The sequence below is a fragment of the Trematomus bernacchii genome, unplaced genomic scaffold, assembly GCF_902827165.1.
Source record: "Trematomus bernacchii unplaced genomic scaffold, fTreBer1.1, whole genome shotgun sequence".
NCBI lineage: Eukaryota > Metazoa > Chordata > Actinopteri > Perciformes > Nototheniidae > Trematomus > Trematomus bernacchii.
Genome location: NW_022987671.1, coordinates 233676 through 303598, shown reverse-complemented (window position 1 = coordinate 303598; position 69923 = coordinate 233676). Strand labels below are relative to the sequence as shown.

Sequence of the window (69923 nt, the reverse complement as noted above, 5' to 3'; positions counted from 1 at the left end):
AAAGGGTCTTATTTAAATTATAAATTATTAAGCATATGAGGGTTTTATTATATATTAACAAACGTTTAATCATCAAACGCTTAGTACAAAGCCTGACTGAATTATATAAACAATATTTAAAGGAAGAGAAAATGTTTTGAAAGATAATGTGGAGGCTGCAGCGTTGGCCCCGCCTAGCAGCTTTACCGCTCTCCGTCTTCTCTTAGGTCCGCAGTGAATATTTAAATACTGCCGGTCACACTGCTTCTACCCATTCGTTCTGTACGAGCCGACATATCAATACCCGAAAATGAGTGGTAGAGGAAAAGGAGGAAAGGGACTCGGCAAAGGAGGCGCCAAGCGTCACCGCAAAGTGCTCCGTGATAACATCCAGGGCATCACCAAGCCCGCTATTCGCCGTCTGGCTCGCCGTGGCGGAGTGAAGCGTATCTCCGGTCTGATCTACGAGGAGACCCGTGGGGTGCTGAAGGTCTTCCTTGAGAATGTGATCCGTGATGCCGTCACCTACACCGAGCACGCTAAGAGAAAGACTGTGACTGCCATGGATGTGGTGTATGCCCTGAAGAGGCAGGGCCGCACTCTGTACGGCTTCGGAGGTTAAACATCTACACCCTGACATACCTGAAAAAACAACGGCTCTTTTAAGAGCCACCCACATTACTTAAAGACTCTTGTTCCCTTTCAACAATATCACACATTTTTCAGTCAATGAACATATCAAACCTAAATTCCATTAACAGAACTCTTGCTAGGATTCTTGATATTAAAAATGTCACCTATTGGACGATGTTGTTTATCTGACATCCAAGATGTACAAATCAATTCTTTTCTAAATACCACAATGTCACAAGTCAGCCACTGGGTATTGTCCACAGTAATCAATGTGGTTTTTTCAGTTATGTATCTAATTCCTGAGATTTAAAGAAAAGGTCTGGATGATTTGTAACTACACATTTTAAATGTTTAAAATCCTCTTTGTGACTATCCAGTATATCACACAATACCTGTGTTAGAAAATAATTTTGAACACTTCAGTTATTTGTTCTTTATTTTAATTCTATAATCTTGTAAATATAACAAATCTAAATATCAACATTACATTACATGTCACTTGTTAGAGGCTTTTATCCAAAGCAACTTACATACTCAATACTGTCAACATGTCATGAACAGATAACTTGTCAGATATCACACATTATCAGTTTAGATAACAGGACTGATTTACAGGTAATGATAATGGTGTTTTAGGCACACAAATGTATGCTTTTAAGGCTAAACATGTCATCATGGAAAGAACTAGGTCTGTATTATCTTCCCTGAATTTGAGGATGAACACCTAACTCAATAATGGGCCTGTGAACTTCCACTCATACCTGTGGAGGAAATTAATTACAAGCATTTCATCAAAAAACTACACCAACCAGCTACAACAAGCTGATGTCCACCAATAATAGTAAAAGACAGCTCTTCTCACTACCCTTTCGTTCATTCTTTCTATTTTTACACTGAATCTTCTACATCATATCCATACATTATCAACTAATTATGTTTCCCACATTCTTTAAGTCTCACATTTAATTTGATGTAATATGGTTTCATTGAGTCCTGATCTACAACATTCTACATTCACCTATATTAGTTGACATTGACAGATTTAAATTATGTTATTATCTCTACACTCAGTTATTCAAGATATCCTGCCAAGTTGTCATTATACCATGCTCTGTTAGTGCTTATACTTCAGATATCCAAAAACAAATGTCTAAAATATTGTTAGCATTGCTGTCCACTCTCACCTCTTTTCTGTTATTTCAATATTTACATTAGGTTTTGGAAATGTCTATGGGTATATACTATCTAATGTGTACCTTTTCCCTAGCCTATTTATTACGTTTAAAGCCCTTCTCTCCACATGGAATCATTAGCTTAATACATCGATCACATAAATAAATACAAGAAAGCCCTTTACTTAAAAAACATTTTCATTAATGCACACACTCGATTCAATTCAGACATTTACAGGTTTGTTATAAAGGCATCAGGACAGCCTTCATGTAATCTCTAGAAATATATGAAATGCTTTCTTTTTGGACCAGTTTGAATGGCTTGCACTAGATTGCCTTGGGTAATATAGTATCTGATTGTTTATGTATGATATCATATTTCTTGATTTAGGTTATCATTTTCAGTTTTTAAAATAGACAAAGTTCTTCAACCGTTTTATATTTTATCTTAATCTGAACTAACAATATACTGTAATGTATCAAGTCTTTTTTGGTTTATTTCATTATTTAGATTTCAATTAAAAACAATGTTTCTTTTCTATTCTCAAAAACTATGCTCAACGGGTGATTTGTTTAGCACATGCTCAGTACCCAAACAATCCCGTGCGAGCAACAGCACAGTCACATTTGCATCGGATGAATATAAATAGACCACGCTGTGTCTCTGTGAATTATTTCAACTTTGTCAACCTTCAACCGTTGATCATGCCTGAAGCAGCCAGCGTCAAAGCGCCCAAGAAGGGCTCCAAGAAAGCCGTCTCTAATGGCGCATTTCCACCGGAGGGCCTCGCTCGACTTAGTACGGTTTTGTTAGGCCTTGTTAGGCCTTGATAGGCCCAGCTCACTTTAATGCTGAGCTTCCATTACAGTTTAGGAACTGGGGTAGTATCTATAGTAACGCAGTGTAGGCGGAGCCGTGACGTCATCTTCAATGAGAACCCCAGAAAAACAACACAGCCGTTAGCTGCTAGCACTCAAGCTCACAGCTCCTCATATCTGTTCAGAAACTAGACAAAAGTTAAACAAGTACAAACCACAGACTGCCTGTGTCATGGCGAATACAGTCGCTGCTTTATTTATGTCTGTAGGCCGTTGTTGTGAGTGTGGACGGTCGGAGCATATATTGCATTAGCTTAGCCGATCTCCATTTAGACAACGCGCATTTTAAAAGGTTTTTCGCCTGCCGTCTGTCTGCAGACTTGTCAAAGCATTAATTCATGGTTTTTACTAACCGGTATCAGTATGTTGTTACTTCGGCATAATTTTGAAACGTGTATTACAATTAAATCACGGTCAAATATGTTCATCTTGTTGTAGTTGTAGCCCCCTTGCCAGCGATTCTCTCTCTAGTTTAGCAAACTCAGCCCGACTCAGCCCTGTTTGTTGGCCCCGATAGAACCACGATTTTGTCAGGCCAGAAAAAAGGTGAAAAAGTAGCCCCGGGCCGGAACTAGGCATAGTGGAAACGCAACCAAAAACGGGCCCGGCACGACACGGCACGACACGGCACGCTTAAACCGCGCTCCGCGCCATGGTGGAAATGCGCCATAAGACCGCCACCAAGACTGGAAAGAAGAGGAGAAAGTCCAGGAAGGAGAGCTACGCCATCTACATTTACAAGGTGATGAAGCAGGTCCACCCCGACACCGGCATCTCCTCCAAGGCCATGGGCATCATGAACTGCTTCGTGAGCGACATCTTTGAGCGCATCGCCGGTGAGGCCTCTCGTCTGGCTCACTACAACAAGCGCTCCACCATCACCTCCAGGGAGATCCAGACCGCTGTCCGCCTGCTGCTGCCCGGAGAGCTGGCTAAACACGCCGTGTCTGAGGGCACCAAGGCTGTGACCAAGTACACCAGCTCCAAGTAAACTGCGCCGCTACTGCTACAAACCAACGGCTCTTTTAAGAGCCACCCACTTCATCTCATCGACCAATCAGAGAAGCGTTAGTCCATTCACTGTGTCAAGTACAACAGACCTCACATTAAATAATCGAATATCAAATACTATGAAATAGATCTATACACATATACAATATAGTGTATTCTTAGAGAAATATTATCAAATAAAGTGTACTTTTCAAAGTGAAGCACACTATAAGATAGTTTGGCATGCTGATGTGACAAAACTAATGTACAATTTGCAGCCATTAAAGTATATCCAATCAAATGTAATTATTAAACATATCATTAATTATCAAAATCAGGAGCTAATCTGATCTCCTCAAGTAAAAGTGCATTAATGTGTAATAATATAGTCACAATGATATGAAGCATTAAATAATTTTCGATCCACACATATTAAAATAAAATGTAAAATGATGTACTATGTACATTTATATGAAGTTATATAGGCCTATACAACATATAGGGTTTATACACAATCAAGTGTTTGGGAAAATATGTATTTTGTGAGTGACTTTTGTGAGTCTTCTGTTTATGCTAAATTAAATATTATAAAGGAGTGCTCTTTTGGTGTATGTGGGTGGCTCTTAAAAGAGCCTTTTGTAGAGGAAGTAGACGATCCGTTTACTTCGCTGCTTTCCTGGCTGGTGCCTTCTTCGCTGGTTTGGCAGCTGGTTTAACCACCTTCTTCACAGCTTTCTTGGGGGTTGCTGTCTTCTTGGGGGTCGCTGCCTTCTTGGGTGCTGCCTTCTTGGCCGCCAACTTCTTCTTCGGGCTCTTTGTGATCTTCTTCACGGGGGTTTTCTTTGCAGCAGTAGCAGGCTTCTTCGCCTTCTTGGGTGTTACTGCCTTCTTGGCGGCTGGCTTCTTAGCGGCTGGCTTCTTAGCGGCGGGTTTCTTCGCTGCTGCTGCTGCTGCCGGCTTCTTGGCTTTGGCTGCGGGCTTCTTCGCTACCTTCTTGGGCTTCTCGGCTGCCTTGAAGGAGCCGGTGGCTCCGATTCCCTTGACCTGCACAAGTGATCCATTCTCGAGTAACCTCTTCACGGCGCGTTTAATGTGAGCGGTGTGTTCGTAGCCCTGAGCGGCCAGCGCCTTCTTCACAGCGATGTAAGAGATCCCTTTACGGTCCTTGGAGGCGGTGACCGCCTTCAAGATGAGCTCAGCGGCTCCGGGACCAACCTTCTTGGCCGGCTTGGCTGCCTTCTTCTTCGGGGACTTGGCTGGTGCCTTTGCCGGGGCGGCGGCGACTTCAGTGGGAGCTTCTTCTGTTGCCATGATGCTGTCAGGAGGATTCTTGGGTCTGATGAGACGGATAGAGAAATCACAGCGAAGAGAGGAACTTAAACACACCATGAGAACCGTAGAGACTCAACTCAGTGTGGCTCACACAGGAGCTGCCGAAAAACTGTGCCACTTTGTGTTTTCTCTTCAGCTAAAACTGTAAGAAATACACATTTAGAGAACGAGTTGAATTTCAAAGGTTAATCGAATTGATAGCAGATGACTTTATCTTCATATAGAAGCCAAATAAAGCTTTAAATATTGTGTTTTTTTCATTGGGAAGGCTTTAAACCTCCTGAAACTGCTGCCGTGAGTGGTAGAGATCTGCGACTTTTCTCTGTAATCTCTCTCTTAAAGGATTTAAAATACATTATAATCCCACTAAAACTTGTAATATAGTGAAATGAAATGTTGGATTAAAGACTCAATGTGAAACAAATCCAAATTTGTCAACACCTTTTTGTTAAACAGAGGTAATTCTGCTGTCTGCAAACACACTCAGGACAGGCCCTGGCTGTGTTCTAAATACAGACTTTGTTACTCAACAGTGAGAGACCTTGATTTAGCACAGCTTTTCTCATGTATCACAATACAACTATATTGATATAGTATGAGTATTATCATATATTTTTACATTCTGAAATGTGTTGGACAGATAGATCTAAACCTGTAAGGTCACAAAGGCTCTCAAACAGACACTAACTCTTGGTAGCAGAACTCCCACTGACTGTCAACATCAGACAAGTATTATCACTTTATTAATTGTAGAAAATCAGAGAAACATACACTTAAGTGAAGGAATTAGAACCATACACCAGCACAAAGGCTTGGAATTAGTTATGAAATGATATTTTTCATTAACACTAGACTGTTAAATCTCAATTTGATCCCAAATGGATTATTAGAATCTCAAATAATTTCCTAAATGTGAGGCAAACTAAATTGAATATAAACATAATGGTGTATGCAACTTATCCTGTTTAACAAGTCATTGCTTTAACCACATTTTCAAATAAATAACATGCCCTCTTAAGCGTCTCATAATATTAGCTTTATCTCCATCCCTCACAAGGGAAGGTGTTTTACATTTATACAAATTAAAGGAATAAATATAGGATATTTTAATACAAAAAACAGTAAATCAAACAATCAAATGTCCATAGGATATATCAGGGTTTGTTGTTATATGTGACACAAAATAAAGGAAATACACCTCATAAATCTAAAGAGACAACACATAGTTTGATCATGGAACTTGTTAATGAATTTCATGTCAATTTTTTCATCTTATTTTGGTCATTAATGTAGGCTTCTGCTCTTCTTACTTTTATTCGTAATGAAATACCTATTGTGTAGTAGTTCGGAAAGCTCAAAATAAGGTACAGATAATAACCAAACAGAGAATATCACAAAATTGAAAAATGAAATGGGTAAAAATAACCAAATCATAACGAGAAAAAAGTGCTCTTTATAAAGAGAACCACATTTAACCTTAAGGGGGAGATTATATAATAATAGAGCTTGATATATATAGCACTTTTCATACAGCACGTGCTGCTCAAAGTGTTTTACAAAATGGCAGACATCACAAGTAAAAAATAAACAAGAAATTCCCCTCAGATCAGATGTGAAGACCTTTACAGATACATGCAGCAACATATAACATTTTAACAGGTTAAGAGACACAAGGAGGCAAAAGGTATACAATCATATTAATAAGGTAATACAATCAAGTAAATAATGATTCATCTCGGAAAGATAATAAATAATATAAGATAAAACCCTTTAAGATGAATAAATATATATATATATCAAAGTAGGTAAATAATAAAGACTAAAATACTTTAAAGGGCGGATGTCGCTAATAAAAAGCCAATCTAAAAAGATGTGTCTTTAGCTGTCGTTTAAACACGTCCACTGAGTCCTCTCTGATATTTCCTGGTGTTCCACAGTTTGGGAGCGTAGTGGATGAAAGCCTCACCCATTTTATTTTGGGGGACTTTAGGATATTTAAAAAGCTGAAGTGGACCTCAGGGCTCGTCCAGGGCAACACATCCTAGGGACATACAACGAGACTCTGTGAGATACGTGGCTGCCAAACCATTAAGAGCTTTAAAAACCACTAAACATTTTTTTAAATAAATTCTAAAAGACACTGGCAGCCGATGTAGTTCAGATAAAACAGGAGTAATGTGCTCTCTTTTTCTGGTTTTTGTTAAAAGCCTGCGGCGGAGTTCTAGATAAGTTGAAGCTTTTCCATTGATTTTTTTTGGAAGACCAGCGAAGAGTGCATTACAGTAGTCCAACTTACTTGATATGAATGCATGAGCTTTTCAGCCTTTGGTCGGTTTAAAAATGAGCGTGCTTTGGCAATATTACTTAGGTGAAAGAAGGCTGTCTTAGTCACCCTGCTTATATGAGGTATACAATTTAAGTCTGAATCTAATTTCTTTATATACTTGATATACTTTAAATACTTGATAAAGAAGGCATGCATCAGTACTACCATACATTTATTATGGCAGAAGATGACATGGTATTTTACATGCAGAAGGCAAAGAATATGTTGTACTGCATCTGGTTGTATTGTAGCATCATTTTTGGGGATTTTCTGTCCCTCAATTCTTTGCATGCATACATTTGAGAAAGAGGGTCAACCCAGTTGCAATTGTGCTTCTACATATCCATACTACATATGTGATGTAATAGGAGGAGACCTGAAACTAAAATGTATTCCCACATTGGGATTTAAAGAGAGCAATCTCTGAACTTAGATAAGTAGATACTGTGGAAGCTAAACCCAACAACAAATATATTATTTGTTTAATGTTCAAAATGGGTGTTGCAACATGCACAAATGAAACCTAAAAGGGACAAGGAATCAATCAGATCTTGCCACAGATCACATCAAATATATAAGAATATATGATAAAGTATTGCAAACTGTTTAGATTTAATGTTTAATTAGTGTTAATGTTATCTTTTAGACGCTTCATAACATGTCATTTGAAACAACAATTAGTTATTTTCAGGTTCAACTGAGACATCAAAATACAGTTACCATTTGTGCAAAGAGCTGTAAAGAGTAAATCATGTATGGAAAAGGACCAGTGGGGGTGGTAGATTCAACATGCAAAGGCTTTATTGTCATATGCACAGTACAGTGTAGACATGGCAATGCAAATCTTAAGTCCCAGGCTCCTCCAACATTGCAACATATTTATAGAGGACAAAAAACAATAAAACTGATAAAAAAACTAATTAAATTAAAATAGTGCAAAAAGAAACCGTAGAATCGATTAGAATAAAATAGTGCATTTTATGTTGCAAGACAAATGTGAGGTGAAGTAAACTTGATACATAAATAATAATAATAATAATAATAATAATAATAAAACATAAATAATAATTAAAGGTGGGGTAGGTAAGTTTGAGAAACCGGCTCGAGATACACTTTTTGTTATATTCCATGGAATGCTCTTAACATCCCGATAGCAATGAATATCTTAAGTGCTTTGACAAAAAATCCATACAAAAATGTCATCTGTGGAAGCCGTAGTATTGTAAAAAGCACGACCAATCATTTTAGCCGGCCCGGCCCGGCCCGGCGTTCGTGCGTGTTGGAGGAGGGGCTCTGTAAGGAAGTGGCAGATTTTTTCCGGTTGTGTATTTTCAAATTCTAGCGCACTCGAGCTGGTTTCTCAAATGTACCTACCCCACCTTTAATACAATAATCTCAATAATGCAGAGATTGTTTTAAGTGACCAAGCTAATGAAAGAGTCTATATAGATGTAAATAGAATAAGATGGACAAAAACAGAATGTACAATTGTTTATTGTAATGATATTTATTTGGACTCAGGCATTAAGCAGAGGCTGTCTGTTTCAAGACCCGAATCACCCAATTACGGGTGTGTTCAAGTTGGTGCATCACAAGATTCATGTAAGAAGTATTTAAAGGCAAAACACAAAAACATACATAGATTAAGTTATTTTAAAAGGTTTTCAGGTTATGCGTCGACTAAATACAGAAAAGTATACATCTTCTTGTCCTGCAATTTATGTTATTTCTAATGTTATTTGGTTAACATTTCTGAATAAAAACAATGTAGGCCTATTGTGGTGAAACTGCTGGTCATTCATCGTGACCTTGAGAATATATGTGATAAACAGTCAGAAGATAATGCTTTATTTTAAGAGTATGCAGAATACCAATACATGAGAGAAAGAAACAAGCATCTTTAACCTGTGTTAAATAATAAATAAAGTTAAAATCCTAGTCAGACATGTGTGGAGCCAAAACACCTAAGAAGCCTATTTAAAGTCTCTAATCTTCTGAGTCTAAAGTTTATTAAAGGTGTTTCTTGGAGCAGATTTTGTGAACTATTGTATTGTAATAGTCTTTAATGAGTGTAACAAATAACTCAAGTAATCAAGTTTCTCAAAAACAGCCCCCGATTTAAATGTTCCAACTGTTTGTGTGTTTTTTGTAAATGCGTTTCTGATGTGTCTTTTAAAGTTAAACATACGAAATTAAAAGACGCAAAATGTATAGATAAAAATCATAAAAGTGATATGATAAAGTATAGAGGAATACACTTTATATGATTGACGTGTTATCGGAAAAAATAAATGTACTGGCATATAGCCTACTGTAAATCACTCCAGTAGGAAAACGGCAGGTTACTTAGTTTTCTGAAGAAGAACAGATAGGCCTACATGTTATCAAAGTGTTACATTAAGTTAAATTATCCTAAATGAGTGAAGTGTAAAAGAAAACATACCGACTCTCTATCAGAACCTGAGTACAATCCCACGACTCTTTTGAGTGTGTTTGCAGAGACAAAACTAACCTCTGTTTAACATTAACATATTTATATTTGTAAACTTTGTTTAGGTTAGGTCTTTAACCAAACATCTTATTTCTATGCCCAACTAGTTTAAGTCGAATTTGAAAGTATTTTAAAGCATTTAAGAGGGAAATTAGAGAGGAAAGTCACATATTTATGACTCACACGGCAGCATTTGAGGGAGGTCGAAAGGCTTCCCATTAAAATAATAACACAATATTGAGGTCAATTTCACTTTTACATGAAGATAAACTCCTTTGCTATCGTTTAAGGTGAAGTTTACAATATATGGTTCCCTCCAGGTGTGATTTTATTACATTTGTTCGTGAAGAGAAAACACAAAGTGGCACAGTATGCCTGCTGCTCCTGTGAGACAGGCTGAGATTGAGTCTCTACGGTTCTCATGGTGTGTTTAAGTTCCGCTCTATGCTGGGATTTCTCTATCAGTCTCACCAAGACCAGAGAATCTACTTTGAAAGCAACATGGCAGAATCCGCTCCCGCTGCCGCCGCACCGGCCAAATCCCCGAAGAAGAGAGCCACCAAGCCGAAGAAGGCAGGCCCCAGCGCCGCTGATCTCGTGCTGAATGCCGTCACCGCCTCCAAGGAGCGTAAAGGGATTTCCTATGTCGCCCTGAAGAAGGAGCTGGCCGTTAAAGGCATCGACAACGCCAACCAGGTGAAACGCGCCGTGAAGAAGTTGGTGGAGAATGGAGCCCTGGTGCAGGTCAAGGGATCCGGAGCTAGCGGCTCCTTCAAGGCAGCCAAGCCCGCCGAGAAGCCCAAGAAGGTAGCGAAGAAGCCCGCAGTCAAAGCCAAGAAGCCGGCAGCAGCAGCGAAGAAACCCGCCGCTAAGAAGCCAGCCGCCAAGAAGGCAGTAACACCCAAGAGGGCGAAGAAGCCTGCTACTCCTGCCAAGAAAACCCCCGTGAAGATCACTAAGAGCCCGAAGAAGAAGGTGGCGGCCAAGAAGGCAGCACCCAAGAAGGCAGCGACCCCCAAGAAGACCGCAACCCCCAAGAAAGCTGTGAAGAAGGTGGTTAAACCAGCTGCCAAAGCAGCGAAGAAGGCACCAGCCAGGAAAGCAGCGAAGAAGTAAACAGATCATCTACTTCATCTACAAAAGGCTCTTTTAAGAGCCACCCACATACACCAAAAGAGCACTTCTCCTGTTTTAATATGACATGTTTATATTTTGCAACACCAGAGTACCTTGTTTTACAAGAAGTTAATTAACTGATATAAAGATGACTTGTATGAAACATGACTAACATGTTACCTGATATACTACATTCATCTATTTCCTCTTAGTACAATACATTTTTATTATATTGTTATAAAGACATCTACTTACATATTCTCTAAAACATTATCCCTTACATGTATATCATCAGCCTATCATAACAACCTAGTGAGGCTGTCCAACAACAATCTCTGACCCAAACCATGTTCTGAACAGTGAATATGAACTGCTACCATCTAATCGGAGATACAGGGTCCCACGATTCAATAAAGTCAGACTGAAGCACTCCTTTGTGCATCAGTCAATCCTCACAGTAAATACAGAGCTACATCCCAGATCAAATGCACGCTGAAGGCTCTTTGAGCAGCTTTTCTCTCACTGATTGTGCTGTTATGTTAAATGTTTGTTGTTTGTGTTTCATGTATTTTTGTCTGGATATTTGTCTGTTGATGTTGGACATGGAGCTGCTGTGACGCAAGTCAAATTTCAGTCTTGATCTGACAAATAAAGTAATATCGTATCGTATCGCATTGTACATAAGAGAAATTAAAAGACTAGAAATAAAACATCCAGAGAACAAGGAGATGTAACAGCTAAACAAGGAGATGTAACAGCTAAACGGACAAATTTAGACCGTTTTTTTGGTCATACATCGTCCTCGAAATCGAGCGCTAACGTTAGCAATAGGCGCGTTCACACCGGAGTACTTTTCACCGTACTTTTCGCGTTTAGTTCCGTTAGTTCCCCTTATGTCGCGTTCACACCAAAAAGAGCACTTAATCCCGGGAACTTTTACCCCCATTTTTAGTGCCTGCTGAGAGATGGTACTTTCCTGGGGGAAAAAAGTGCCCCAGTTCTGATTGGCTGGGCGAATTGCAAACCACGCCCCGTAAAACTTTGAAATGTTTTGTAGAGCCGCCATTTTATTATCCTCGCTTTAGCATTATTAGCATTAGCATTCGCCCAGCGCACAAACACAGAGAGACTAATTTATGGCAACACAAAATAAAACATGGGAGCGGTGGAGATGAGGAGGTGTCGGCGTTCTGGCGATTTACTCTGAAGGCTTCAGTAGAAGCTGCTGGGAGTCCCAGCAGCTTCTACTGAAGCCAGTCCCCAACTTCGGGGACTCCGGGTGGCAGTATACGCCGTGAAGTTGTTTGCGGCCTGCCAGTAAACCCAAAGCAGAAGAAGACGAAGTGACGTCAGCGGCTCATTTGCGTAATCTTCCCTCAGGGAATTTATTCCGGTGTGAACGCGGGGTAATAAGTGCCGGGGCACTGAGTGCCGGCACTGAGTACGGCAAAGTACTTGGTGTGAACGCGGCTATTGTTGACGTGCAGCGGCAGCCGGAGCCGGAGGCTATCGATAGCTCACCTGCCTCACCACCATCATTGCCATCTAGCTCCACAAGTGAAGCTGTATCCGTGCCGTGGCTGTGGCTGCATGTGCAACCTTCTTCTCCAGCCAGCCAGGAGGAGAGGCTGGATTTGGCTGTGCCCGGCGGTGGTCCAACAATTCCCCCAAGGGCCCCAACCGATAGGGGACTCTATGGAGCTATTGAGACCCCCGACGCCAAGATCAAAAGCTATATTATAGCAACCGGTCTATGTAGGCCTACCGGCCCATTCCCCAGAGACAAACATCAAGGAAACAGGTTTAATCCTCTTCTTAGTTCACTGTGCTGTTGTCAGGCTGTGGTGGTCTGAGGCCAGGGTAGGCTGTTGTCAGCCTATACATGTGGCGCTTCTGAGTGGTTGTGTATAGAGAGGCGAAGTCCCTCCCTTTCCGGGGGAGCTCCATGGGACCTTATTTCGGAAAAAGTATGTATTGAAGTCAATGGGGAGAGAAAGATTATCTTTCGATCCCGTTTGACTTCAATACATATTTTTTCCAAAATAAGGTCCCATGGGTCGGAAGTAGATGGGCGGGACTTCGCCTCTCTATGTCCGTGCGTGTGTGAGCGCATCAGCGTGCGCTTATGTTTGGGGCGATGGGGGGAGGGGGCCCCAAAACAATATTTGCACCGGGGCCAATCACAACCTTGTTACGCCACTGATAAGGCACCTCTTGTTGCTAGAGAACTATTATTTTGTGCGAACCTAAACTGAAAATATCTGGAAGAGGCAAGACCGGAGGAAAAGCCTGAGCAAAGGCCAAGGCTGAAGTCGAATAGTCCATTTAGCTAAAAAATACTTGTGTTTCAAAAGAACTAAAACTGGAAATACAAAAAATAATACAATTGAGATGTTTAACAAACTCTGACATCAAATTATGGGAAACATTAAAAATTAGGTTAAAACGTATTTTCAAATGTAAATGTAGAGAATTAAATAAAGCAAATAATATTAAATATGAATCATTAATCAAACAATATATTCATTTAAAGCAGATTAAAGTTAAAACTAAAACGGTAAAAGAAAATATATCTAAATTAAAAACTGAAATTGATCAATTAAACCAGGAATCATTATATAATATTCATACACCATCTGAAATAGATCAAAGTGGCAACTTGGCACAAGCCATTAAAACTAACCAAAAGAAAATTCAAAGAAAATTCATCAAATGTATACAAAAATCAAGAAGGTTGTATTGTGTATAATGAAAAACAGAAACGAGAAGTGATAAGAGATTTATGTTCTGAAGCATATAAAAAAATAGACATTGAAACGGACTGTGTTAAAACTCTTTTGGGAACTATCCCTCCGTACAACATCCAAGACTTTGATTTCCTTCTCGGTGAAATTAGAAAAGACGAGGTGATCCAGGCGGTAAAAGAGCTGAATGTTGGTAAGAGCCCCGGTCCTGATGGCCTGCCCACTGAGTTTTATCAACTATTATCTGATGATGTTTTAAACTTACTAACCTCTATGTTTAATGAAGGTCTCAGCAGTGGTTGTATGGGGGACTCATTTTATGAAGGTGTCTTGACTCTACTATATAAAAAAAACGATGAAACTGATATAGATAATTACAGACATTTAACTATAATGAATACTGATTATAAGATACTAGCAAAAATAATAATGAATAGATGAACAGATATACTAGATAAAATAATAGATAAAGAGCAAACATGTGCTATAAAAGGTCGCCTTATGTGGGACAACTTATCAATTTTAAGAGAAATCATAAATAAACTAAAAGAAGAAAAAGGTTTTTTTATTATTGGACTTGATCAAAAAAAAGCCTTCGACTATTTATCCAGAGATTACTTATGGTCGGTGTTGAAGGCCTACGGATTTCCTGAAGCCTTCATAAACATGATTAAGTGTCTGTATTTTAAATCTTGTGTCTGTGTAAATGTAAACAGTGTGTTAACAAATGCATTTAATGTTGAAAGACGGTTAAGCAGGGGTGCCCTCTACGCGCAGTTCTATACGTGCTAGCCATAAGTCCATTAATTAAAATAATAAACAATGACAGGTTAATATCAGGAACACCAGTTGGCCATGCGCCCAAAATAACTGCCATCGCCTATGCAGACGATGTCACTGTTATTATAAAAAACCAACAAGAAATGGATGTTCTAACAAACCACCTAAACTTATATGAATTGGCATCAGGAGCTAAATTAAACCACAACAAAACTGAAGGTGTTTGGATCGGCACCGACGATGCCAAACGCGACATCAACATTCAAGTGAAAAAAGAAATTAAAATACTTGGAATAACTATTTGTAGCGACAACTGTGCTGAACTCAATTGGGAGAACAAACTAAGAGAAGTCAAAGAACAAGTTAAACAATGGGAGAATAAAAATACAAATTATAAATCAAGAATAAACATAATAAAATCATTCATACTTAGCAAGATCCCTTTTCTAGCAAACATTTTCCCCCCACCTACCCAAATAATTATGCAATTAAACAAACAGTGTGTCAATTTGCTGTGGGGTACAACAAGGGAGGTTACTAAATGTAATTTGTTATTTAAAAGTAGGGAATATGGAGTCCTGGGAGCCATAGACCTGGGCATTAAACTAAAAATGACCTTTGTAAAAAACATCTCGGCTGCAATAAATAGGAAAGCACCTTGGGTTGAGGATGGAAAAATGGGATGGAACAAAAGAAGAGGCAGAGCTAGAAATGGACCATATTACAAACTAGTTTATGGTGACTTCATAACTGAACTTCAGCATTTAGAGATTAATTGGATCGGATTACCGAATAGAGTCATTTTTAAAATGGTAAATTATTTCAAATATGGAGGTTATATAACATACAAAAACACCTGACGAAGGTAACGAAGTCTTGAAATTAGTTAAAAGGAAACAATTATCGGAGAGCATGAGAGACGTGAGGTGGCTGATATCGGTTAACAGACTTGCCGTCAGAGTTGTGGTCTCATGGAGCTGCTATGTGAAAACTAGAACATGCCCCATGATTAACTGTGAGGAAGACGAAACTTTACAGCACCTCCTCATGGACTGCTACAGAGCCGAGGAGGTGTGGTCGCTCCTACGGGGCATCGGTTTGGAGTTCAATGTAGAATATGCCTCAATTATGTATTGTATTCTGGATGAGGGGATGGACATAAAACACAGGGAACTTTTTCAGCTGGTAATTTGTATCACATGTATGAAAATCTGGAAAACAAGGTGCAAGATGATACTAAATCAGACGATAATAAACAGTGGCACCATCGTGAAACAAATACTTACTGAACTAAGGAGAAGAAAAACTCTGGACAAATCCCAGACTCTGCCATGGGGCATTTTGAGTCTGTGACCGAACTGAGTCTCATTGGAATATAAACGTGCTCTCTTTATGTTATTTATATATGTATGCATTTTGTGTTATGTGTATTATTAATGTAACTTTTGTATATCATGTACTGCCCAAATAATTTAAAATAAAGTTTTCTAAAAAAAAAAAAGGGACTAGGCAAAGGAGGCGCTAAGCGCCACCGTAAAGTGCTCCGTAATAACATCCAGGGCATCACAAAGCCCGCCATCCGTCGTTTGGCTCGCGGAGTGAAGCGTATCTCCGGTCTGATCTACGAAGAGACCCGAGGTGTGCTGAAGGTGTTCCTGGAGAACGTGATCCGTGATGCCGTCACCTACACCGAGCACGCCAAGAGGAAGACTGTGACCGCCATGGATGTGGTGTACGCTCTGAAGAGGCAGGGCCGCACCCTGTACGGCTTCGGAGGATAAACTCATACTGACTGAATCACACAAAGGCTCTTTTAAGAGCCACCCACTTTACTTAAAGGGGACCTCTCATGCAAAATGCACTTTTGTACGTCTTTTATACATGAATATGTGTCCCCGGTGTGTCAGAAAACACAACCCTCTCTTTTCCTCCATACCCAAATCTCTAAAAACGGGGCTGCAACGGAGTTGATACAGATTTGAAATTGTTCTGACGTCAGAAACAGATAGCTCCGCCTATATGGGCAACTCTCCACCTATCAGGGGAATGGGGGGTTGGACCACGGCCACGGCCATTGCCGTGAAAGCGCTGGAGACGCTGTAGTACATATGCCAGGCCTGTAAGTGGTGCTGTAGTGTGCCACAAAAGCAGCGAAGAAGACTTCTCACAGAATCAGCCCTTGCAAAAACAGGGCTGGAAAAGAGCAAATAGAGCGAAATGAGGCATGGCTAAAATGCATGATCTGTTTGGTATTTTGAAAAAAAAACTTCACAGACATGTTTTATATGGGTATGGCCCTACAATATATTATTCAAATATAGCATGATAGGTCCACTTTAAAGAGGCTACTCATTTTACAATATTTTAAGAGTGACTCTTATTGTACACAACAATTTGGAATCTGAGTGGTGCCGTTTGTAATATTACGTTATTGGCTGATTTATTCCTGTATGTTAGTCATTTCGTTATAGATGTTTGTTTTGAGTGTAGTGTGATACTATTGCACCACTGTACAGTATTATTTTGGTATGGTAGTACTTAGTCCCTGGTGAGAGTACATCGATAACCTAAACTCGGTGCGTGCGCATGCTCAGTATCGAGTTATCAATATATGTTAATCCTACACTGTAACAAATAGCTGTAATAGTAAACTTGTTTATAATTATTAGTCCTGAGATATATGTATATATGAACAAGTCCTGAAGTGTACACACTGTAGTATTCGTGTTTGAACATCATAGTCGATAATGTTGTATACATCTATTGCTGAGTGGACACTGCTGCACTTGCAGTGTGTCATTTCATGATAAGACACTTGCATCTAACTGTGGGCTCTCTATAACATACAGTTTAGTTTAAACAATGTTCTTCAAGATGTTACTATTTACATGCTTATCTAATCTTGAAATAGTGCTGTATAATAGTTTGTGCCATGTATGTTTTAGAACTACTAAACTAACTCCTAACGGTATAATATACAATGGTCACATTAAATAACTGCTAATTGGCTAAGAGATAATAACTTCATTAATATATGTACCTAGATGTACCTAATTTCTTAAAATGCTAATACAAAATAAATAAAGAACTGTTAGAAAGACAAATGTGTTAATATTTAATCCACTACAATAGAGCCACTATTTTCGTTCTGCTCCAAACATTTGTTGGTGAACACTGACATCTGGTGGATAAAGGCTGGAACGAAATATAACCAGTTGTATTCATTTCAATGTGCGTGTGGGCAAAAGATACAATTGAGTGCTTAAATGTTACGGTACGCTATTGATCGGTGAACTGCAGATACCTGCCAATAAGTAATACTGATATAGTGTAGTGTAAACTACATTAAACATTAATGATGGGTCCAACAAACGTTGTGGCTTTATGCATGTGGACAGACAGATGTAGAAACCACACCGCTATTCATTTGAGAATGTGATGATTAACCTGCTGGATGTACGAAGGAAAGTGTGAAAAGGAGTTTGCTTTAGTTTAAATAAAGCTTTACTTTAGAGGCTACAACCCAACAAATACAAATTATATCATTATTAGTAATTTAGGGTTATGTTTCAAGTGTATATTGCTCTATAATGTGGGTGTTTTTAGTTGAGTGACTTGGTATATGTAATATATGACATGTTGTATATGTTGTACAACTCAATACATAGGGCAAGGGGGGAGATCACTGTTCTGTGCCATTAAGCATTTCTGTAGTGAAGAGGGGAATGTTCTTTAGTTGGAAGTGGGTGGCTCTTAAAAGAGCCTTTGGGGTGTTTGTTGAAGCGGGATCAGGGTGTTCACTTCTTGGCAGCCTTCTCGGTCTTCTTGGGCAGCAGCACAGCCTGGATGTTGGGCAGCACACCTCCCTGAGCAATGGTCACTCCTCCCAGCAGCTTGTTGAGCTCCTCGTCGTTGCGGACGGCGAGCTGCAGGTGGCGGGGGATGATACGGCTCTTCTTGTTGTCCCGGGCGGCGTTTCCAGCCAGCTCCAGGATCTCAGCGGTCAGGTACTCCAGCACAGCGGCCAGGTACACCGGGGCTCCTGCACCGACACGATGGGCGTAGTTACCCTTCCTCAGATGCCTATGGACACGGCCGACGGGGAACTGGAGCCCGGCACGGGATGAGCGAGTCTTGGCCTTCGCCCTAACCTTTCCTGCACCTTTGCTTTTTTTTTTAACTTTCATCTGCTTTAAATGAATGTATTGTTTGATTAATGATTCATATTTAATATTTTTTGCTTTATTGAGTTCCCTACATTTAAATTTGAAAAAACATTTTAACCTACTTTTTAATGTTTCCCATAATTTGATGTCAGAGTTTGTTAAGCATCTCAATTGTATAATTTTTTGTATTTCCAGTTTTAATTCTGTTGAAACACAAGTATTTTTTAGGCACTGTGTGTTCAGTTTCCAGAAGCCTCTAGTGCAGGGGTGGGCAATTATTTTTTCCATGGGGCCACATGAGAAACTGAAAATATTGTGGAGGGCCGGGCCAAAAGGCTGAACTCAATTCTGCATAATATTAATTGTATTTCTTTATAAAAAGCAGTAAATAACATTGTTTTGACAAGCTGGTAAGAGTATATGTTATAGTTAAGCAATGAAAAAGTGAGGTTGCCTTACAAAAAAATGTCATTTATTAAATCAAATTTCCCAAAACAATGGTAAACAAAATGAACGTTTTTCACCATTTGTGACTCATATTAGTGAACATTTTCAGTCACATTCACTCAAACACATTTTGAGTTTGATTTACTGTTGGAAAGAGGTTCTTAGCATTCTAAAGACATCACAATATTGTCTTTGTACTCCAAATATTAAGGAAGATACATCATATTGAACTGTCACTAAACATCACTGAACTGTGATTTTGAGAAAAAGGCTTCCAAAGAAAGTGTCCCAGTTCACTGCTAGTTGGTGCCTTTACATGCCAACATTTGTAGTCTAACCACCTCATTTGGTGTTTTTAAGTTCTCTTTTCTTGTTCAGTGAGAGAAATCTAGTCTCTGCTGGGCTTTAACGAGTGCATCAAAGTCAGGTTGAATGTCTGAGGTGGAGATGCGAAGCACAGCTGACAGATGATCATCAGTGAGAGAGGATCTATACCTGGATTTCGTAAACTTCATAATTGAAAATGTTTGTTCACATATGTAGGTCGAGCCAAAGAGAACCAACATCTTCTGAGCATGTCTCCTCATGTTTGGAAAGTTCTCCTCCTTGAGAGAAGAGTAGAAATCCAGCAGAGATCCTGACTTAAAGTGCTCTGCCAGTACTGCATCAGACTGCAGGTCGATGAGTTCCAGCTGAACATCACTGGGTGCATTATCCACACTGCAGGTAAAGGGAGAGGAAATCAGGTGCATTTCATCCTCGATTTTTCTGAGATCTTCAAATCGCCTCGAAAACTCACCATGCAATGCTCCCAACATGGATGAGTACCTGCGGAGGTGATCAGCTGATGGTGTGACTTCTTTCAGGGTTTGCATGTGAGTGAGATTGTTGCTCTCCAGTTGGCTTGAAAGAAACTGCATCTTTGTCATGAAAGCCTTCACCAGGCTGTGCATTTCATGAACAAAAAGGCCCTTGCCTTGCAGTTTGGTATTCAGTTCATTCATCAGTGCAGTCACATCAACAGCAAATGCAAAATCTGCCATCCAGTCCTCATCTGAGAGCTCTGGGAAGTCTTTGCCTTTCTTCTCACAAAACTCTCGAATCTCTGCTTTCAGGTCCCAAACTCTTTTTAGCACTTTGCCCAGGCTGAGCCATCTGATAGCTGTGTGGTAGCCGATGTCACAATGCTCAGTCTCATGCTCCTCCAAAAGTGCGATAAACTGTCTGTGGTTCAAAGCTCTTGCCCTGATGAAGTTTACTATTTTAGTAACAACATCAATAACATGGTTAAGTTTTAGCACTGACTTGCACAACACATGTTGGTGTATAATACAATGCAAAAAGACCAGTTTCTGATCCGCGTCAATTTCAGTCACTTTATCTTGCATACGTTTCAAAAGTCCGACATTATTTCCGGTAAGATTTGGACAACCGTCCGTTGTGACACCTGCCAGTCTGTCCCATTTCAGTCCCAGCGTGTCCATGCACTCGTTTACCTCCGTGAACAGATCGCTCCCTGTCGTCGTCCCTTTCATCGACCGCATTGCTGCCAGCTCCTCCGTAATCTTGAAGTCCGGTGTTATCCCGCGGACGAATACGAGTAACTGGGCTGTGTCGCGGACATCACAGCTCTCGTCCAAAGCCAAGGAGAAAAAGTCGTAACTTGCCACTTCACGTTGCAGCTGAAGCTCCAGATTCCCCGCAATGTCCTCGATCCTTCTAGTCACGGTTCGCCTGGACAGCGGGACTTGCTCAAATGCGGCTTTTTTTTCAGGGCATATTAGTGCTGCAGAGTCCACCAAGCACTCTTTGACAAACTCCCCCTCCGAGAACGGCTTACTGTTTTTAGCAATTTTGTGGGATATCACAAAGCTGGTCATGGTTGCTGCATCACTGGATGTGTGAAGCTTGGTAAAAAAGCCTTGCTGCTTTTGCAGCTTAGCTAGCAAAGCTTCCGATGTCCGCGCCCTTTCAGCGTCAGTCAAGTTTTTATATTTCTCCGCGTGTTTCGTCTCGTAATGTCGACTCACATTGTACTCCTTAAACACGGCGATCTGCTCCCCGCAAACTAAACACACGGTTTTACCTCCGACTTCAGTAAATAAATACTTAGCAGTCCAATTTTTGTTGAAAACCCTGCATTCAGCATCTACCTTTCTTTTTTTAGCGGACATTTTTTTGAGGGCTAAAGTCGTCTTGTGACAAGGATCCAATAATGTGCACGTCTTGATATACGTATTGCGTCATTATGCACGTGAATAAAAAACAACTTCAAAATAAAAGCAATGCAGCTTTAGTCCATGCATGAGGTAAAGTTAGAAAATATGTTTATTTTGTAATTTCCAATTAGCCTTACACGGGCCGGTCAGAGTCAACCAAAGGGCCGTATGTGGCCCGGGGGCCGTACGATGCCCAGGTCTGCTCTAGTGGAAGGGGCTCCGGAGGACAACGACGTTTGGACCAAAAGATGATCCGAAAAGTCACTAAAAATGGTTTTATAGGTTGTAACAGAGAAGTGATTAGATACATACATCCTGTCTATACGGGTTTTTGTCGTTTTATCGTATCTCGTAAAATCTATTCCTGCGGGGTTAAGTGAGCGACAGACATCGATGAGGCCTGCATCGCTGCAGATTTCTTTCAGCAGTTTTCCTTCCGCCCTCAATTTAAAAACAGCTGTACTACACCTATCTATATCTTCCGTTACTGTATTAAAATCTCCACCTAATATAATTTTATAACCCACTGTTAAAATTTCTCTAAGTTTTCTAAATATTTGTAACTTATTTGTTGCGTCAGGGGCAGTATAAATATTAATAAGTCGATATTTTTCATTTTTATAAAAACAATCCACCATAAGCAGCCTTCCTGGAATTATGTCCCTTCTTCTAATAATAGTAATGTCCCTTTCCTTGAAGAAAATGCCAACTCCATCAGCTCTGCTATCTCCGATGGAGATAATACATTCTCCTTTGTGCCACATTTTACATACATCGTCAACATCCCCGGTGGTATTCAGTAACCCCTAGATTCCACCGGGTCCGTCTGCGGCGCGTTACGGGCGCGTCGCGGTTTTGGTCCGGCCTCCTCCGGCGTCATACCCTACCAGGCGCGTTTCAGAAGCATTTCAGAAGCGGAGAGTCTTGCCTGCCGGCTCGCAGTTTTTGTTGATTTGGGCATATTTCCTGGACAGGCTACTTTGTACAGACAAAGTTAATAATAACTGTAATATTCCAGTTATAAACGACATGAATCAAAGATGTGTTGCTGTATTTTAGTGGTAAAAAAAATGCATTCATCATCATAATTATTCTATATATATAATTTACACAGTGCCTGTAAACCGGAGGAGAACGCTGGCATTTCTCCTCCTACTTGAAAGACTACGGAGGGATAGGGTCTGCAAAATTAGTTTGTGTGTGTGTATATATATAGGTCTATATAGCTCTGAACGTTCCACTTCCTGCCTGCCCGACCTTACGTTACGGCTGCGCCGCGACAAAAATAGGATTCGATCCTAATTTTAGAAAAGCCCTGCGCCGAGCCGCTTCTGGGACGCTTCTGGGACGCGTCTGAGCCGTAACGCGCCACGTGTGGTGGAATAGCACCCATTGACTAGAGTGGCCGCGATCACCTTGAGCACCGCGGCGCAGCCGTAACGCGTCCGTAACGCGTCCGTAACGCGCCGCAGACGGACCCGGTGGAATCTAGGGGTGAGGCGCCGTTTACACGAGGAGAAAACTGCTTGTATCTGCATAGTTTCGCGTGCGTATAGCCCTATTATTTACACGAGGCCGATAGAAACTGACCCCACAAACGATAACGGGTCCCAAGGTGGATAGATTTGCAAACGAAACGCTCTGGGGGGTCAACCGAGTCCGTGTAATCACCTCTATACGAATATTTCCTGAAAAAATAGCGATAGCCCCACCTCTCCACACCTCTCCTGCTCACTGCTGTAGCAACTATCAAAAATAGCTGTGTTAATTAAACGCACAAGGGGTTCTTGAATGAAATAATATTATAAAAGGCAAACCAGAATTGTTAACGCCCAATATACTCCTTAAACAAAATAAACAGAGTCAGATTTCATGCATTGATCCATTATATTGACAAAGGAGCGATCTCACCCGGTGTTTGTAGAGAATATCTCTCTTTCTGAGCGCGTCCTCTCCACGGAGACGTGCTTCTTGGTCGGTCGATGCAATATCCACAGATTCGGTTTCTTTCAGTTAACTTCCCCGTTGCATTTATCCATATGCTGAGGAAATTACTATATCCCGCTGAATACCAGCAATCGCCACACACACTTCCTCCTGTCAGTAGCTACTGCTACTGACCATGCTACAGATATTAGTGCAAAATCTACAGCTCCTCTACCACAACCATCAGCAACAAGTGGACATGGAGAATTACATGAACTACATGTTGCTAAATACACCGCGGGGCTTAAACAGAAGGGTAGCCATGGCAACATTGCTGCGGGGCTGCTCGGGCTGCTCTTCTTCGCTGCTTTTGGTGTATTTTGGCGGAAGTTACAGCGCCACTTACAGTCCCGGCATATGTACTACAGCGTTTCCAGCGGCCTCGTTTGAACAGACACGTTAAATGAAACAAATGCACGTGAACGGAAGACTTTTTTGAATACGCATACTGTGCATAAACGCAAACGTTCCCGTGTGAGCGGGGCCTAAGTTCCTGCGTAAAGAGGAAATCATAGTTAGTGTCCAATAAATATTTCATTTTCCTCTCTCGAAAGTTCTTAGACTGAATACCACGTACATTGCAAGTAGCGACGTTTATGAAGCTCATGTTGGTTTTATATTGTCTCTAAATTAGCCCGTTTTTCTATTTTGTTCAAGTTTCTGCTTGCAGGTCTCTTTTTTTTAGAGACCTCAAACGGGGCTTCCCTCTGAGCCTCACACGGGGGGTCTGGATAATCCGGAGTCTGTGAAAAAGACCCCGAGTGACTCTCAGGGGGCGAGTAGAGGGGCATGTTGACTCGCTGACCAGCTGTAAGGCTGTCAGGGCTAGAGTCAGATCCTGGGCTTTCGCTCACACTCTCATAGTATTTATCATCTTCAATCTCACTGTCAGAGCTGTACTCACTCTCTACATCACTGTCAATGGTTAGTTTGCCTTCACCTGACAGGGGTGGAGAGTCGTCTTCAGGAGATGAAGGCTGTTGATCATCAGGGAGAGGGACATCCTTGCTGGCAGGACGACGATCAGGCTGCTGCTGGGCTGAAGGACGAGGACCAGGACCAGGCTGCTGCTGGGCTGAAGGACCGGGACCGGGACCGGGCTGCTGCTGGGCTGAAGAACGAGGACCAGGACCAGGCTGCTGCTGGGCTGAAGGGCCGGGACCGGGACCGGGCTGCTGGGCTGAAGTACGAGGACCAGGACCAGGCTGCTGCTGGGCTGAAGGACCAGGACCGGGACCGGGCTGCTGGGCTGAAGGACGAGGACCAGGCTGCTGCTGGGCTGCAGGTCGAGGGCCGGGACCGGGCTGCTGGGCTGAAGGACCGGGACCGGGCTGCTGCTGGGCTGCAGGTCGAGGACCGGGTCCGGGCTGCTGGACTGAAGGACCGGGCTGCTGCTGGGCTGCAGGGCGGGGCTGCTGCTGGGTGACTGAAGGAGGACCAGGCTGCTGCTGGGTAACTGAAGGAGGGCCAGGCTGCTTTTGGGCTGCAGGACGAGGCTGCTGCTGGGTTTTTGCCTTGTTTACATAAGAAGATGGGCAGTTGAAGAAGTTGTGTCCAATCTTTCCACACAGGTTGCAGAGACTGTCTGAATTGCAGTCTTTAGCCTTGTGGCCCAGTTCATTGCATCTCCAACATTTCACTGTGGTGCATTTTCTGACCTGATGGTCAGCTGAGTTGCAGATGAAACAGGTGACGGATTGCCCTGGATAAATTATTCTGCCATTATAGGGGCCGAGAGATATCGAATTTGGGAGATTTTGGATCTCACCATCACTGTTTCGATTCATCTTAATTTTGTATTTTCTCACTCCATACCATATCCCAAATGTATCTACTGGTTTGTATTTGCTGATTATATTTCCATATCTCTTCAAATAGGTCTCAACATCATGGTCTGGAATACGGCCAGTCCAGAATTTAACAATGATGTTTGAGATGTCCATTTGAATGGAAGATTCGAAAGTCCAGTCTTTCCACTTGGGATCTGAGGATTTAGTTGTGAGAACGTCTCAGTGGAGTTTCTAGCAAAAAGCAGAGTTCAAACTCCTTTCTGTTTGGCAGTGCTATGAAGGAATATACATCATTTGTATTGATCCAGCAGGTATCAAATAACAGTGATTCTCCAACATATTCACGACTAGGGGGTTCTCCTGAGCCTGTGAAGTTCAGGCGAACCCAAAACTGTCCACATTTTGAAGCAAAAGATGGCACGCTTCCAGGGAGAGACATTTTTTTTTTTTTTTTTTTTTTTTGTATATATATACAGGGGTGCACATAACTGGTACGCAGGTACGCATGCGCGGCAACAATCTGAAATGCGTACCGTCACTTGTGTCACAAAGCGCATTTGCGTACCGACGTACTTGTGAAGCTTTTCCAGAAGGCGGTTATGGCGCGTTTCCACTACACGGCCTCGCTCGGCCCCGCTCGGTATGGCTGGGCCTCGTTAGGACTGGCTCACTTTATGGCGCATTTCCATTACAGTTTAGGAACTGGGGCAGTATCTATAGTAACGCAGTGTAGGCGGAGCCGTGACGTGATCTTCAGAAAACCCCAGAAAAACAACACAGCCGTTAGCTGTTAGCACTCAGAGCTCACAGCTCCTCATATATGTTCAGAAACTAGACAAAAGTTAAACAAGTACAAACCACATACTGCCTGTGTCATGGTGAATACAGTCGCTGCTTTATTTATGTCTGTATAGGCCGTTGTTGTGAGTGTGGACGGTCGGAGCATATACTGCGTTAGCTTAGCCAATCTCCATTTAGAAAACAAGCATTTTAAAAGGTTTTTCCCCTGCCGTCTGTCTGCAGACTTGACAAAGCATTAATTCATGGTTTTTACTAACCGGTATCAATATGTTGTTACTTCGGCATCATTTTGAAACGTGTATTACAATTAAATCACGGTCAAATATGTCCATCTTGTTGTAGTTGTAGCCCCCTTTCCAGAGATGCTCTCTCTAGTTTAGCATACTCAGCCCGACTCAGCCTCGTTGTCTCTGGCCCTAGACCCGCGATTTTATGAGGCCAGAAAAACTGTGAATTAGGACCCGCCGGCCGGTACTAGGCCAAGTGGAAACGCAACCAAAGACGGGCCGCTGACGTCACAGCCCTCTTAAACCGTGCTCCGCGCTGTAGTGGAAACGCGCCATTAGATCACCGGACGACAGAGTCGGTCTCCGTGTGCACAGACAGGGCTGCTGTTAACGTCGGTCTGTACAGCAGCCCTACGTGATCCGCGGTCATGAAGCTCTGTACTCCACTACCACCCCCCCCCCCCCCCGTTGACAATCGCGAAGCGCTGTACTCCACTACCACCCCACCCCCCCCCCGTTGACAATCGCGAAGGTACTCATCTGAGTACCTCACTGAGAAAGTTGTTTGCACCCCTGTATATATATATATATATATATATATATATATTTTTTTTGTATTTTTTCACCCTATTTCACCTCCTTCCTTTCCTCTTCGAGTCATTTTGAGTCTGTTGGAAAGGGTCGTTCAGAACGAAACTTAAAAACGGTCAACTATAGTTACGGGCATTTTCCAGCACCTGCACCTTTTCCGCGACCAGACATTTTCTATGTTATTGTTCTTCGAGACTCCGGTCTTGCCTCTTCCTGACATTTTCTGTTTAGGTTAGCAGAAAACACCTTTTCAGCGACCAGACATTTTCTATGTTATTGTTCTTCGAGACTCCGGTCTTGCCTCTTCATGACATTTTCTGTTTAGGTTAGCAGAAAACACCTTTGCCGCGACCAGACATTTCCTATGTGATTATTCTTCGACGTTAAGAAGAAAGTAACTATCACAGTTCTCACCAGTTTATATAGGAGCGCAGCTGTACGCTCATTGGTCAGATTGATCCGTAACTGTGATCGTCCAATCAGAAAACAGGTCGGTCGGTCTGCCTGAATTCTTTTCAGAATGAGACTGAATTTTCTGAAATTGTTTTCACCCGTTCACAGATGAATATAAACTCCTGTAATGTAAGAAGCGAAAGTCTCAATGTGCAGATAACATTAAGACATTCAAAAAGCTGTCATACTTAATGATTATTTACAGTGTGTAATTAACTTATTAAATAATATATTTCGTATTATAACTCAAATTGCACACCCACCTAAATACATGCATGTGACTGATTCTATAATTTAGGGTGCATTTCACATCAACAAAACAGTACAAAGAAAGTGTTCTTTCTCAACAGAACAATCAGTGGTTCAAGTTAGTATATTCCTCAGTGTAACATATCCACTAGTTGCAAAGCTTAAACATTTTTTTATGTTATTTTATTTTAAGGGAAAGGATGTTTTCACTACTCAGTTTGTCAACTATGTTACGGACAAACTTGATGTCATTACAATAATTTGATTAAGTCCTGCACTTCAAGTAAAATCAAATTTGAAAGGCTCTTGAGTCTATTCTACCATATATCCAAAGATTTTTTTAAAGTTTAAAAAATAATTGTATTAAAGTTTTGTTTTTTCATGTGATATGTTCAGCACTGTCATTAAGTTTAGGGATATTTTGTATTATAAAACTACCATACAGGTCATTTTGATAGTTTTAAGAGATGTCATGTAAAACTCCAACCTGTGTAGATATACATTATACTATAAAGGATATCAGAAGCACTATTTTAGATATTTTAAATTTGAAAAAATGAGGTGCAACATAGTTGACAATGAAAGTCAAACATTTGACGCAAATAACATAGTTGACTGGACACATTATTAACCATCAGCACTATGTTCATTTCAAGGCAGAAGTGCAAAATTCCATTGATAATGATGTGTAATGACGTCTACATGTCATACAAATTGTCAACTAGGTTACCTGTCAACTAAGTTACTATAGTTATTACAGTACTGGGTAACTTAGTTGACAGGTAACCTAGTTGACAATTTCCCTATTTTGACGCATCATTTCAATGGTAGGCCTTGCCTGGATGACCACACAGGTTAACATCACATTTGAACATATAATTGAATTAAAATCATTAAACAATTGTAAACCATAACAATGTACGTAACATTGTTGATGGTCAATTAATATACTCATTGACAATGTGCTATTATACATAAAATATTGTAAAAAATTAGAGGACAATCACCACAGTGTGTTCAAAATGTCTGCCAAAGAGGAACATGGCATCATGTGATGCTGGTGACATGGTATTGGGACAAACCATTTTTGAGTTAAAGGGGGGAGTTCTGTTAGTAACATAGTTGACAGAACTTTTGCGGACATTCATATATTAAGATATTTAAATTATTTAAAGGAGGAAATCAATTAAAAATATGTTATTATTCTTTAGTATTTAGACTTTTGAAATAAATGAATACTTTTTTTAATTTACTTTAATGGTTTTTATTCATTATTTTGAAACCAAGACACCCTCAACTGAAAAACGGACATAGCAAAAACTGACAATTTAAGAACATCATGACACATTTCAAGCTAAATAAAGCATAGGATGCACATAATGTTTGTGTGATATTATAACATGCTTTCCAATAATAGGCAAAACATGATATTTTTGAAGAAAATAGTTAGAATAATTATAATTATCATCAATGGACATCAATGGACATGGAATGTACCCTAAATTGTAGAATCACTCATGTACATGTAACGTCTGGGCTAAATATTTAAAGGGAAAAAATGATCATCAGTTGTAACTTATTTGTGTAGATTGTAATTTGTGTAATGTCTATTTTTTTTATCTTTAAAGCTCCCATGTCATGCTTTTCCGGTTATTACCCGTCCCCTTGTGTGTTATGAAGGTTTTTATGCATGTAAACGGTGTGCAGAGTCAAAACCCTCAAAGTACACCCTGTAGCGAGTAAAACTCTAACACAGAAAATACCTCCCCAAAACGCCTCGTTGGAGATACGTCACTGCCCATTTGATTCTTCCGGGTACCGCCTGATGTCATGCGGTACCCGGAACGAAATGGACCAATCCCGAAGAGCTATGGCCACACCAGCAGCGGCGTGTTCCTCCTCCAGAGGTTCGATGAACCGGCATTTCACAGACGAAAGCTTCCAAAAACATTGCCCAGTTTGAGGCCGGATATGCACAGCTTGTTTGGACCGTTTGGAGCAGGGGAAGATCTGGGTATACAACCTGTAAGTTTGCATTGTTATTTGTGTATTTATCAAACAAGACTGTTTAAATGTGTAAACTGTGTTGGACTGCTAAGCCATTGACACAGTGCTAACTGTGCTAACTAAGTTGCTAGAGTTTCCATATATCAACTCTAATATCAGCAGATGGCCTTGCATACATGTATCTCATAGCAGGAGAATGTCTGCATTCACACACAAAATACCTATTGACAGTATACTGCGGGTGATTTGCCGGTCAGTCGCGAAACGTAATTACATTATAGCTGGCGTAGCGATCTAACACACGGAGCTTGAGCTAGTTTTGGTCAGAAAAACATTTTTGTGATGCTACGTTGCTAGCGTTTAAATATATCAACTACAATGTCAGCAGATGGCCTTACATGTTTGTCATGGCAGGAGAATGTCTGCAGTCACACACACGGAATACTCATACAGTATACTCCGGTTTACCGTACATTGTGACCGTACATATACTGCATGTAGCTAACGAGGCTAGCTGTATGCTAGCGCAAAACAATGTATTCATGCAAGTTACATTGTATGGTAGCAGAATACCCGTATACGATTGCAATTATAAACACGTTATTGCTAGCCTAATATGAACCACTAGCTTTTGTTCATAGTAGTTTTATTACACTGCATTATAGTTGCCTTTCCTCCAAGCTAACGTTCATATCGTGTTAGCTACCAAGGTAAACAAAGCTAGGTTAGCATATTAGCAGGCAAGCTGTTCATTACACAACTACTACTAACGAATCTAAAACAACTAAGTTTCTCTAATATTTTGTGATTTGCATTTGATTTCGTCCAGCCAGATCCTGGCGGACAATCCATGACGGGGAAGGGATTCTACTACTACTGAGGCGTCGTGCTAAAAGGCACCGCACCGCACCGGCTGTGCGCAGGCAAGAGGAGGAGGAATGGATGATATACCGTGTATATATGTATATTTATGTTCATTTTGTACATTTCTAAAAATAAAGTTTAATGGAAATACTTAGTAGGCCTATCCTTTCTTCCCTGAATTCATATATAGCAAACCATGATTTGATTTCTCATCAAACAGTAGTAGTTTATAACGGGTAAAAATAACTTACTCTTTGTTATGAGCGGCTCGTAGGCCACAACGGAAAGACAAGGAGACATACACGAGTTTACAAAACCACGGCACATTTATTGTGGTAAATGCAAAGATAGGTGGTTGAGAGGATCGCAGAGTTAGTCTTCCTGCAGCCGCTTTGGAGAGAGACTGGGGCCGTAGTGTCCGGAGGTGTCCGTGATCGTGCTGATTAGCTTCTTCAGCTCCACCCCATCGTAAGACAAAGGCCCTGGGGCCGTCACACTCTTCTATAACAACAGTTAAAAATATATATGTATATAAAATATACCGCTGTACAGTGGCGAGCCGTGAGCTTTATACCTAGGCCCTCTGACCCCCACCCCTTCCCTCGAAAAAAAGACGTTATTACGTCACAGCGTATACTTCAGCGAAATATCAAAACAACGGCCCAGGGTGCAAAACGCATCAATGACAGCGACCCTCTACCACACAAAACAACACCTGTGAACCCAATTTGTGTTCTTTGACATTGAAAATGATATTGCATTGTGTTTGTTACTTTCATTGCAGTTGTATGTCTTAAGTGTAATTTGGCATGCTTTTATTTTGAAGGCGAGTTCACGCTGTTGACAGGAAGTTGTTGTTGCTATGGAAACAAGAACAGTTTCACAGCGGGCGGAACTCGTCATAAAGTCCGCGATAATAAAACCCACCCATTTAGAGGGAAGATATGATTGGTCAATTGTACTGTCATTTGACATTACTCTCTCGTTCAGTTACTATAGCGGGCCCTCTGTGAATCGCAGAGAGGCCTGCTATAGTAACTGACATTCAAACAGAGACTGAACAGGCAGATTCGAAGGATTTATTTCTTTGGAAATGTTATTTTATTAAATCAAGTTTTTTTTCGGTAAAACTAATGAAAAATATAACAAAAATAATATTAAAAAAATATATATTTTAAAAAAATATTTTTTTTTTTAATGTTTTTAAATATTATTTTTTGGAATATCTTAGGCCCTCACAGAGGGCCTAGAGGGCCCTGACGGCTCGCCACTGCCGCTGTACCGACGCCATGATAAGACTGATGTTACGCTGAGAGCAGCCGGGAAAAGCACTGACATGGGCGCAGCCTCTCTGGTGGTTGACTAATCAGAACGAGTGGCCGAGCTGACCAATCGGAGCACACTAGGCTCACAGGGAGGGGGGGGCAAGAGCTCCAACGAGTCGTTTAGTGGAGAAAGTGAATACTGCTGAATACACATGCTTGACAGAGATGCTGTATGCGAAACCAATGTGAGTTTGGAAAATTGCACAGTATAAATCTATTTTAGTATACCTCAACAATGTAATTATGATCAGTGGAAATGGCCATGACATGGGCCCTTTAATATTTTGAGGACATCTCTTATTTCATATTTTGATTTTAATTGTTTTGCTATGTATTATTCATGTGTCTTTGTATGCACCAAATATACCAAAGCAAATAACTTTTTGTGTTAACCTACTTGGTAATAAAACCTATTCTCATTCGCATCACTCAACATACATTATATTTGCAGCACTTAATATAGCTTTATTTGTAAAGCATTTTAAAACCTCCAGGTAGAAGTGATGTACAACAAACAAAAATATGTAAAAATACTGCCAAATAAGTCAAACAAAATGTAAATAGTAAAAGCCAGATCACAGGAAGATGATCCAAGTGAGCATGGCAGTTTAATGTCATTACCACCAATAAATAATTTAAAAACCAGCTTTTAAAAAAAAAGAAGTGTTCACTTGCACCATGTATTATTTTAGTTGTATTAAAATGGCAATTATGTTGACGTAGACACTTTGTAAGAGGAAAGCAGCAGTAGATGAAGTGGGTGGCTCTTAAAAGAGCCGTTGGTTTGTAGCAGTAGCGGCAGCAGTTTACTTGGAGCTGGTGTACTTGGTCACGGCCTTGGTGCCCTCAGACACGGCGTGTTTAGCCAGCTCTCCGGGCAGCAGCAGGCGGACAGCCGTCTGGATCTCCCTGGAGGTGATGGTGGAGCGCTTGTTGTAGTGAGCCAGACGAGAGGCCTCACCGGCGATGCGCTCAAAGATGTCGCTCACGAAGCAGTTCATGATGCCCATGGCCTTGGAGGAGATGCCGGTGTCGGGGTGGACCTGCTTCATCACCTTGTAAACATAGATGGCGTAGCTTTCCTTCCTGGACTTCCTCCTCTTCTTGCCGGTCTTGGTGGCGGTCTTGGAGACGGCTTTCTTTGAGCCCTTCTTGGGCGCTTTGACGCTGGCTGCTTCAGGCATGATCAACGGTTGAGGGTTGACAAAGTAGAATGATATCACCGAGTCACAGCGTGGTCTATTTATATTCATTCGATGCAAATGGCACTGTGCTGTTGCTCTCACGGGATTGGTTGGGTACTGAGCATGCGCTAAACAAATCACCCTTTGAGCATAGTTTTTGAGAATAGAAGAGAAACATTTTTCTTAATTGAAATCTAAATAATGAAATGAACCAAAAAAGACTTGATACATTACAGTATATTGTTTGTTCAGATTAAGATAACATATAAAACGGTTGAAGAACGACGAAGGTGTAGTGCCGAGAGAAGGGAGACGGAGGCGGTGCATCGGAGGTGCAAATCTCTCTTTATTGGGGAGCAGAAATCGACATGCTGTCGGGTCGAAGGCACAGGAGACAAGAGAAAGTGAAAGGGACACACACACTGTAGGTACCCCGGAGGTACCGTCAACACATGTGTCCGTGCGGAAACAATACCCCCAACCTGTAGTTCCATGCGTGAAATATGTACCCTAGTTAAATAGTGGTCACTACACAAGCCCCCCCAGAATTCAACCATGGACACAATCCTCGCGTCCGGGAGGAAGCACCACAGGGGCCGAGGAGGGCGGGCCATGGAACGGGCCGTCGTCAGGGGGCCGCAGGAGAGGGTCGCGTCGTGGGGACAGGCGTGAAACACCCGGAGGTCCCCAGCAGGGAGGAGCGCTGCCCGGCCGCAGGCGAAGGCACAGCGGCGGCGGGCACGAAGTCCTCGGGAGGAAGGAGCCGTGTCCCCGGGAGGAGGGAGACGTGGACAGGGGAGAGGCCAGACGGGGCGCCGTCGAGGCGAACCGTGAGCCGCGGTTAGAGGAGAGGCCAGGCAGGGTCCCGAAGCGCGCCACCCGCGGGCCGATGAAGGCACGGGTGACGTTCGAAACCGCCGAGGCGAGGGAAGAGGCGAGACGGGGTCCAGAAGCGCGTCACCCACGGGCCGAAGCAGCCGCGTGTGACGTCCGAAACCGCCGTCGAGGTGGTGATAACAGCGAGAGGGTCCACACGAGGCCGACCAGACATGGTCGAACCTCCTCTCAGGCACCAGAAAAAGCTCAAAAATGGACGTCCCGTCCACGAACAAAAACAGGTGAGCGAAATAGCGAGAGGATCCACGCGAGGCCGACCAGACTTGATCGAACCTCCTCTCCGGCACCACAAAAAAACTAAAATAAAAATAAAAAAACAGTCGGATGTCAGCCGCTAGCTGCTGTGGCTAGCCGTTGTTAGCTGTTGCCAGCTGCTAGCCGTTAGCAGTCGTGGCTAGCTGAACTCGACGGCCGCTAGTCGCAGGCCGGACATGCAGCCGCATGTCCCGAACCAACCCGGCACGGTCGCGTACCGGCCCCATGGAAGGCTTGCCGTCCCCCAGAGCCGAAAAGCCGTGGAAATGGCGAGCGTCGTCCGCGTCCATTCCGTGGGGCGCACCGAGCCACAGTCCGAGCGCACGAGGCAGCTACGGAGGTCTCCAAAAATCCCCGGCATTTCGAGAAAAGCTGTGCTTTTTGCCGTGTTCGATTCAGTCTCGGATCCTTCGCGAGACCTATGTCAGGGTCACCACTGTAGTGCCGAGAGAAGGGAGACGGAGGCGGTGCATCGGAGGTGCAAATCTCTCTTTATCGGGGAGCAGAAATCGACATGCTGTCGGGTCGAAGGCACAGGAGACAAGAGAAAGTGAAAGGGACACACACACTGTAGGTACCCCGGAGGTACCGTCAACACATGTGTCCATGCGGAAACAATACCCCCAACCTGTAGTTCCATGCGTGAATTATGTACCCTAGTTAAATAGTGGTCACTACAAAGGTACGTTTTAACCGTTTTTTAGTTCTTGTTTAAAAAACCAAAAAACCAGAAACGGGGCCGTTTTTTAGTTTTTCAATTTTGCCCCAAAACGTAAAAACGGCAATTCAGCTCATTTTTTCGTTTTTCTGTTCTTACTGTTAAAACAAGTATACCACTCATTGAAGGCTTCTCAATTATCTAATTTCCCCTCCTCGCCTCCTATCCTCGTGTCTTAGTCCCGCCCGCAGGAGATGCGAGCGGAGGAGTCGAGGAGGGGAACCGAGGAGGGGAACTGAGGAGAGAGGAGTGGAAGCAGCAGGCGTTTAGAGAAATGAGAACTCCTCTCTGAGCGGTCATTTTAAAGAGACGTCCGTTAATGATGACAGGAGGCACAGCAGCACTCTGTCTGATGGACAGATGTGTTCATGACGACTTATATATTTTCTTTTAATTCATTCACAGTGCGGTATAATTAGACAATAACAGGCTACAGATGCGGACATATACACACACATATATTTATATAAATATATACAATTTCAGAATCAAACAAGTATGAGAGCACTCTCATAATAACGTATATTTATATAAATATGTACAATTTCAGAATCAAACAAGTATGATAACGTAACACAATCAGAGACTGGATATATCCCGTGTGCATTTAGAGAAATTAGATGTCCTTCAACAAAATAGTACAAATGCAAAACATTAAAACAAATGTTTTTTGGTGAGTGAAGTCCAACGCCGTATTATAGATTCTTTGATTGTGTAATTACAAGGTGAGAGAAATAGATCCACATCGTCCTATTAAACTTTTATTTTTCAATTTTTTAGTACATTTTTCTCAGAAAAACTTTTTCTAAATTAAAGTAAATTATTTAAAAAGGTTGAGTCAATATAAGACTAAAATAGTTGAAATTGAACGTAAACTATGTAAAACACCACTCCTGAAATTTACTTTGGTTGAAGTTTATTATAATATTGATATCATATAAAGATCTATATATAACATTATAGACCTTTTAAAATATATATATATTTTATATAATGTTCTGGGCTGATAGTGCCTTATTTTCAATTTGAAAACAAATGGCAATTTTATTAATACAGCAGATGAAAATATTTGCAATTCTTCATGGGTGTCATTGGCTCTCTAGATAAAGGCATTATCTGTTTGCATCACCCCTTATAACAATTTTCTTTCCTTTATTCTCTTTTCTCTTCTCTTGACTGAATTAAAAAGTCCAGTCTTTAACTTGTTAAGCCCGAGAGACCCCGGTACCGGGGCACTGCCGCAACATCTTGCAGGAAACAGTGTCTGAGGGCATGTTCATTTAATAAACTATGAATGTTTTATATCCATGTAACGGGAAGAAACTCATCTAACTGATCATTTTTATTTATTTAAAAAAAAAAAAAAACACAATGCTAACACTGAGCCTCTGAATTAGCAACGAGCGAAAAAAATGCTGACAGATTACTGCATCAAGACAGGTGACGCTAGGTAGCTAAAAATGCTTTTGTAGGTTTTTCCTTTATTCTTTATATATTCTATTGTGTATTCCTTGGATACTCTATCGATCTTTATCTTTTCTACTGTACGTTTTTAAGTTCGCTGATTAATGAAATCAGCGCAAGCTCTTCAGGAAGTACGTCTCTTACACTCTCATTCACAAATGTCTCCCATGTCAGCCGTCATCAGACAACACAAGCGAACAGGAGTAGCCTACACTTCACGCAAACATGAATCATTATAGAAGTTGGGAACTTCTTCCTCAGCTAATGTCCAGCAGCTACCTTCATACCCGGCCGCAGTTCAGGCTCCTTATCTATATTATGTATATCCTTTTTGCCTCACACTGCATAAGTCTCTGTCTAACTCTCGATTCATTCTTTCATCATATTTCTTTGCCATCACGTAGGTCCTACGTTCATTTTAGAAGGCTTGTTCCAGTCCCGGTAAAGCAACTCGCTCAGCTCTAATAATGTATTTTCTCATATCATCATATTATCAACATTTACTATTTCAAGGGGGTTCACCTTTCTTATCCATCTCCTCCTTCAAATATTAAGAAAAGTTAATACTCCGGAGGAGAGAGCTGAAGGATCGGCGGGCCGGAGCTTTAGTACTGTCTAAACAATTACTTTCAGACACCGGTCAAGCTCTCAGCTTCTCCGTATCGAGCTCTATGCGACTACTTTCTCGGCCTCACTTGGACGCATGTATTATTCACTTGTTCGCACCGTCTTCTATTCTCTGTCTAATTCTCAATCATGTCTCAGCAGAATCCATGCCACCTGGTAAGGTAAGATCCTTCGTCAAGTGGTCCGATCTTAATCTCCCATCCACTTTCTTCCTTTTTGGGGGTTCCCTATATGCTCACGGCTGCATTTCCCCCTTTAGATATATACGATTTCAGGATCGGGGTCTTATCGCCAAAGACTTAACATTTATCATATGGCATGTTTCAATAAATGTTATACAAAATGAAGTCTCTCCTGATTGAAATCATGGTGTATTTTTCATTCAGAATTGTTGCTTGCCTTTTATATGTCAATTAATAAATGCCACTATTATTTATACATCATATTCCTTTTACTTGTTTATAGACTCTTCTGGAACTATTTTTATTTTTATTTTGTACATTGCACATATCAAAACATTCTCTTGCACTATTTATTCTGTTTTATGTCCTATATATTCATGTTGCTCTGTTGGAGGAGCCTTGAAACTTGAATCTCAAACACATTCAGGAGTCTTCTCCGACTAAAATCCAAACACGAGTCAGTGAATGATGGAGATAATCAGAATAAATGATGGAAGAAACATATTAATACCACACTGTATGAAGTAATAAACTAGAAGTAAAAGCTGTGCAGTAAACATGTTCCTTCAAGTGTTCACATTATCATGAAAAGGTGGATAAGGATGTCACAGACTGAGTGTTATATAATTATATCTAATATCACTTATTAGTACTACTTGTAATACATGTAAGAGCAGGATGTTATGAATGTGTTTACTTCTGATTAATTATTGTTTACTTTCATATTTAGCCTTTTTTAAATCTCTTTCCACATTGTTGTGCAATACATTCCTTTTTAAGATTATTACCAATACTGCCTGCTTCTTAGTTATTCCATTGTTGCTGTAACATGGAACTGTATCTAATTAAGTGAAATATGTCATTTAACTTGTTATCAACCACACTTCCTTCTACATGTTACACTTATTTCATAAATAAGAAAAGATAATATGGACCTTTATTTATCCCTGTGGGGGAAATCAGGAGGTAAAGCAGCAACACAGTGAGAGTGAAAAACAGGACAGAACAGATTCACACAAGACAATTATACAAAACAATAAAAAAATTCAAAATAAAAGAATATAACAACTGTTAAGATATATAAATATTTGGTTCAGATTGTTAGATATATTTACATGTTAGTGTGCAGATGTGAGTGCAGGTCTTTGTACACACAGAGCAGATTTTATACATTATTTTGTAGAGTACGGGTTACTGTTAACGGGTTAGATGGTTAGCCCTTGGGTGTGCAGCCTGATGAGTCTGAAGCTGTATGGGGGGGGGGGGGGGTCTCCATGATACAGTCCAGCTTTCTCCAGATTGTCAAATGTTACACTAATTAATTACTTAAATACTGCCGCTGCTACTCACTTATCATGGTGCTGTATTTTGTCTATCATTTTCTGTAACAATTCTCTAACTTTCCTGTCTGGGACAAATAAACGTATTATTATGTGACAGATGATCACTAGATACCAAATATTAAGCTTTATCTGTTTTATAGGAAAGCATAAGAGACACTCATTATTTAAATTACAAACAAAAAAACTAAATCGAACATGGTGTAATTGAAATAGTCTAAAGTTTATATTAATAATAACAAAATACACCACTTTATAGCCACAGTTTTAATACAAACTTATCATATATGTGAACAAGTTCTGTTTCAAGGTAATACAATATGATAGAAATCACCAATAATACTTAAATGTGTTTTGTACATTTTTTATTATCAAGTCTTAAGCATATTCTTCATCATAACAATTGTTCAATTATGAGATTGATGTCATATTCTTTAGGGAAATGAATCTAAAACGTGCTTTCTTATTTTACTGATGCATCAAACATCTTGGTGGTAGATCAAATCAACTAAAATTAATTAGTTTAGGGTTGACTAAAATTATGAAAAACATTTCATTTGGATAATTTACTGACAGAATAAAAAACTCAATACTGACCTCACCACCTTCAAAGAACTCACCTCTTCAATCTGGCTGTTATATTGCTTGATTTTAAATTTGACTTCAACCATATGTATTTGTTCTTTTCTTGTCACTATCTCTGTAAAGCGACTTTGAGCTCCTGTAAAAGCGCTTACAAAATACATCTATTATTATTATTACTCACCTGTTCTCATCGTTTTTTAAAGTGTTTTACAGTTGTAACGATAGATTTTAGTAAACTTAAAAACAACCTTCCCCCAAAGTTATTAAGGAATATACGTATTTCCTTGTGGCTCTTGAAGAACGTTATTGCATATTTTTCTATAAAGTTTGAAGGATCCATAATTGACATAAGCGTGTGTTTACACTGACCCGTTACTCACATATTAATGTCTTTGTAACTTCAGTAAACAACTAGTTTCATTCATAACGGTACAGTAAACCAACAATAATATGAACCAGTGTGATCATCATAATGAGTAGGATTGTAACTCTTTGAAAGTGTAGGTGGCTCTTAAAAGAGCCGTTGTGTTTGGGTGTTCTGGTCTCAGGTCAGTTTAAGCCCTCTCTCCGCGGATGCGGCGGGCCAGCTGGATATCTTTGGGCATGATGGTGACCCTCTTGGCGTGGATGGCGCACAGGTTGGTGTCCTCGAAAAGGCCGACCAGGTAAGCCTCGCTGGACTCCTGCAGAGCCATGACGGCGGAGCTCTGGAAGCGCAGGTCGGTCTTGAAGTCCTGAGCGATCTCCCTCACCAGGCGCTGGAAGGGCAGTTTGCGGATCAGCAGCTCGGTGGACTTCTGGTAGCGGCGGATCTCCCTCAGAGCCACGGTACCGGGCCTGTAACGGTGAGGTTTCTTCACGCCGCCGGTGGCCGGGGCGCTCTTACGAGCAGCCTTGGTGGCCAGCTGCTTCCTGGGAGCCTTTCCTCCGGTGGATTTACGGGCGGTCTGCTTGGTTCTAGCCATTGTAGTTTCTCAGTGTTCACAGCGAGAGAAGGAGTGCTGTGTATCTGTGAGCAGCGGCTTTATAAAGGAGCTGCCGGAGCAGGGCAGCGCTGATTGGTGCAGGCCGGGAGACACGTGCACTGTAGCTGCTTTACTATTGGACAATGTAAACCACTCCTCCACAGGGGATGATCCGGGGGCTCCTCAAAATGAACGTTTGTTTAGTTTAGGGATAAATAAATATGATTAAATATAATATAACCCTGTCATTTTCTAATGTATAACTATGATTTAATTTGTAGTGAAAAACTCGCCCTGAAATAAAGGAATAATTTAGTCAACTAAACATTTGCCCAAAAGTTAAATATGAGAATTAACATCCGTTAAAACCCAAACGAATGAATTCATTAATAATTTAATGTGCAGAAACAGTCTTTAAATGGCACCAGCTTTTAGTGTGAGTGTAAGACGTAAAATGAATACCTATTAGCAAATGAATCATGATCTTCTGCAGTAAAATGAGATCACCTTATAAAAGTATTTGAGTTTATTTGTGTTAAAGATGTCGGTATATAGCATACTTGTTCATATTAAATGTATGTGCCCATATGAATGTTGTTTATATGTATTATTTATTTCACAAGCATTTGCAAAGCATTTTTCTTTTGTGTTTTTGACATTACTGAATGGTGAAATGATTCTCTTCTCTTATTAAACCCCATAACTTTGTATTGCCGGTATAAATAATTAAAGGGAGGCTTTAAGTGTCAGCAAGAAACATCATTTGGATTGTTGTTACAGCACATTTGAGTTTGTGGTGGCAGAGGGACATTTAATAATAAATGTGTTCATTTGTCCCCTCTAAAGATTTGCTAAGATAAATATTACCATTTAGCATTTTCTCTCAGGATTGCAGTAAAATAACCACCACCATATTTCCTTCATATTGTGAAATGTATTTATTTTTATTTTGGTAAACAAACACCAATGAGGTGGTATTTAAGTCAGGAGAAGAATGGACGATATAAAATCATGGTTTATCTTGCTTTACCAAGCATTCTGTATAAATAACATTTGTACATTAGTGTAATAAGTTATTTAGATTTCTGGTATAGTAGTTATAGAGTATAACAGGATGAACTCTTTGGATGGGTTGGGTGGCTCTTAAAAGAGCAGTTGTTTGCGGTGTGTCAGGTTTGAGTTTACTTGGAGCTGGTGTACTTGGTCACGGCCTTGGTGCCCTCAGACACGGCGTGTTTAGCCAGCTCTCCGGGCAGCAGCAGGCGGACAGCGGTCTGGATCTCCCTGGAGGTGATGGTGGAGCGCTTGTTGTAGTGAGCCAGACGAGAGGCCTCACCGGCGATGCGCTCAAAGATGTCGCTCACGAAGCAGTTCATGATGCCCATGGCCTTGGAGGAGATGCCGGTGTCGGGGTGGACCTGTTTCATCACCTTGTAAACGTAGATGGCGTAGCTCTCCTTCCTGGACTTTCTCCTCTTCTTTCCAGTCTTGCTGACGGTTTTAGCGACGGCTTTCTTTGAGCCCTTCTTGGCCGCTTTAACGGGGGGTGCGTCAGCAGGCATGATTAGAGAGTGAGGTTGGACAGAGTCGGATGGTTTCTTTGCCACAGAGCGGTCTCTTTATATTCACCAAATGCAAATATGACTGTGCTGTTGCTCCCACGGGATTGGTTGTCTTCTGAGCAGGACGGAGCATGCGCAAAACGAGTTTTAGAATCAAAACAGATTGGATGACAAAATGTAAAATGAACCCCCCATTGATTATGTATTTGTATTATTGGGGTTTTATAACGTGTTGTATATGAGTAAATCAAAAAAATCGGTTGGGATTGTTATGGCAGAATGTTTATCACAGCGTATTTCTGGTATATTCATTAACCTGTTACGCACCTTCCCCCCGGGTACCGGGCGGATAAACGCGTCATTTGCAGGAAACAACGTCTAAGGAATCTTAATATTGAATAAAACTATGAATGTGTTATATCCATGTAACGGGAAGAAACTCAGCTAACTGATCTTTTTAATTTTTTTTCTTCAAAAAAACCCCACAATGCTAGCACTCAGCCTCTGAATTAGCCACGAGCGAAAACATGGAACGTAATGCGGCACTTAAACTCACTCAGAACTCCCTTATTACTTATCCTAGATGCACAGAAAATACTCTTTTTTGGTGTCCTGGAGACACTGAATCTAACGGTGCCCACCTCAACACTCAGTGATAAACATTCGCGACGCTATAAACGAAAGCGTACATCATCACATGTGGAGCTAAGTAGCTAAACACGTAAACATGGCTTACCTTGGTCAAAAGTGGTCTTCAATGGCATTAAAACGATAAAAAAACGATGCTGCAGTTAATCCATAGGTTCATCCTATGTGTCTGTGCCTTCTTTGAAATTATTTCTGATAATCCATAAGCAATACAACTGCGTTTTAGTTTCCAAACTCCAGAAGGAGACATTCCTCCACTTTGCTTTCGTTTTCCACACGCGAAGCGCCCACATTTTTTCTTTACAACGTGTGTGGGTGTGTGCCTCCCCCTTCGATTCTATTGGCTCTAACGGTCACAAGGGTATGTCAACCAACCAAATCGACCAAGGGGGGCCAGAGATAGGTCAAATCCACCCAAATGACCCCAGAAGTGGGGGTTTTTGGCTAAATCTCTCTAAAAAGGTAAAATGTCACTTGTTTTGCATCAATCTTGATACAGGGTACTTATTATATGTTGTACTTTGGATTCCTAAAGCTTTTAGTCTACTAACCCATCATCCAAGGGTAGTTTTCACTATCTGTAAAAAATAATTTTTGGACGGACACTATAATTTACAGTTTTTTACTATGTAAAATCTGAATTTTCTTTAAAATAAAAAACATTTATATTGATTCTGACACTTCTACATCCAACTCACAGGTTTATCATTACTTTGAGAACAAAGATTATTAATTTAACCCTTTTAGAAGGGAAGATATGGTCATTTGTTCTGGGAATGTCATTTTCGAGCCTGAGACCTGAAAAACAGGCTCAGAGTGGAACAGGTTAATGTCACATGGTTATAATAAGCAACAGTATAGTGGACTGTGTGGTGTTCATTTGGTTTGCTGGAAAATGGCCCATATATAGGCAACCAGCTGAAACTCTTCACCAGCAGTTGTATACATTGGGATGTGTGGTAGCTGCTAAATAAGGTCATGAACTCTGGGATCATGTAGAACTCAGAGGATGCAACATGTATGACTGTATAAGGTTGGAACATCTCTGCCACGTATGCTGTTTCAAGTGTATGTTCGTGTGTGTTTTGCATGCATAAAGGACATGAGATCTTCCTGTTCGTGGGGGCAGTTCCGCGATTGGCTGCTGTGGCAGCAGGTGATGTACTCCCCATTATTGTTTGTTTGTTGCAACAACTAGATAATAATTACTGATCAGCTATAGCTGTGTTTGTGTTTTATTGATTCCTCTCTGTTTCATTCTTTCCTGTTGTGTGAGTGCTGGATCGCCACAACATTTTGGAGGTCCCACCGAGATTGAACCTTGCTGGGGGTTGCTGTGTTCCTTCTCTGGGGGTCTCAACTCCCTTGGCCAGGCAGCCCTGAGACGGCTGTGGTAAAATCTCAAGGAATTGAGAAACCAGACTTGAGACTTCCACAGAAGAAATACCAACTCACAGTAAGCAAAACGTATTTGGAATGAAATGACTTTTGAAGTTGTATTGGTTAAAAGGAAAATGCAGAGGAGTGGATTTGAGATATTTGCACAGTTATGGTTGAGATCTGTTGATTGTTTGTTTTGTTTGTTGGTCTTGTTTTATGTTGATAAATGTTTATACTGGAGAGATCACTGTATTCTGCTCGTAGTCTACCTGAGAAGCTAAGGGTTTGACTGAGGGAATATGATCTTTGCTAGCCGTAAGGACATGTTATGCTGGAGGAATCACTGTATTTGCTCGTAGTCTTGAATTCTGCCTGAGAATATCCTGATGATTTGTCTTAAGGTTCAGAGATTTATTGGCTGAGGAATACAAATTTGCTTTGCGAGCCAAGTGCACAAAAACAGGGTGGAGGGTCATGCCTGTTCCGGTCCGTTCGGTAATTAAGAGATTAATAAGCCCGATCTGAGTCGAGGGGGTTAAAAATATAAAAAGCTCTGCTCGCGACTCTGTGAATTCATTGAATACAAAAGTGGAGGAAACCATGTTTTGTCAGGCCGTAATGAGTTAGAGACTCAGTATAAAGCGCTAAATGTTTTGGTATACCATAGTTTGTTGTTTTAATTTCTTATTGGTCAAAGAAGCCCCCTTCTCCTGAAAAGGCTGAGAGCTCCAGCCGGAGTGTGTCTGTATTTGTCTGTGAAAGTATTTTCCCGCTTCTCCCGATTCTGTAAAAGAGGAGATGCTCTAATTGTTGGCTGTGAGAGCAGCAGCCCGGAGTGTGTCTGCTTGTTCTTTTCGTCTAATGCCTGAAAGAAGGAGTGAGTTTAAAAAAAAGAAGTAGAAGATCAATGAGTGATCTGAAGTTGGAGTGAATACATTGAAAATTAATAGATCAATGTGTGATTTGATGTAGTACATATATTGAAATAAATAAGAAACAATAATTTGTTGTTTTTAGCATAGTTTTTGTAGGATACAGTTACGTCGCATTGTGGTTTTTATGAGAAGTTTTGAGAACTGATTGTTACCATTGCATTGTATTGTGAATTTCATGGTATTTGTCATTAACTAAGAATTGTACTTAATTATATTTCAAAGGAAAAAATTATATTATATACAGTAACATTAAGGGAAAGTAAAAAGAGATTTACTGAGTATATGAAGTAGCCATATTGAAATAAAAAGATTTAGTTTTTATTTTCACCTAGAATTAAGATGTTTTGAAGAGTCTACAGAGAGTCAAAGTTATATAAAGTTAACTACTATTCTGGAAAATGTTCCTATGGTTTACTGTTTTATGAGTAACATAAAATAAAATATATATATTTACTAGATATAAGAACAACATGCTTATCTAGGTTAACAGAAAGTTGCTATTAACCAGTTTCAGCTGCAACTATCCTATCTCTGTTCTAAAGAGAACATACGTTGCATTTACAATTAATGTTAAGAAAGTACACAATTGATATCATTAAAAGACCGTTTTGGATTAATAGATTGTTCTTTAGGCCCAGAGATATTTATTCTTGGAATATATGGCGTGTCTGTCATAAACATTCATGCGTAGATGGAATAAAGTGTTGAGATGTTCTCAAGAGTGGGAGTTTTCACAATGCTTTTTTTGTTTTTATTGAAACAATTAAGTGGTGAGGAAAGAAAACTGTTCCGTGATGATTTCTTTAGGTTTTAGCTTTAGTAATGAAGATTACATTTTGTGAGGAAACTTTTCCACCAAGAATTTCTTTAAGTGTTCCAAAAATATATTCATTAACTGTAATCAGATTACTTGGGGTTTCAAATATAGCGCGGATTGAATACAGTTACTTGATGTTTTGTATTGTTACAACCTAACCATGCTTGTAACAGAATTTAGATAAACAATTAGAAAATGAATAGAATAGGCAAGTAGATAAAAGATGAGTCTATAGTGGTTAAGGAGGGTTTCCTTATTTTGCTCATTTGACTTAGAACTGAAGTAAAGAAGAATAGTATTTTGTGAAAACTGTCATTCCTCATGGTTTTTAAAGATAAATCATCAGTTTTATGGACTTTGATGTTGAAATGGATCATGGTGGAGAAGGAATACCTTTTTGGTTTCAAATTTAAGAAGATTTTAAAGATGATGTTTATGTTATTGTTCTGACTAGAATTTAAAAGCAGGAAATCAACTAGACAAAAGAGATTTTACAATGTAGTTGTACTACTTTTAACGAAGTAAAGAATCTGGGTAAACTACCACCGTTAGTTTGTTTTAACATTCACATGTTTCAGCATTCCTGACCATATGGACACTCAGCCATTTTATAACCCGTTGGGGGAGAGATTTAAATTGAGTTTTTCTCTAGTAGCTGATTGGCTGTGATTACAGCAGCATTGGATAGTTATGTGCCACCTTTGGGTTGTACTCTGAATCAGTGTGTTGGTGAGATGTTGCTCACTACAGAAACAGAAGAGGTGTGCAAAGAACGCATCTCTGAGGAGGTTTTGACATTTTGCTTGTGCCTCGTTGTCAAGGCTACAGTGGTGTGAAGAGGAACTGCAGTTTTGGGGGATTTCTACTGTGCAGAGGACAATGTGTGTCTGCTGATTGTACCACATTGATCCAAGAGTTTCCTTCCCTCCAGATGCCAGAGAGAGTTTCCTTGAGCCCACTGACCAAGGCCGTTTCTAGCTTTTTGGGGACCCTGCCACTGACTACAGCTGCAGAGGACAACGAATCACTGACTGTTCTCATTTTGACAAGATCTTGAGACAGGCTTGTCTCAGACTGTTCAGACTCTGAAGAAATTATGCAATGATTTTACAGCATAACTGTGCAAGAGTTTTCTAGAGGGTGGTGTAGAACATTATGCTTAGTGTTTAAGAAAAGAGGCTGCTTGTTTAACGATGGTCTGGAATACTGAAAAGATTAAAGTTTAATATCCTTGTTTAGCATACAAGACATCTGATTTTATGTCACACATAATAATCTTGACATATAAACTAGCTATGGGTAAAACGTGTGGTCGTTATACCATTATCATGAACTAAAAATAAATAGGGAAATAGTATCTGGTTAAAGATGAACTGATTTGATATCCTAGAGAGGGTTAGTTATATTGTGAATACTTCACAAATTATTTACTAATGTATTTTGAAGAAACAAATAACAAGAACACAAGTCCAATTTTGTTTTTTAGATTAAATTGTCCATTACCAAAACGGTTCACCTTAGGTCTAGCTTTAGACTTTGATAGTAAAGGAGTATTTAGGCTTATTTTTATATCTGACATTTTTAAAACATGTTGACTAAATTAGATAGATAGATTTATTGAGAACATTTCTGAAGATTGAATATTTGTTCAGTTTCTATTATTTCTATTTAAAACGTAATTTTAGAGTAAAGAAGGCTGATGCTGAACTTGGAAAAATGTGTTAGTGTTCTGCATGATGTAAACAAAGAGGCTTTGTTTGTTCAACCACCAGTTCAATGTGATACAGTAATAATGATCTACTTCAGTACCTGGTACTGTAATATGGTTTGGTATGATTGATTTGGCTAAAGCTTAGTTTAACATCCTGATGTAACATTATGAGGTATGTTCACTTCTAAGGGTAAACAAATTGATAAAATTGATTATTGTTATTATTATTGATTAATTTGAAATATTAATTAAAAAGACACTGCAGGTTCACTTAGGGATGCCTTGCAAGAACATTTGTCAGGTTTTGTGTTTCCTAGGGGCAGTACATTAATGAAGTTTATTGATAATTTGTTTGTTTAAACATCTGAAGAAAATTGTGCTGCGAACACGGGGAACACTTTGTTGCATTGTTTGACAACACAATGATGTCACTGATTAAAAACTCCAGCTGGTAGAATATCAAAGTGCACTACTATAGGACATGAGATCTCGAGACTGACTTAGACTTTGCAAAGACTGAATGAATGTGAATTGATTTGTCAATTCCTGACTGTTACAGTAACACTGACCCACCGACAAAAGGTGATTTTATTTTGGTATGCACACAATGGTTTTGGCAATGGTTTTCTGACTATGCCATATTAGTTGAACCATTGTGAGACATGACGCATGAACTTTGTCTGACTCTGCATGATCCCTGCATGACTTGATGACTATGTAGCTTGATATTTAACATTGTTGATTCTTTTTGACAGGAGAACGTTTTCCTGATGATGAGTCATAGGACTTTGAAATAACATTGTATGTGAAGATGGGTACTCTGAAGTATCTTATTTGGGAAACATGGTCTCTATGGTTTGGAGGACAATGTTTCCAGGAGGGGTATAATGGGTTTATTGTTCAATTTAGTAATTTAATTTTAAGATGCATTTGATCATATTTTGTTTCCATCCCAGGTGAAATCTTTCATTATTTCTTCTGTGACACATTGGTTTCAGATGTCTTTTAAAATCTTGTCACGTGAATCTTTTAACCCTCACATGATCCAGAGGGCAAATGAAACAACTTTTTGCCTAAACAACTTTTTTCCTACATGGTTAAGCTACTGATTGGGTTCTGCTAAAGACAGGTATGATTAAATGTATTGTTCAAAGTTGGGATCTGATTGGTTTCAGCACCGTGGCTGAACAATGTTGCAGGAGATGTTTATTGTGTGTTTAGGAAATTGTGGGTAAGTAAAAACACAACACAAACAACATTTCATGGTTTTAAGAAGTTTAAAAATTATAGATAAGACTCTAAGACCTAGTGGTCGACTGTAGGCTGTTAACCCAGAATGCAAGTGCTATTTTCTACCCAGGTCAAAGCTGTCTTTTCCCTTGCAATCTTGAGGAAGGAAGATGGATCATTCTGAGGCAGATGTTTAAGGAACTGCGTCTGGAGGCAAACTGGAGTATCAATGAAGGCAGCTGGATGACTACCTTCAGTTCCAGCTATTCTTCTACTGCTATTGTCTTATGGGTTTGGGTCAACACGAAGAATAAAACCCAAAACTTCTGAGATGATTTACAGCCAACACTCCAGAGAGCATATAGAAGATCTACCGTTAACTGTTCTTTTACAGAAGTCTCAGTTTTCTGACTACAGTTCCATCGAATTCAAATGGTAAAGATGTTGCTTCAGATGTCATCAAGGGATTTTGCTATGAGATGGGACATTACAGCATGAAGGCTAAGATAACAATTCCATCTAAAGGCTACGCATGAAGATCGTAACGTGCACACCCTGAAGAAGTGCTTACTGGACAATATAACAGAAGCAGAACGAGTGGACGCCAGTTACATCTTGCTATAAGTGTTTTGGAAGATTTTTCATGTATGTATGTAAGTTTGTTAAACTTGAATGGGACAAATAGATTTTTTCCTCTTAAGCATACTGAGGTTTTTAAATGATTTTCCATTTAAGTAGAGTAGATTAGCGCAAATTGTCTTTTCTTCCACTTTTTGTGTTATAATCAAAAAGGTGTTTTTTTGGCTATTTGTGAGTAGGTACAGTACAGATGACCTGTGACTTCTGCCTTGAGTAAAATGATTACCCATTGATAAATGTTTTTCAGAAAGTCATTTTGGGCTTTCGAGGGTGGAACTCAGTAGGTTATTTGTAATTATTATTATTTTTGATTGTGTGATCTTAATTAATAAAAGGAGGGAGTGTTATGGCAGAATGTTTATCACAGCGTATTTCTGGTATATTCATTAATGTCACATGGTTATAATAAGCAACAGTATAGTGGACTGTGTGGTGTTCATTTGGTTTGCTGGAAAATGGCCCATATATAGGCAACCAGCTGAAACTCTTCACCAGCAGTTGTATACATTGGGATGTGTGGTAGCTGCTAAATAAGGTCATGAACTCTGGGATCATGTAGAACTCAGAGGATGCAACATGTATGACTGTATAAGGTTGGAACATCTCTGCCACGTATGCTGTTTCAAGTGTATGTTCGTGTGTGTTTTGCATGCATAAAGGACATGAGATCTTTCTGTTCGTGGGGGCAGTTCCGCGATTGGCTGCTGTGGCAGCAGGTGATGTACTCCCCATTATTGTTTGTTTGTTGCAACAACTAGATAATAATTACTGATCAGCTATAGCTGTGTTTGTGTTTTATTGATTCCTCTCTGTTTCATTCTTTCCTGTTGTGTGAGTGCTGGATCGCCACAACAGGATCAATGTCCTTTTAACTATGTATAACATGGACAATAGAGAAACAAATATTTTTCATGACCAAGTTTGGAATTTAAATAAAAAGTGAGGTGAAAGTTATGCGTGTCACCCTCTGGTCCACACGTATTAGTCCACATGAATCCCAATACGTATGATTTTAAGATCTTAACATGAATTCAAATGTATTCATTATAAATGTGTTAGTCCTTAACATCTATCCCAGGCTGTTTTTAACATTATTCAGACTCAGCTCGCTGAGCTTAAGCTTCTTTTAAATGTTGAGAAAACCAAGGTAATGCTTTTTTCAAAAGCAAAAAAGACTCCAGAGACTGCTTTGGATATTGTTACTATGCAAGGACAAGTACTCGACGTGGTTACCTGTTACAAATACCTAGGTATCTGGCTTGATGATTGTCTTACTTTTAAACTTCAGGTCATTAATCTGCTTAAAAAGCTGAGGATTAGACTGGGTTTCTTTTTCAGAAACAAGTCCTGTTTCAACTAGAACATGCCCCATGATTAACTGCGAGGAAGACAAAACTTTACAGCACCTCCTCATGGACTGCTGAGGAGGTCTGGTCGCTCCTACGGGGCATCGATTTGGAGTTCAATGTAGAATATGCCTCAATTATGTATTGTATTCTGGATGAGGGGATGGACAATAAACACAGGGAACTTTTTCAGCTGGTAATTTGTATAACATGTATGAAAATCTGGAAAACAAGGTGCAAGATGATACTAAATCAGACGATAATAAACAGTGGCACCATCGTGAAACAAATACTTACTGAACTAAGGAGAAGAAAAACCCTGGACAAACCCCAGACTCAGCCATGGGGCATTTTGAGTCTGTGACCGAACTGAGTCTCATTGGAATATAAACGTGCTCTCTTTATGTTATTTATATATTTATGCATTGTGTGTTATGTGTATTATTAATGTAACTTTTGTATATCATGTATTGCCAAATAATTTAAAATAAAGTTTTCCAAAAAAAAAAGGAAAAGACATCAGCAAGCAATGTGATATACCATGGGTAGACCAAAAGTAAGTCTTCTCTCTTATTTTTAATATATTTCTAATCTTGTCACTCTTGAAGGAGTGTGGCACTCACAGAAATGCAAACTTATTGCAATGTTTCTATTTTTAAATAGAAACATTGCAAGAAGAGTCTATATACAAGTAAATGGAATATGATATATACATAATTTGCAAGATGCAAACAGATGAATGTTTATGGATGTTCTTTACATAGCTTAGGTGTGTAATAGTGTTATGGCCTGTGGTCATTCCTCCCTGTACTAAATAAGCCAGCTCATTAGCTTCTGTATTGTGAATTGTTTACAATACTGCTCCAAAATGCTTTGTTTAACCCTCCTATTATTTTGCTGGCTACTTTCGCCTCATTATTTATATTAAGCTTTGGAACCGGCTGTGAAATGGTGACGCAGCTTCAGTCCTTCGACTTCTAATTGGTCAAGGCTCGTTTTGGAGCTCAGCTCCGCCCAGAGGAGCGACACTCTGCCAGAATCCGCCGCTTATTGGAGGAAAATCCTTTCAAAAAGTGCCGCCCTCTGCTGCGAACCATCCCGCGCTCCTCGAACATATAAAGGAGGGTTTTCTTCGGTCGAATTAGTACTTTATTTTGTACCGACTTCGAAAGTACATCTAAAAATGAGTGGAAGAGGCAAAACCGGCGGAAAAGCCAGAGCAAAGGCTAAGACCCGCTCCTCTCGTGCCGGGCTCCAGTTCCCTGTCGGCCGTGTCCACAGACATCTGAGGAAGGGTAACTATGCTCATCGCGTCGGAGCCGGAGCCCCCGTCTACCTGGCGGCTGTGCTGGAGTACCTGACCGCTGAGATCCTGGAGCTGGCTGGAAACGCTGCCCGCGACAACAAGAAGACCCGTATCATCCCCCGTCACCTGCAACTGGCTGTCCGCAACGACGAGGAGCTCAACAAGCTGCTGGGAGGAGTGACCATTGCTCAGGGCGGTGTGCTGCCCAACATCCAGGCTGTGCTGCTGCCCAAGAAGACCGAGAAGGCTGCCAAGAAGTAAACCACAGGAACCATCCTTTCAAACAAACCAACGGCTCTTTTAAGAGCCACACTCACCCCTAACTAAAGATCGCCTTCCTTTTATTATTTATAGCAGGGTTGCCAACTCTCACGCATCTAGCGTGTGACACACGCTTTCACTCAACCTCACGCTGCCCAAACTATTCTCACGCCAAAAAGAAGAATACGAAGAAGAATACGATAGAAATCAACACGTAATGAAATAAGACCCCACGGTTTGATGATTGATAGGTGTGTGGGCTGTCTTTCATTTTGACACACAGAACAATGGGGCTATCTACCCTTATCCACAATGTAAAGTAATTCACACAGCCTCTTCCCTCTTCTCTCTGTGAGGAGCAGCACTGCTGCAGCAGGTTCAGCTTTCAGAACAAAGTAACAAAAAACTAATATGGCATTCATTTTTTTAAATGTGTAGTAATAGATTTATTTATTTTTTCTTCTCAAGAGAGTACCAGAATGTGTATTTTATGTTAGTATTTAAAATAAATCTCCTGGGGGAGAATCCCCCCAGACCCCCTGCAGGGGTTGGGTTTTCAGCATGTCAACTCTTTCACCTGTGGGGAAATTGCAGGATTGGCTCCAGGTCGCCCTTTTATTTACTACAAGACAAATGTGCCTTTTTATTTCATACAGTTCAATTTGGATTGAGACAGGAAAATAATCTAAACCTCACGCGTGGCGTTTCACTGTCGGGGGGAGCGTGTATGTAATTACATTGCAAATACTGATTTGAGCCCCACCACAAGGGTTAGCCCTACCATAGATTACCCAACAAAAATACTCTGGAGCGCATGCGCAGATCTAAGATCCAGTAGAAATGATAAAAAAGTAAAAGTCTGCTGCTTATTGTTCTACTATAGCCAAAATAGAGTCAAAGAGTATGAGAGTGAGAGTGTGTTAATTCATATATTTGGCAGTTTGGAGTAAGTCTGTAGATTTGTGTGTGTGTGTTTCATGTATAGGCCTCTCACGATAATTAATTTTGTTGGATACATTTTCCCGGAAATTATTGCGATAAACGATAATATTGTTGGCACCGTTGTATGACCATTTTAGACCACTGACATAATGATAATATATAATAATAATTCAAGTACATCCTTTCAAACTGCTAGTCACATCCTCATGTAAATGGAAATGTATCGAGGTCAGAAAAGTTATCGAGTTCATTTTTATTCATCATACGATAAGTCAATGAATTGCTTATCGCGACAGGCACACAATAAAACAGTGGAAACAAACATGTTTGACTTTCATCAGTGAATGAAACTGTGTGCCCTTTATAGTCTGTGTCCATTATTGTGTATTTGTATATATTGTATATATATCCTATATATATGCTAAGGTCCCGCTGCTGACACGATAGCAGTCATTTCGTGCGCACATGTGTAATTAAACCGAATTAAACCCATGATATCAAAATCTCACTCCAGCCAGGTACCCAAAGTTGGCAACCCTGTTATAGTTTTATAAAGGTTTCCTGGGGAATTCTCCTTCCATTATTAGAAATATCCCACTGTTCATCCATCATTCACCTTGTTATGATGGCCAACTGAAGGAACACATCTACTGCACATTTAATTCCCACACAGATGGTAGGCTACCATGCACATTATTCTGATGTTTGAACTGTCTTGTAGAGCCACTGCTGGCACATATGCCCCTTTCACACCGGCGCTTTTCCAGCTCCTGCTGGGAGCTAGAGCCTGAAAAGCGCCGGTTTTTCCTGTTCACACCGCAGCGGCGGCGCGTCATAGCTCCGGAATGCGGTTCACTTCCAGCTCCAAAAAGTTGTCGGTCCAGAGGCAAGAGCTTTGGAGCTATGACGCGGCGTCGCTTACGTCTCTCTTACGTCCGTCGAGGCGGAGGCGGGGGCAACCTTTTGGGTATGCACTATTTTTATAAGAATATTGTTCATACCTGTTTATCTGTTTACATTCTGTGATTTGTATACAAAAGAAAACACAATTCAAGTCTGATCCAGTGATTTTATTGTAAGAGGCATGATACAAAATAGATCAGGTTTAACTGCAGTAATATTAGTGGTCCCCCATGTTGAAATACTCCATCAATGCAGATCTAACGTCAGCTCCTTCTTGTCTACCGTTCTCTGGAAAGGGGTGTAAAGGGGGTTGGTTGTACACAACTTCATGGCAATATTCAGTCGTCCCTTGAAAAGTCGTCCGATGCCTTCCATTTCGTCTCGTAAGAGGATAACCACAGCGAACAGCGCTTCAATACAATCGGCCATTGTTGTTGTGATTTCCGCGCGGTTTGGGTTTTAGGAAGCAGGCACGTAAACGGTTACGTCATGACGCAAACGATGAGGCAATGACGCAGTACCATCCCGGCTCTTGAGCGGTGTGAGCGGTGTGAACAGAGCGGGAGCTGAAAAGGGAAACGGGAGCTGAACCAGAAAAGCTCTCGCGAGGAGCTAGAAAGTGAAAAGCGCCGGTGTGAAAGCCGCAATAGACATTTAATACATTAGCTATATTATAATAATACCTGTCATTTATATAGCACTTTTTCCTGATGCTCAAAGCGCTTACATATATAATAGTTCAAATCTCTCGCTGTTCTATATATTACCACATGAACCAAAGAACATTCATTAACCTTCATAAATGCATTTAATGCAGTGCTAAAGGGTTGGAGTTCAGTCATTTGTGTCTTATCTTTGACCAGTGGCGAGCCGTGAGCTTTATACCTAGGCCCTCTGACCCCCACCCCTTCCCTCGAAAAAAAGACGTTATTACGTCACAGCGTATACTTCAGCGAAATATCAAAACAACGGCCCAGGGTGCAAAACGCATCAATGACAGCGACCCTCTACCACACAAAACAACACCTGTGAACCCAATTTGTGTTCTTTGACATTGAAAATGATATTGCATTGTGTTTGTTACTTTCATTGCAGTTGTATGTCTTAAGTGTAATTTGGCATGCTTTTATTTTGAAGGCGAGTTCACGCTGTTGACAGGAAGTTGTTGTTGCTATGGAAACAAGAACAGTTTCACAGCGGGCGGAAGTCGTCATAAAGTCCGCGATAATAAAACCCACCCATTTAGAGGGAAGATATGATTGGTCAATTGTACTGTCATTTGACATTACTCTCTCGTTCAGTTACTATAGCGGGCCCTCTGTGAATCGCAGAGAGGCCCGCTATAGTAACTGACATTCAAACAGAGACTGAACAGGCAGATTCGAAGGATTTATTTCTTTGGAAATGTTATTTTATTAAATCAAGTTTTTTTTCGGTAAAACTAATGAAAAATATAACAAAAATAATATTAAAAAAATATATATTTTAAAAAAATATATTTTTTTTTAATGTTTTTAAATATTATTTTTTGGAATATCTTAGGCCCTCACAGAGGGCCTAGAGGGCCCTGACGGCTCGCCACTGTCTTTGACAATATATGAACACAATGAGTGATGAAAATGGGAATAATAAAAAATTGTTACCAAAAAATTAGACTGTTAATGACTGAAGACATTTCCATAAAAGCTCGTCACTTTACTTAATCACAAAGCACTGCAACAGCGTTGCATTATTAACTTTATTTAAATATGGAAGTTTACATTTAAATGTCTTTAAATTAAATATCTTTAAAAAAGATAAATCGTACAGTCAGGAGAGAAGAGTCTTGTTTTACTTGATTGGAGCAAAAATAGTGCTCAGCATCAAAAACGCTGAAAAGGCGTTTTCACAGCTCAGTCCAAAAATCAAGCACGTCTGAATAAATACATGTGCTCAATTCAAATGATGAACAAGTTTGTATTATAAAAAAAGACACTTCAGCTCTAATACAAAATGTAAAGAATGCACTGAGCAGAGGTGCTACTTGAGGTGGAAATACACTGGAATAATTTAAATGAAAAAAACACATAAAATACCTACATAATAAATATGTTGTTGATTTTATAACAACATTTAAACATATGAATATAAATGTGAATAGCTATTTTACTAAATATATATATTTATATATATATATATCATTAATTCAATTATAGAAGGACCCTTGGTTGTGTTACATCACAGCTAAATAAGATCGCTTGATTCAATCAGACAAAGACAAGAGTGTTTAACATGCTCATTCCAGCGGCTACCAAACAGGGATAAGACATAAAACGGGGGGGGGGGGGGGGGGGGTGCAGATCAAAGTACATCGTAGGGCTCAGTCATGCGCAGACGATAACCAATCCCGTGCGAGCAGCAGCACAGCAGTATTTGCATCGAGGGGATATAAATAGACCGCGCTGTGTCTGTGAGGCATCGAGTCTGACCAACCTCACTCTCTAATCATGCCTGCCGACGCACCCCCCGTTAAAGCGGCCAAGAAGGGCTCAAAGAAAGCCGTCGCTAAGAGCGTCAGCAAGACTGGAAAGAAGAGGAGAAAGTCCAGGAAGGAGAGCTACGCCATCTACGTCTACAAGGTGATGAAGCAGGTCCACCCCGACACCGGCATCTCCTCCAAGGCCATGGGCATCATGAACTGCTTCGTGAGCGACATCTTTGAGCGCATCGCAGGTGAGGCCTCTCGTCTGGCTCACTACAACAAGCGCCGCACCATCACCTCCAGGGAGATCCAGACCGCTGTCCGCCTGCTGCTGCCCGGAGAGCTGGCTAAACACGCCGTGTCTGAGGGCACCAAGGCCGTGACCAAGTACACCAGCTCCAAGTAAACTGCTGCTGATATACCAACAACACAAAGGCTCTTTTAAGAGCCACCCACTACATCTATAGACGTGTTCCTCTGAATAAGTGCACGCACGATCCATTTTGGGGAATCTTCCGCATGCCTTTTGGCGAACTCCAAACGTGTTTTCTTGTTTTTTTTTCCTGAAGCAATGGCTTCTTTCTGGCCAAGGGGGTGAATACTTTTGCATTTGGCTCTACTGTAGACCTGAAAGTGAATCTACCTCTTATGATATACCAACAACACAAAGGCTCTGCCACCCACTGCATCTGAACACCTATTACAAACATTTCCTTTTGAGAAATGTCCCTATGATTAATGAAATCGGCTTATTTTTCAATCTCATAAATGACACAAGTCATGAATATGTTTTGTTTTTATGCTTCTGTCAGAAGTATAAACTGGATAAATAAATACTTTTTGAATCGTAATCATACTCTCAGAAAAGGAGTTTGACCCTTCTCAATTGTGTCTATCTAAACCCTGCTAAAGACTCGATACGATAGCATATCATTATCAGAGCTAAACAGTAGTTATATTGTTTTTATTATCTTGTAAAAAAAAATACAATCTGTCAATGTTTCCATAAGGCAATACCATTTTCTAACAAATAATTTTCTCTACAAAAGTACCTTTTAAATGTGTAAATGAAAAGCTTTAATTGACCAGACTTATAACATTTTGTGAGAGCTGAAATATGTTATAAGTTGAAGAAATCCAAGGTTATTTGTCTGTTACTTTATATTTTATATTTACCATTAACTATTTGGTACATTTCTTGATTTTTTGGCCACACAACCACACCTAAATACAGTGTATAGATTCAGGTGTTTCTATTGGACTAATTCTTACTTTTATGTCAAATGGTTGACATGTTTTATACAAATGTATGTCTTGACTCATCAGAAACAGTTTAGAATGAATGTCTCATAAAGAGTCTTTTTTGAATACTTTGATCAACTTTAAATGTAATGTTAATCTCAGAAAGGGTCTTATTTCAATTATAAATGTTATTAAGCATGTGAGGGTTTTATTATATATTAACAAACGTTTAATCATCAAACGCTTAGTATAAAGCCTGACTGATTTATATAAGCAATATTTAAAGGAAGAGAAAATGTTTTGAAAGATAATGTGGAGGCTGCAGCGTTGGCCCCGCCTAGCAGCTTTCCCGCTCTCCGTCTTCTCTTAGGTCCGCAGTGAATATTTAAATACTGCCGGTCACACTGCTTCTATCCATTCGTTCTGTACGAGCCGACATATCAATACTCGAAAATGAGTGGTAGAGGAAAAGGAGGAAAGGGACTCGGCAAAGGAGGCGCCAAGCGTCACCGTAAAGTTCTCCGTGATAACATCCAGGGCATCACCAAGCCCGCTATTCGCCGTCTGGCTCGCCGTGGCGGAGTGAAGCGTATCTCCGGTCTGATCTACGAGGAGACCCGTGGGGTGCTGAAGGTCTTCCTTGAGAACGTGATCCGTGATGCCGTCACCTACACCGAGCACGCTAAGAGAAAGACCGTGACCGCCATGGATGTGGTGTATGCCCTGAAGAGGCAGGGCCGCACTCTGTACGGCTTCGGAGGTTAAACATCTACACCCTGATATACCTGGAAAAACAACGGCTCTTTTAAGAGCCACCCACATTACTTAAAGACTCTTTCCTTCGGCAATATCACATTTTTCAGTCAATGAACATTATATCAAACTTAAATTCCATCAACAGAACTCTTGCTAGGATTCTTGATATTAAAAATGTCACCTATTGGACAATGTTGTTTATACGACATCCAAGATGTACAAATCAATTCTGTTCTAAATACCACAATGTCACAAGTCAGCCACTGGGTATTGTCCACAGTAATCAAAGTGGTTTTGAAGCCATTTCAGTTATGTATCTAATGATTCCCGAGATTTAAAGAAAAGGTCGTCAGGATGATTTGGAGCTACACATTTTAAATGTTTAAAATCCTCTTTGGGACTATCCAGTATATCACACAATACCTGTGTTAGAAAATAATTTGGAACACTTCAGTTATTTGTTCTTTATTTTAATTCTATAATCTTGTAAATATAACAAATCTAAATATCAACATGTCATGAACAGATAACTTGTCAGATATCACACATTATCAGTTTAGATAACAGGACTGATTTACAGGTAATGATAATGGTGTTTTAGGCACCCAAATGTATGCTTTTAAGGCTAAACATGTCATCATGGAAAGAACTAGGTCTGTATTATCTTCCCTGAATTTGAGGATGAACACCTAACTCAATAATGGGCCTGTGAACTTCCACTCATACCTGTGGAGGAAATTAATTACAAGCATTTCATCAAAAAACTACACCAACCAGCTACAACAAGCTGATGTCCACCAATAATAGTAAAAGACAGCTCTTCTCACTACCCTTTCGTTAATTCTTTCTATTTTTACACTGAATCTTCTACATCATATTCATACATTATCAACTAATTATGTTTCCCACATTCTTTAAGTCTCACATTTTATGTGATGTTATATGGTTTCATTGAGTCCTGATCTACAACATTCTACATTCACCTATATTAGTTGACATTGACAGATTTAAATTATGTTATTATCTCTACACTCAGTTATTCAAGATATCCTGCCAAGTTGTCATTATACCATGCTCTGTTAGTGCTTATACTTCAGATATCCAAAAACAAATGTCTAAAATATTGTTAGCATTGCTGTCCACTTTCACCTCTTTTCTGTTATTTCAATATTTACATTAGGTTTTGGAAATGTCTATGGGTATATACTATCTAATGTGTACCTTTTCCCTAGCCTATTTATTACGTTTAAAGCCCTTCTCTCCACATGGAATCATTAGCTTAATACATCGATCACATATATAAATACAGGAAAGCCCTTTACTTAAAAAACATTTGCATTAATGCACACACTCGATTCAATTCAGACATTTACAGGTTTGTTATAAAGGCATCAGGACAGCCTTCATGTAATCTCTAGAAATATATGAAATGCTTTCTTTTTGGACCAGTTTGAATGGCTTGCACTAGATTGCCTTGGGTAATATAGTATCTGATTGTTTATGTATGATATCATATTTCTTGATTTAGGTTATCATTTTCATTTTTTTAAATAGACAAAGTTCTTCAACCGTTTTATATTTTATCTTAATCTGGTGCAAGTGAACACCCTTCTTTTTTTAAAACTGGTTTTGAAATTATTTATTGGTGGTAGTGACATTAAACTGCCATGCTCACTTGGATCATCTTCCTGTGATCTGGCTTTTACTATTTACATTTTGTTCATTTGAATTTTTGAGCACTATTTTTACATATTTTTGTTTGTATTGTACATCACTTCTACCTGGAGGTTATAAAATGCTTTACAAATAAAGCTATATTTGTTTCTTAAGTGCTGCAAATATAATAATGTATGTACAGTGTATATATACGAATGAGAATAGGTTTTATTACAAGTAGGTTAACACATACAAGGAATTTGCTATTTGGTGCATAAAAAGACACAGAATGAATAATACCTAGCAAAACAATTAGTTTATATTCATCTTTGAACGGGTGAAAACAATTTCAGAAAATACAGTCTCATTCTGAAAAGAATTCAGGCGGCAGACCGACCTGTTTTCTGATTGGACGATCACAGTTACGGATCAATCTGACCAATGAGCGTACAGCTGCGCTCCTATATAAACTGGTGAGAACTGTGATAGAGTTACTTTCTTCTTAACGTCGAAGAATAATCACATAGAAAATGTCAGGCCGAGGCAAAGGTGCAGGAAAGGTTAGGGCGAAGGCCAAGACTCGCTCATCCCGTGCCGGGCTCCAGTTCCCCGTCGGCCGTGTCCACAGGCATCTGAGGAAGGGTAACTACGCCCATCGTGTCGGTGCTGGAGCCCCGGTGTACCTGGCCGCTGTGCTGGAGTACCTGACCGCTGAGATCCTGGAGCTGGCTGGAAACGCCGCCCGGGACAACAAGAAGAGCCGTATCATCCCCCGTCACCTGCAGCTCGCCGTCCGCAACGACGAGGAGCTCAACAAGCTGCTGGGAGGAGTGACCATCGCTCAGGGAGGTGTGCTGCCCAACATCCAGGCTGTGCTGCTGCCCAAGAAGACCGAGAAGGCTGCCAAGAAGTGAACACCCTGATCCCGCTTCAACAAACGACAAAGGCTCTTTTAAGAGCCACCCACTTCCAACTAAAGCACATTCCCCTCTTCACAACTACTTAATGACCCAGAACAGTAATCTCCCCCCTTGCCCTATATGTATTGAGGTGTACAACATGTCGCATATTACACCAAGTCACTCGACTAAAAACACCCACATCATAGAGCAATATAAATTTGAAACAACCCCAAATGACTACTAATGATATCATCTGTATTTCAGGTTGTAGCCTCTATACCAGGGGTCACCAACCTTTTTTTAGGATGAGGGCTACTTTTAAAAAATAAAACAAGTCGGGGGCTACTTTTACTCCTCTTTTCTTTTCTTTTTTTGCAGTGTATATATTTAGCACATTTTAACATGATATGCTGACCTTTAACCTTTGTGTCTGTTTGGGTCTGTGGGACCCGTTTGCAGTGTTTACTAAAAGAACATGTATGCAATCTAATTGTTTTAACCTGCTTTATTTGGGGGTGGACGGGCCTCACCTCCTCCAGGGGGGCCCTCACCTCCTCTAGGGGGGGTCGGGGGGCATGCACCCCCAGGAAGATTATTTTTTAATGTTGAAGTGACATGCATCAATCTGGAGCACTTTGAGCACAACATGAATTGATGGATACAGCTCTCAACACTCAGATGAAAGAGAGCTGTATACTTTTCAATAATCCAAACATCTTTAGAATATGATCACAACCAATAACAAATCATTTAAACTGGTTTATTCTTATCTTATGTTACCTAGTTAGCATGCTATCTTTTTATTTATGCATATTTTACTAATCACTCCCCTTTCAAACTGTTTTTTGATTTTTTTTACTGTCCTATAGTACACATTGGAATGATTTCTTACTTTATCTATATTAAATAGATAAAGGTATGCTCTCCCTAGCTCTCTCTCTCTCCCTCCCTCCCTCCCCCCCAGCTCTCTCGCTCTCTCTCTCCCCCTCTCTCTCCCCCTCTCCCTCCCTAGCTCTCTCGCTCGCTCTCTCTCTCTTGCCCCTTTCACACCAACGCAACTCCGGTTCAAGCTCCGTGCTAGAGCTTTTCTGGTTCAGAACCGGTTCTTCGGTTTAGCGCCGGCTCTTTTCACACCGCTCAGAGCCCGACTGGTGCTGCCGCTGCTGCGTCATGACGTCACAGTTTACGTCGCTGAGTTTCTCCCCAACGCCGGAGCTCACCTCACAACAACAACGGGCCGGGGACTGCGTTGCTTTTAATCATACGAAGCCAGATTAAATTAAATAACGACTTCTCCAACCTTATACTTTTCTCCAGAGTGCCGTGGTTCATTGTTTATTAATGTGTTTCAGCGGCATTTACCGACCGCTGCAGTGCTGGCCGGCTGCTCTTCAACGGGAGTGTATTCTCCCGTTAGCTCCGGGTTAGCTCACACGGCTCTAAAGTATTCACTGTCTGACTGTCACACAAGCAGCTGATACATATCCCCAGTTCCCCTTAAGTGAATGTGTGTCAGTCTGAATTGACGCTGTTTGGTGTCAGTCTGAATTGACGCTGTTTGGCATCACAACGCTGTTATGAAAGTTTCTCTGGTATAACATGGGTGATGTTAGCATAGCAACCGAAGCTAAACTGACTACTTGCTAAGCAGTTTTCTACAGGCACTTTTTACCGACGTATTTTTCATTATGATTCTACTTGTGATAGTCGGACATGACAACCTGTGCAGCCCATGTATTGATTCCATCCGATAGCTGCTATAATAACAAACAAAACGTCTGCCTGCTCTCCACAATGATCTTTAACAGCGAACGGATGGTCAAAGTAAGGTACAAATAAACAGAATCACACGTTAGTGTTGCCTGACTTTATAAAGTGTGTTTTTTTTAACAAGTGTGTGGTTGCGTTCTAGTCACTTTGCTCAGCACTACTGCTTGTTACAACTTTTATTTGCCGTACTCGCCTTAAGTGTTAGCTCAGGTTAATCTCGCCCTCCTCCGACGTAAGCGTGACGTATGCGGTTCTTGCTTCTAGACGGACAACTTTTTGGTGCTCGAAACGAACCGGATTCCGGAGCTATGACGCTGCTCCGCTGCGGTGTGAACAGGAAAACCCGGTGCTTTTCAAGCACCAGCACCGAACCGGCCCTGAAACACCGTTGGTGTGAAAGGGGTATCTGTCTCGCTCGCTCACAGAGGCTGTGAGCTCCTCGGTGGCGATCGACAGCTTGCGTTAAAAAATAATAATAAACATATTTTTAAAGTGGGGGGGCACAAACGGGATTTCGAAAAGAGCGGGGGACATTTCCCCCCTGTCCCAGGTGGAAATTACGCCATGCGTGTGTGCGTCAAGTGCAATAAATATATATGCAAGTTGCAGCACACAGAGTAAAACTCTGCCCCCCATGTGTTGTATAGGCTGGCATGATAGGCTGTTCAATGGGGCTGATGTGTTGTGTAGATTCTGCCAGAAGGAAAATCAGCGGGGAGGTGCCACATTGCTTTTCTTCCAGACTGCAACGCTGGTCCCGCAAATCAAGCAAGAACGTGATTGGTAGATTAATTTTGGGGGTGGGGGCAGGAGGGGTGTTAGATAGATATAGAGTTGTAGTAAGTAGATATAGTTCGCTATGATTTAGGTTTCGTTTATGCATAGGGTAGATTCTTTTAATTACATTTCCTTTTTTGTTTTGTGTATTTTATACATTTTGGATTTGCTTGGCGAGCTATTTTTAGAACATGCCCCGCGGGCGACTCACGTTGCCTCTGCGGGCGACCAAGTGCCCGCGGGCACCGTGTTGGCTACCCCTGCTCTATACAGTAAAGTCTAATTTCAACTAAAGCAAACTCCTTTTCACACTTTCCTTCGTACATCCAGCAGGTTAATCATCACATTCTCAAATGAATAGCGGTGTGGTTTCTACATCTGTCTGTCCACATGCATAAAGCCACAACGTTTGTTGGACCCATCATTAATGTTTAATGTAGTTTACACTCTATCAGTATTACTTATTGGCAGGTGTCTGCAGTTCACCGATCAATAGCGTACCGTAACATTTAAGCACTCGATTGTATCTTTTGCCCACACGCACATTGAAATGAATACAACTGGTTATATTTAGTTCCAGCCTTTATCCACCAGATGTCAGTGTTCACCAACAAATGTTTGGAGCAGAACGAAAATAGTGGCTCTATTGTAGTGGATTAAATATGAACACATTTGTCTTTCTAACAGTTCTTTATTTATGTTGTATTAGCATTTTAAGAAATTAGGTACATCTAGGTACATATATTAATGGAGTTATTATCTTTTAGCCAATTAGCAGTTCTTTAATGTGACCATTGTATATTATACCGTTAGGAGTTAGTTTAGTAGCTCTAAAACATACATGGCACAAACTATTACAGCACTATTTCAAGATTAGATAAGCATGTAAATATTAACATCTTAAGTAATATTGTTTAAACTAAACTGTATGTTATAGACAGCCCACAGTTAGATTCAAGTGTCTTATCATGAAATGACACACTGCAAGTGCAGCAGTGTCCACTCAGCAATAGATGTATACAACATTATCGACTATGATGTTCAAACACGAATACTACAGTGTGTACACTTGATATGTTGCGTAATATATATATATATATATATATATATATATATATATATATATATATATATATATACACATATATATATATATATATACACCCATAAATGGGTACATTTCAGGACTTGTTCATATATACATATATCTCAGGACTAATAATGATAAACAAGTTTACTATTACAGCTATTTGTTACAGTGTAGGATTAACATATATTCAGTGGTGACTGGTCATTAGGGGCAGGTGGGGCACAGCCCCACCTAGTGTCAGCAGAAAGTATTACAAATAATGATTACTAAAAATGCAGAAAATAAATAAAAAAATATATAAAATATATTTTAAGATCATGTTTAATCATCTGATTCGTCTGTACATTGCTGTTTTAGTCTGTGTTCTTCTAATTAGTGTGTCTACAGTCACAGTGTGTGCCTATTGAGCTGTTTAGAGCCATGTGGGACAAAACCTGATCATGCCCCTTCCTCTCGCTGTGAAGTGAACGGTGACTGTAAAAACTACACTGCGCATGCTCAGAGTATTTTCCCATTTAATGTGTGTGGCAAAAAGATAATAACCAGAGGGGCACGGAGCTGCCATCCCCACCATACGTCATCTCACATCATTCAGAGCTGATTGGCTATAAGTACGTGTGCCGCGAAAAGTGTGGTGTGTGTGAAGAGGAGACGAGAGAGGTGCAGTGGCGCGTCCTAAAACCAGGAAGTAAGCACAAAAAAGCAATGAGGTTTCTCCATAGGATTTTAGAAAATAGCTCGAAATAAGATCTGTGGGAAACGTACCTGTAAATGCACGTTTTGTTCAGCCGGATAACATCCACATGTCTACCCTACTTTTATAATTTTTTTATCATAAATCTATCGATTAGATTTATGATAGACTTTTGAAACTACAAGAAGATAAGGAGGACTTTTACAAAAAAGTAATAGAAATGTTTGTCCAGAAGGATAGGCAAATGGACTTCATCTTCAAGTCAAGGTAAGACCGCAATTTTATTGAAAATGGGATCTTACTAAGAGAGAACAATTCAATATTTAAATGATAAAATTACATTTTTTGGGTATCCTTTTGTTGAACTGTCTGTTTAAAATTAATCGAAGCATCAGACAAAAAAAGCTTTTGAAAATAATATTATATTTTGGTTTAGGTCAAAATATAATATTTGTAAACCGGAAGAGTCAGTGTCAGTGCCTCACCAGCCATGAACCTCACTGCACGTCACTGCAGAAGCTTATATATAGACATCTAAGTTTTTTGTGCCCCACCACTTTTGTACATATAAAAACGCCAGTGCATATATTGATAACTCGACACTGAGCATGCGCACGCACAGAGTTTAGGTTATCGATGTACTCTCACCAGGGACTAAGTACTACCATACCAAAATAATACTGTACAGTGGTGCAATAGTACCACACTCCACTCGAAACAAACATCTATAACGAAATGACTAACATACAGGAATAAATCAACCAATAACGTAATATTACAAACGGCACCACTCAGATTCCAAATTGTTGTGTACAATAAGAGTCACTCTTAAAATATTGTAAAAGGAGTAGCCTCTTTAAAGTGGACCTATCTTGCTATATTTGAATACTATATTGTAGGGCAATACCTATCTAAAACATGTCTGTGAAGTTTTTTTTTCAGAATACCAAACAGATCATGCATTTTAGCCATGCCTCATTTCGCTCTATTTGCTCTTTTCCAGCCCTGTTTTTGCAAGGGCTGATTCTATGAGAAGTCTTCTTCGCTGCTTTTGTGGCACACTACAGCGCCACTTACAGGCCTGGCATATGTACTACAGCGTCTCCAGTGCTTTCACGGGCTATGGTGATTTATTTACATTTGCCCATTTTTCATTTAGGTTCAAGTTTCTGCTTGCAGGTCTCTTTTTTGTTGAGACCTCAAACGGGGCTTCCCCCTGAGCCTCACTCGGGGGGTCTGGATATTCCGGAGTTGGTGAAAAAGACCCCGAGTTACTCTCAGAGGGTGAGTGGAGGGGGGTGCTGACTCGCTGACCAGCTGTAAGGCTGTCAGGGCTGGAATCAAACCTTGGGCTTTCGCTCACACTCTCATAATATTTCATCTTCAATATCACTCTCAGAACTGTACTCACTCTCTACATCACTGTCAATAGTTAATCTACCCTCACCTGACCGGGATGGAGAGTCGTCTTCAGGAGTTGAAGGTTGTTGATCTTCAGGGAGAGGGAGATCCTTGCTGGCAGGACGACGATCAGGCTGCTGCTGGGCTGCTGGGTGAGGACCAGGCTGCTGATGTTGATCAGAAGGAGGACCAGGCTGCTGCTGGGCTGAAGGACCAGGACCAGGACCAGGACCAGGACCAGGACCAGGACCAGGACCAGGACCAGGACCAGGACCAGGACCAGGCTGATACTGGGCTGCAGGTCGAGGACCAGGACCAGGCTGCTGCTGGGCTGAAAGCAAGTACCTGCCTCCTGCAAACTGTTAAAACAAACGTTTCAACTTGTAAAATGTTGAATCTGTATATTTGAATATCGAAATTAAGTTGGCGTGACGTTGAAGTCGTGCGACCCTGCTGTACTCGGCTGTAGTTCCTTTATAGCATAACGTTAGCATTTTGCTTCTGGCAATTACATTTATGATATCCAGCCAGCTCCAGGATCTCAGCGGTCAGGTACTCCAGCACAGCGGCCAGGTACACCGGGGCTTCGGCACCGACACGATGGGAATAGTTAAACCACAACAAAACTGAAGGTGTTTGGATCGGCACCGACGATGCCGACATAAACATTCAAGTGAAAAAAGAAATTAAAATACTAGGAATAACTATTTGTAGCGACAATTGTGCCAAACTCAATTGGGAGAACAAACTAAGTGAAGTCAAAGAACAAGTTAAACAATGGGAGAATAAAAATACAAATTATAAATCAAGAATAAATATAATCAAATCTTTCATTCTTAGCAAGATCCTTTTTCTGGCAAACATTTTCCCCCCACCTACCCAAATAATTATGCAATTAAACAAACAGTGCGTCAATTTGGTGTGGGGTACAACCAGGGAGGTTGCAAAACGGAATTTATTGTTTAAAAGTAGGGAATATGGAGGCCTGGGAGCCGTAGACCTGGGCATTAAACTACAGATTACCTTTGTAAAAAACATCTCCGCTGCAATTCACAGGAAAGCACCTTGGGTTGAAGAGGGAAGAATGGGATGGAACAAGAGAAGAGGCCGCGCTAGAAACGGACCCTATTATAAACTAGTGTACGAGGACTTCACAACGGAACTCAAGCATTTAGCGATTGATTGGATCGGACTCCCGAATAGAGTAATTTTTAAAATAGTAAACGATTTTAAATATGGAGCTAATGTAATGTATAAAAACCTCACACCTGTCGGAGGCAACGAAGTTTTAAAATTAATAAAATGTAAACAATTGTCGAAGAGCATGAGAGACGTGAGGTGGCTGATATCTGTCAACAGACTTGCGGTCAGAGCTGTGGTCTCATGGAGCTGTTACTGTATGTCAAAACTAAAACATGCCCCGTGATTAACTGTGAGGAAGACGAGACCTTACAGCACCTCCTCATGGACTGCTACAGAGCCGAGGAGGTGTGGTCGCTCCTGCGGGGCATCGGTTTAGTATTCAATGTAAGATATGCCTCAATTATGTTTTGTATTCTAGATGAGGGGATGGGCATAAAGCAGAGGGAACTTTTTCAGATGATAATTTGTATCGCATGTATGAAAATGTGGAAAACAAGGTGTAAAATGATACTGAACCAGACAGTAATCGGCAGTAACACCATAGTGAAACAGATACTTACTGAACTAAGGAGAAAAAAGATCCTGGACAAATCCCAGACTCTGCCATGGGGCATCTTGAGTCTGTGACCTAACTGAGCCTCATAAGTAAAACGTGATCTCCTTATGTTATTTATATATTTATACTTAGTGTGATGTGTGTATTATTGATGTAACTTGTATATAATGTACTGCCCTAATAATTTAAAATAAAGTTTTAAAAAAAAAAAAAAAAAAAGAAAAGGTGCAGGAAAGGTCAGGGCGAAGGCCAAGACTCGCTCATCCCGTGCCGGGCTCCAGTTCCCCGTCGGCCGTGTCCACAAGCCCTTTACTTAAAAAATATTTGCATTAATGCACACACTCGATTCAATTCAGACATTTACAGGTTTGTTATAAAGGCATCAGGACAGCCTTCATGTAATCTCTGGAAATATATGAAATGCTTTCTTTATGGACCAGTTTGAATGGCTTGCACTAGATTGCCTTGGGTAATATAGTATCTGATTGTTTATGTATGATATCATATTTCTTGATTTAGGTTATCATTTTCAGTTTTTAAAATAGACAAAGTTCTTCAACCGTTTTATATTTTATCTTAATCTGAGCTAACAATATACTGTAATGTATCAAGTCTTTTTTGGTTTATTTCATTATTTAGATTTCAATTAAAAACAATGTTTCTCTTCTATTCTCAAAAACTATGCTCAACGGGTGATTTGTTTAGCGCATGCTCAGTACCCAAACAATCCTGTGCGAGCAAAAGCACAGTCTCATTTGCATCGGATGAATATAAATAGACCTTCAAACCATTGATCATGCCAGAAGCAGCCAGCGTCAAAGCGCCCAAGAAGGGCTCCAAGAAAGCCGTCTCTAATGGTGCATTTCCACCGCAGGCCTCGCTCGACTTAGTACGGTTTTGTTAGGCCTTGTTAGGCCCAGCTCACTTTAATGCTGCGCTTCCATTACAGTTTAGTAACTGGGGTAGTATCTATAGCAGGCATCCTCAAAGTCCGGACTCTGGTCCGGATCCGGACCGAACCACAACTGTCTCTGGGACTCTGAGCAAATTATACTTTTCATATGTATTATCTGTATTATGTGTGTTATCTGCGAGACATCGCCACAACGCAACGAGTCGAAATTCTCCGCTATGTCCACTGCATACAGCGCTCTGCATGTCAGACGGTTCCACTGTCTGTGTGTGTGTCTGTCAACGCTTTGGTCCAATTACATTCAGCATCCCGTCAGCGTTTTTCCCCCCCACCAACAGTCTGCGAATCAGAGGCACAGTAGTCTTCGCGGAATGCGGGTGGGAAAAATGCGTGTGTCGTCTCTTTCAACCTATCTGAGTCAGAGCGAGAGTTTAAAAAAAAAAAAGTCAGAGCGAGAGTTAACAGCTCATTTAGTTGCATCTGTACTGTAGCTAGTAGCCTAGTTTCACCTACCGGGGTGGCATGGGGTGGCAACTGCCACCCTAAAAATAGGCCTTGCCACCCCAGTTGGCAGCTTTGTTTTGAAAGAAAAGTTGTGGCTCATCTGACATTTATGAGAGAAAGTCTCTAATGTCCGAGTGCAAGTGAATGCAGCACAAGATGCACGTCTTGTAACCCCTCCCCCGTCCCTGGCGCGAGCGTGGAAATATGATTGGCGGAGATTTCATTTGAACGGGACGGCGCAAAAAGAGAAGCATTCGGACCCAGGCAAGTACCGAAGGAATGAGGTATTTGCGGTCTACAATGACAGAGAAGAGACTGTCAAGTTTGGCTGTACTCAGCATTGAATCAAAACGCACTAAAGCTGTTGATCTTAATAAGTTTGTGAGGCGTTTTGCTGAACAAAATGGTAATCGCTGCATTCAGCTGTATTAGACATGTCAACTTGATGCTCTGCTCACGGATGAGCATACACAACTGTTAAGATGATGACCTTACGTGTGTAAATATATTTTTTTCTTTGTGGGGGTCTGCCCCCAAAAAACAGTTTTAAGTCCTGAGAAAGTCAAATAAGACGGTGTGTAAAACTACACTGCC

General features: G+C 40.5%; 13 protein-coding genes across 17 annotated transcripts; 8 read left to right on the top strand and 5 right to left on the bottom strand.

The window, feature by feature from the left end:
- The first annotated feature begins 272 nt into the window (after window positions 1-272).
- Window positions 273-645, top strand: LOC117487427 (histone H4). The gene has a single exon (XM_034136044.1). The coding sequence runs from the start codon at window positions 290-292 to the stop codon at window positions 599-601; it is 312 nt and encodes a 103-aa protein (XP_033991935.1). The 5' UTR covers window positions 273-289; the 3' UTR covers window positions 602-645.
- A 2703-nt stretch (window positions 646-3348) lies between these two features.
- On the top strand, window positions 3349-3654 carry LOC117487432 (histone H2B 1/2). Its single transcript, XM_034136048.1, has one exon. The coding sequence runs from the start codon at window positions 3409-3411 to the stop codon at window positions 3652-3654; it is 246 nt and encodes an 81-aa protein (XP_033991939.1). The 5' UTR covers window positions 3349-3408.
- Window positions 3655-4266: 612 nt separating this feature from the next.
- On the bottom strand, window positions 4267-5390 carry LOC117487407 (histone H1-like). Its single transcript, XM_034136019.1, has one exon. The coding sequence runs from the start codon at window positions 5040-5042 to the stop codon at window positions 4314-4316; it is 729 nt and encodes a 242-aa protein (XP_033991910.1). The 5' UTR covers window positions 5043-5390; the 3' UTR covers window positions 4267-4313.
- A 4895-nt stretch (window positions 5391-10285) lies between these two features.
- On the top strand, window positions 10286-10982 carry LOC117487411 (histone H1-like). The gene has a single exon (XM_034136023.1). The coding sequence runs from the start codon at window positions 10304-10306 to the stop codon at window positions 10916-10918; it is 615 nt and encodes a 204-aa protein (XP_033991914.1). The 5' UTR covers window positions 10286-10303; the 3' UTR covers window positions 10919-10982.
- A 4465-nt stretch (window positions 10983-15447) lies between these two features.
- Window positions 15448-16223, top strand: LOC117487464 (histone H4-like). Its single transcript, XM_034136086.1, has 2 exons — window positions 15448-15552; window positions 15945-16223. Exons 1-2 carry the CDS (start codon window positions 15448-15450, stop codon window positions 16221-16223), a joined length of 384 nt encoding a protein of 127 aa, XP_033991977.1.
- Window positions 16224-18239: 2016 nt separating this feature from the next.
- LOC117487426 (late histone H2A.L3-like) lies at window positions 18240-26840 on the bottom strand. Of its 5 annotated transcripts, none has more exons than XM_034136040.1 (2): window positions 26800-26840; window positions 18240-18588 (listed from the first exon to the last, which is right to left on the bottom strand). In XM_034136040.1, exons 1-2 carry the CDS (start codon window positions 26838-26840, stop codon window positions 18240-18242), a joined length of 390 nt encoding a protein of 129 aa, XP_033991931.1. The 5 variants fall into 5 exon arrangements, with proteins under 5 accessions (XP_033991931.1, XP_033991930.1, XP_033991932.1 ...); XM_034136039.1 differs by having other exon boundaries at window positions 18240-18604; window positions 26816-26840; XM_034136041.1 differs by having other exon boundaries at window positions 18240-18604; window positions 26822-26840.
- Window positions 26841-32322: 5482 nt separating this feature from the next.
- On the bottom strand, window positions 32323-32751 carry LOC117487425 (histone H2B 1.2-like). Its single transcript, XM_034136037.1, has one exon. The coding sequence runs from the start codon at window positions 32749-32751 to the stop codon at window positions 32374-32376; it is 378 nt and encodes a 125-aa protein (XP_033991928.1). The 3' UTR covers window positions 32323-32373.
- Window positions 32752-39118: 6367 nt separating this feature from the next.
- LOC117487412 (histone H3) lies at window positions 39119-39798 on the bottom strand. The gene has a single exon (XM_034136024.1). The coding sequence runs from the start codon at window positions 39782-39784 to the stop codon at window positions 39374-39376; it is 411 nt and encodes a 136-aa protein (XP_033991915.1). The 5' UTR covers window positions 39785-39798; the 3' UTR covers window positions 39119-39373.
- Window positions 39799-40735: 937 nt separating this feature from the next.
- Window positions 40736-41357, bottom strand: LOC117487424 (histone H2B 1.2-like). Its single transcript, XM_034136036.1, has one exon. It carries the CDS (start codon window positions 41344-41346, stop codon window positions 40966-40968), a length of 381 nt encoding a protein of 126 aa, XP_033991927.1. The 5' UTR covers window positions 41347-41357; the 3' UTR covers window positions 40736-40965.
- A 9867-nt stretch (window positions 41358-51224) lies between these two features.
- Window positions 51225-51633, top strand: LOC117487415 (histone H2A-like). Its single transcript, XM_034136028.1, has one exon. It carries the CDS (start codon window positions 51236-51238, stop codon window positions 51617-51619), a length of 384 nt encoding a protein of 127 aa, XP_033991919.1. The 5' UTR covers window positions 51225-51235; the 3' UTR covers window positions 51620-51633.
- A 4302-nt stretch (window positions 51634-55935) lies between these two features.
- Window positions 55936-56459, top strand: LOC117487421 (histone H2B 1.2-like). The gene has a single exon (XM_034136034.1). The coding sequence runs from the start codon at window positions 55951-55953 to the stop codon at window positions 56329-56331; it is 381 nt and encodes a 126-aa protein (XP_033991925.1). The 5' UTR covers window positions 55936-55950; the 3' UTR covers window positions 56332-56459.
- Window positions 56460-57604: 1145 nt separating this feature from the next.
- Window positions 57605-57956, top strand: LOC117487429 (histone H4). The gene has a single exon (XM_034136046.1). The coding sequence runs from the start codon at window positions 57621-57623 to the stop codon at window positions 57930-57932; it is 312 nt and encodes a 103-aa protein (XP_033991937.1). The 5' UTR covers window positions 57605-57620; the 3' UTR covers window positions 57933-57956.
- Window positions 57957-60095: 2139 nt separating this feature from the next.
- On the top strand, window positions 60096-60538 carry LOC117487414 (late histone H2A.L3-like). The gene has a single exon (XM_034136026.1). It carries the CDS (start codon window positions 60110-60112, stop codon window positions 60491-60493), a length of 384 nt encoding a protein of 127 aa, XP_033991917.1. The 5' UTR covers window positions 60096-60109; the 3' UTR covers window positions 60494-60538.
- Window positions 60539-69923: the final 9385 nt, after the last annotated feature.

Excerpts from the sequence above, each read along its gene's own strand:
- LOC117487425 (XM_034136037.1), bottom strand. The coding sequence starts at position 32,751 with ATGCCTGAAGCAGCCAGCGTCAAAGCGCCCAAGAAGGGCTCAAAGAAA.
- LOC117487421 (XM_034136034.1), top strand. The coding sequence starts at position 55,951 with ATGCCTGCCGACGCACCCCCCGTTAAAGCGGCCAAGAAGGGCTCAAAG.
- LOC117487424 (XM_034136036.1), bottom strand. The coding sequence starts at position 41,346 with ATGCCTGCTGACGCACCCCCCGTTAAAGCGGCCAAGAAGGGCTCAAAG.
- LOC117487464 (XM_034136086.1), top strand. The coding sequence starts at position 15,448 with ATGATTAACTGTGAGGAAGACGAAACTTTACAGCACCTCCTCATGGAC. Across the intron at positions 15,553-15,944 it reads GCATCGGTTTGGAGTTCAAT|GGACTAGGCAAAGGAGGCGC; the intron begins GTAGAATATGCC and ends AAAAAAAAAAAG.
- LOC117487411 (XM_034136023.1), top strand. The coding sequence starts at position 10,304 with ATGGCAGAATCCGCTCCCGCTGCCGCCGCACCGGCCAAATCCCCGAAG.
- LOC117487415 (XM_034136028.1), top strand. The coding sequence starts at position 51,236 with ATGAGTGGAAGAGGCAAAACCGGCGGAAAAGCCAGAGCAAAGGCTAAG.
- LOC117487412 (XM_034136024.1), bottom strand. The coding sequence starts at position 39,784 with ATGGCTAGAACCAAGCAGACCGCCCGTAAATCCACCGGAGGAAAGGCT.
- LOC117487407 (XM_034136019.1), bottom strand. The coding sequence starts at position 5,042 with ATGGTGTGTTTAAGTTCCTCTCTTCGCTGTGATTTCTCTATCCGTCTC.
- LOC117487432 (XM_034136048.1), top strand. The coding sequence starts at position 3,409 with ATGAAGCAGGTCCACCCCGACACCGGCATCTCCTCCAAGGCCATGGGC.
- LOC117487427 (XM_034136044.1), top strand. The coding sequence starts at position 290 with ATGAGTGGTAGAGGAAAAGGAGGAAAGGGACTCGGCAAAGGAGGCGCC.
- LOC117487429 (XM_034136046.1), top strand. The coding sequence starts at position 57,621 with ATGAGTGGTAGAGGAAAAGGAGGAAAGGGACTCGGCAAAGGAGGCGCC.
- LOC117487426 (XM_034136040.1), bottom strand. The coding sequence starts at position 26,840 with ATGTCTGGTCGCGGAAAAGGTGCAGGTGCTGGAAAATGCCC. Across the intron at positions 18,589-26,799 it reads GCAGGTGCTGGAAAATGCCC|GGCGAAGGCCAAGACTCGCT; the intron begins GTAACTATAGTT and ends AGGAAAGGTTAG.
- LOC117487414 (XM_034136026.1), top strand. The coding sequence starts at position 60,110 with ATGTCAGGCCGAGGCAAAGGTGCAGGAAAGGTTAGGGCGAAGGCCAAG.